The 69,706-nt window shown below is 53.7% G+C and overlaps 1 protein-coding gene across 6 annotated transcripts; it reads left to right on the plus strand.

Moving 5' to 3' along the window:
- The first annotated feature begins 4,051 nt into the window (after positions 1-4,051).
- MAP2K3 (mitogen-activated protein kinase kinase 3) lies at positions 4,052-35,234 on the plus strand. 6 transcript variants are annotated; one of them, XM_030923142.1, is made up of 13 exons: positions 4,052-4,334; positions 14,527-14,666; positions 18,024-18,090; positions 18,489-18,537; positions 20,167-20,280; positions 20,496-20,615; positions 21,798-21,914; positions 22,837-22,888; positions 24,088-24,215; positions 24,699-24,776; positions 32,096-32,235; positions 33,496-33,541; positions 34,153-35,234. In XM_030923142.1, exons 2-13 carry the CDS (start codon positions 14,552-14,554, stop codon positions 34,234-34,236), a joined length of 1,110 nt encoding a protein of 369 aa, XP_030779002.1. In that variant the 5' UTR covers positions 4,052-4,334; positions 14,527-14,551; the 3' UTR covers positions 34,237-35,234. The 6 variants fall into 6 exon arrangements, with proteins under 6 accessions (XP_030779002.1, XP_010382075.1, XP_030779006.1 ...); XM_010383773.2 differs by lacking the exon at positions 14,527-14,666; XM_030923146.1 differs by lacking the exons at positions 4,052-4,334; positions 14,527-14,666 and adding an exon at positions 4,470-4,694.
- Positions 35,235-69,706: the final 34,472 nt, after the last annotated feature.

The raw sequence follows: 69,706 nt of genomic DNA on the forward strand, positions 1-69,706 counted from the left end.
GCCCCATGTCCAGACACACACCCTGTCCCCTACCCTACTTTTCCCTATAGCGTTTGTCTTTTTTTTTTTTTTTTTTTTTTGAAACAGGGTCTTGCTGTCTGCCAGGCTGGAGTGCAATGGCATATCCTTGGCTCACTGCAGCCTTGACCTCCTGGGTTCAAGTGATCCTCCCACCTCAGCCTCCCGAGTAGCTGGTGCATGCCACTATACCCAGCCAACTTTTTTTTTTTTTTTTTTTTTTTTTTTTTTTGTAGAGACGAGGTTTTGCCTTGTTGCCCAGGCTGGTCTGAAACTACTGGGCTCAAACGATCCACCTGCCTTGGCCTCCTAAAGTGCTGGGACTATAGGTGTGAGCCACCATGCCTGGCCTGTCATAATTTGACTTAGGCATTTTGCTTGTCTGGCTCCCACACCAGGGCATACCTCCCCAGGGAGTTGTGTCCATCTTGTTCAACTGTTGTGTTCTCAGTGCCGGTCACACAAGTAAGTGCTCAACGAATACCTGTTGAATGAATGAAGGAGCTGCCCACATCCTGGGCTTGGGTCAGCAGCCTCTCTCTCTCTCTTTTTTTCCCATCACCAATATTTATTGAGCATTTACAGTGTACTAGGCACAATAGAACATACAGAAAACATTGTCCCTGCTGTTGAGGAGCTTACAATCTAAAATAAAAAATACAGCTCTTTTAAAATGGCATTTTTGTTTGGTGTTTTCTGCAAAGTACCAAGGAAATATTTTGTAAAGTGAGCTTTGGGTATAACAGCCCCATCATTATTTAGAGAATAGAGGAAGAAGAAAGAGGAAGGATTTTAAAGGCAGACAATGACAGACCATTCAGGATAGGTAGGGTTTTAAAGGGAGATAAACACAATGCCATCAACTAAGGAGAGATTTGCTGCAGTAAATAGGATGAGGGAAATAGTCTGTGGGGTGCAAGCAAAGGAAGCAGGGTGTCGTAGACATTGAGTGGAGCCAGAAAGATCATGCGGCCTTTTTCCAAGTACGTGGCCACCAAGTAGGAATGGTTGGTGACAAGACAGAAGGCTAAAAAAGGAAGGTAATCTCGTGCACCTGACAAATAGAAAGAATAAAGGATCAAAATCGAAAGCAGGCTATGAGAGTATCAAGAAATTCTTAAAAACCAAAAAGTGATTTGGAAGCACAAAACTTATAGTTAATGCTATTGAGTCAGCCTCTTTCTACAGCCTTCTGTCACCCCAGGTCCTGCCCACCTCAGATCATGCTTGCATCCTGACTTTGGCCACAATCCTTCCCATCCAGAGACTGAGTTTCCTGCATCCGCAGAGAGCGGGTTTGGGACTTTTTTCCTAGGAGTCAAGGTAAGAGGCAGCCTCTTGTGACCCATGTCAAACATTTCTTCTGATTTCTGCGTGGTCATGGAGTTCCCCAGCCTTACTGTGCCACTTACAGACAGAAAGAAATCAAGAGATGTCACTATAGCAAGCCAGCAAGAGACCTTTGTCTCTGATGGTCCTTGATCGTACTTCTTGAGCTGCAGCAATGCAGCTGTGCATCCCAGTCTGGCCCCTCACCTTGTCCTCATGTGTGGCCCTTTTTACATCTCCAACCCATTGCCTCTGCTGTTCCTTTCCAGGGATGCTCTTCTTGCTTCTCTGCCTGGCAAGCTCCTACTGGTCCTTAAAGTTCCAGTCTCAAAATCACCTCCTCTGAGAGGCCTTCCCTGACCCCACCCAGATGGAGATGCCTGCATCACCCAGGCACCCTACTGGGATTTTTGCTCATGCATCTATTTATAGCACTCACACGGAGTTTTGTGATTCCTGGGCTGTTTATCGGGCTCCTGACTAATCCACAAACTGCTTGTATGCAAGGGCCCGTCTGAGTCATCTGGCTGCCAAGGAGGTTGGCACGGGACTGGAGTCGCTTCACCCTGGTCTGTGGATGCTTTCCTCCTTCCTTTTTTCATTCCTCAAATATTTATCAGGAACCTACTATGTGCCTGGTTCTGGGCTGTGCATTGGGAACACAGCAGGGAATGAGGCGCAGATGGTCTGGAGGGAGAGCTGTGTTAAAAACTGAGTCAGTAACAAAGGCATCAGCAGCATGAGTGTTGTGCCTCAGTTTGGGGACCATGATGGGAAGGCTTCTTAGGCGTGTTCATTTAGGAGGCAGTCTGAGGGATGAGAGGGAACCAGCCCCAGGAGGCTTGAGTGGAGGAATGTCCTGGGCAGGAGCAGCAAGGGTGAAGCTCCTGCGGCCGGACCATCACTGGCATATTTGAGGGGCAACACTAAGACTCTTGAACATCCCAAGGAGCAGAGTGCACAAGGCAGAGTGTCGGGGAGCAGAAGTCAAGGCTGTTGGCCGGTGCCTGAATCCAGAAAACTCGCCGGACCAGCCTTGCAGTTCTAGTAGAAAGGAAACTGCTACTAGATGCCCACTTTATGGATGGATAAGCGCAGGTCACCAGGGATGATATGGCCAGGATGGAGACAGCCCACAGTGTTTTTGAACTCACATTTCCTGGGCACCTAGTGAGTGCCAGGCCCTAGGCCAGGTGTTTCCACTCCTGAACTCATGAAATGCTTTCAGAGACCTTCTTGTCCCCATGGGATAGGTAAACTGAGGCACAGAACTGCTCAGTGACTTCTTTAAGGACATCCAGCTAGTAAGTGGAGGAATTGGTATTTGAACTCATGCCTGTCTGAGCCCCAGACTCATGATTTTCCATCCCACTGCCTGGGAAGGGTGAACAGGGAAGGGTGAGCAGGAAGAGAATGGTGATGGCTGCAAGGCTTCCCTCTTATCTCATGTGGCCCTCCCCACTCTGTGTGCATGGGGCCCTGCATCACCCCCACTTTACACCTGGGCAAGCAGAGGTCAGGCCCTGCCTCAAGCGTTTCTAGCAGGTGGTGGAATCTGCTTCCCTCACGTGAGGTCCCTGACAGGGTACACACTCATGTCTGCCTGGAGGCCAGGAGCTGACCCCTTGACCTTTGCCTGGTACATTCTGCCTTCACTAGCCCTGACTTTACATCCAGAGTCATCTGATCCCAGCGCCAGATTGGTCAGCGGTTCCTGAAATCCCCCGAGGTTCCGTGTGGGAGCAGAGAGAGGACTGGTCCATCCAGCCATTATGCAGATGGGCAGACTGAGATCTTAGGAGAGGAGAGAACCAAGGTCCAGGAGAGAGCCAGGATGGAGCCTCTGGGCTCGTGGGATAAAATGCACCGCATGCTGCCTCACTCCCTCTGAGATAGTTTCCCCCTGTGTAGAACAGGGGCAGCAGCAACCAGCCACGACAACTCCTCGTGCTGCCTCGTCACCGGGCATCGCTGAGCTCACCACCAACCCCGCGCCCTGGCCGGGCGCCTGGAGCGCGGGCGCGGGTGGACGTTTGCTGGCGCCGGGCCCTCAGTGCGTGTCAGTGAGCAGCGCCGTCAGACAGCTGTCACCGCCGCCCGCTCACAGATGCGTAGACTGAGGCTCAGGTGTCACGACCTGACCAAGGCTAGTTCCGCTACAAAGTTGCCGACTCCGGCTCTGAACCCGGGTCCAATTTACAGAAAAGGAAACTGAAGCCCAGAGACACCAGGGAGCTTGCTGGGGTGAGGCAGCTGCAGGTTCAGAGAGCCAGGAGGCAGCCTAGCAGCGCACTTTTAACCCCTGCCCGCCTCGCCAGGCCCAGCTGTGCCACCTTTAGGGATCTCGGGTTTTTTCCAGACGACGCACCCAGGAGAACGCGCCCACGCATCGCACCAGCCGGGGCTGCGCGTCTGGGGGTGCTGGGCGGGGCGTGGCGCCTGCAAGGAGCCGCGAGCTCAGTGGGTCCCGGGAGTGGGTGGGGCTTGCGTGTTGACGGGCAGCGCGAGGGGCGCGGCTTTAGTCCAGGTGGGCGGAGCCTGACCGGACTTGGGTTTTTCGGGCGGCGGGCGGCTGGCTGACTTGACAGAGAGCGGGAGGGGCCCGGTCCTGGGCCCACGGAAGGTGGGGCGTGTAATTGACAGGCAGGGACACACCGGCGTTTGATAGGCAGGGGACGGGCCTTGGAAACGAAAGGGCCAATCGGGCACGCAGGGGCGGGGCCTGAGTCAGCGCCGTTCGGCCGGGGTCCCCCAGGCGCTGCCCAGTCTGGCTCCGGCGCCGCCCGTCGCGGACTCGTCCTTGCTGCGGTCGCCGCCGCCGCCTCTGCTCCTCCGCCTGGCCCGCGCCGTCTGCCCGCAGCCATGAGCGTGCTCGGCCCCGGTGGAGCCCGCAGTCCTCTAGATTAGTCCCCACCGCCGTCCAGGACCCGCTTGCAGCATGGAGTCGCCCGCCTCAAGCCAGCCCGCCAGCATGCCCCAGTCCAAAGGTAGGCGCTCCCGGCCGGAACCTCGGCCTGACCCCGCGTCCAATCTGGGGCCGGGCTGCAAACCCCGACCGAATTTCTTTTGTCCCACCCCATCCTGTTCTCGACCTGGCAGCGGCGTCCAGTCCCGGAACCCCTTCCTGTTCGGGGTCCCGGGACCGGCCGCAGCCTGGGTCCTCACCTGGACCCCCAGGTTAGGCCTTGGGACTGCATTCAGGCCCGAGATCACCCAGGCTGGACCCAGACTAGGACTTTGTTCTGCTCACCCCATCCAAGTCAGGAGCCTCACTCTGACCTCATTTGGGCCTTATGGCTGCAGCGTGGACAGGAACTCTCCCAGTCTTCTCCCTCAGAGGGACCCAGGTGAGATTCACACTGGCCTCCACCTGCGTCCTTGGGCAGCACACACTCCCATTTCTAACTAGGGGTCCCAGGGCTGTATCCAGGCTGGGATTTAACTTAAGTCTCCATCTGGGCCCCAGAGTGCTCCTGTTGTTTCGGACCTCACTATACCCGCTATGAGGGTGCTCTGGCTACACCCCAGCTCGGAACTCCCCGTCCTTCTCTCCCCCAGCTCTTATCTTTGTAGGCCCTATGTTGCCCCTTCCCTGGCTGGCCTGCACCCTGTCCTGCAGCCCTGTGCTCCCAGGAACCTCCCTTGTCCTCCCACCCCTCCCTAAGGTACAGCCCCCTCACTACTGGCTTCTCTCTATCTTGAGTTGCAAACTTCTCCCTGAACTTGGGGTTCTCACCCCATCTTATTCCTCTCCTGGCTGCCTGGGATCTGGGCCAACCGCCAGGCCAGGGTGCTGGCTGTGCAAGGGATTTGGTCTTCTCCAAGTAGCTGGCCTTCCTGGAAATTTTTGTGAGGTGGCAGCAGCAGGATTTGTCATGCGGAGGGGGAAGGATGAGACTCGGAGGGCAAAAGGGGAATTTTTTTTTCAGGAAGAGGAAAGGATGTTTTTGGTGCGTCGGAGTTTCAGTAGGCTGGGTTGTGTGAGAGATTTCCAAACCGGACATAGCCGTAATGAATGGGCTGCCTCCTGGCTCTCTGAACCTGCAGCTGCTTCACCCCAGCAAGCTCCCTGGTGTCTCTGGGCCTCAGTTTTCTTTTCTGTAAATTGGAAGTAATCACACCGGCTTCTGTGGACGCGCGAGTGTGGCGTGGGGTGGTGAATACAAAAGAGCTCTGAGGTGTTCGCTCAGCATAGAGCCTGGCGGAGAGCCGGTGCTCACCAGGGGACACTGGCTGCACACATCTCGCTATTGTTTCCATTCTTCTTGCTGGAAAGGCCTCCACTGCTGGAACTGCAGCCGCAGAGTGAGCAGGAGGAAGCATCTAGCAGCGGGCACCTAGTGGGCCCCTCATCGGGGATCAGCCGCTCCTCTGCTCTGGAGGGCGCAGGCCAGTGGGAGCCCTGTGGGGGCTTGGGGAGGGCATGGGCTCTTCCTGGCCCCTGCTGCTGGCTGCTATGGTGGCTGGAGCCGGGTGGGCAGGATAATTATGCCTTACATAAGTGGGAGGCCGGATCCCTGACCATTGCCCAACCACTGTGAGTAACTCAGGAGGCACTTGAGGGGGGAGGTGTCTGGGGAGGGACTTGCACTGCACAGACCTCGTGGAGCTTGGGAACCAGGAAATCAGACACTTCTCCACTCTGGAGAGCTTGGGGAAGGGTAGGAAGCCCTGTTTGTTTTGGAGGCTTTTTAGCTCTCCAGGCAGAGAATGCCTCATCAAAATAAAAGTTCCAGTTGCAGAGTTGTGAAGGGAGAGGGGTCGTAGATGTGGTGAGAATGCTGTGAGAGGGCCAAAATGAACTTCTAGATATGGACCCAGGTCGCAGATGAAATTGAGGGAGCTGGAGGGTCAGGGACTTCCCTCAGGCCCAGGGACCCTGTCGTCTCTTTGGGATCTGGGGAAGGATGTGACAGAGCCACAATGCCCTTCACCAAAAACCCTATGAGCTTCTTCTTTTTTTCCATATGCCATGCATTTTCTCATTTATTCCTCATAGCCCCATTTACAGATAAGGAAACTGAGGTGTTAAGTGCCTTGTCTGAGGCCACGCAGCTGTGACAGGCGGAGCTAGGGTCCCCCCAGGACTGTGTCCCCACAGTGGCCTTCCCCATGCTCCCTTATGTGCCCCTCCCATGCTGGATGCCTGAGCTGAGCTGGTGGGGTGCCCCCACCCCTGGCCTTGCTCAGAGCATGTGCAGTGGGCCTGTGCTCATGGTCATGTCAGACCTAGAGGACAGACTGAGGCAGAGGTGCTGCTGCTTCTGTGCACAGTGCTTTACGCTGGGCCTGTTGCATACTCGCTGCAAAATCCCACTCATTTGACAGATGCAGAACTGAGCTTGGATGGAGGAGTAGCCGGACGGCTCCCACAGGTGGAGATCGTCACCCCGTGCCTGCCCCATCCTGGGCACTGGGCCTCCCAGCACTGAGCCCTTCTCCACCTTCTCAAAGGAATTTGAACAAAGCAGGGAGTGGCTGGCGCTTGACCTTACTGGAGCTTTACCTTTGAGCTTCCTGCCTTGCAGCAGGTACCCTGCCCTGTCCTTCCTGCCATGGGCCTGGGGAGTTTTCCGTGAGTGTGTGAGGCCCTCAGGCCCACAGCTCTGCTGGTTTTCCCCTGGCCTTCTTGCCCACATGGCCATCTCTGGCTGGGATCAGAGGCCAAGTGGCCGGCGCTGGGGCCAGTGGGTGGGAGCATGTGTGCAAGCCACATTTGTCCTTGGAGGGTACCACGTGTGTCCTGTTGTCGTTCAGAACATGGGTTCTGCCCCTTCTGCCCTAAGAGTGCCACCTGTGGGGGCACTTCATGGCTAATCTTCACATAGCTTGGACTGTGGCTGTAGGACTCCTGACTGCCCGATGGGGACACTGAGGTTTCATGGAGTACTGTTGTATCCTAGCCCTGCCTATTGTGGCCATCCTCCCATCCCCCGGCTGTCGGAAAGACTGGAGGTGGCACCTCGGGGACTTCCCCCACCCCTCTTGTGACGCACAGGAAACTCTCTGTCAGCCAACCCATGGCCCAGGGCCCAAAGGGAGCAAAGTTCTCAGTTGGCCTGTGTGAGGAGAAGGCCGGGGCAGCGGAGGCTTCCGGCGGTGAGTCAGCGGGCACTGAGTGCTGACTCACCCACTGGGCATGCCAGCCGGCTGCCTACAGCTTAAAGGGGCAATGCCTGCTGGCCTGGTGGGTGGGGAGGGGGTTACGTCTCCTGCAGGTGGCACCTAGCCCTGAGCTGGGGCACTGGAGGTGGCCCCTTCCTGCACCTCGGACTAGGCTGGGAACCCCTGGGTAGGCCCTCTGTGCCCCACCCAGGAACTTCCTCTATTAGGCAAGGGGCTCTGCTTCCTCTTGCTCACAGAGCAGGAGCAGGTGGCAGTGACTGTTTACCACCCTTGGTCCAGGGGACACCTCAGGTTCAGCTGTGCATCTGGGACTCAGGGAGGGCGAGGAGCAGAGGTTGTGCAGGGTCGGCTGGGGTGGGACCCGACCTGAGCTCCTGGAAGATGGTGATGTGGAGAGGCTAAGACCTCAGTTTCCAGAGCCTGACTGCCTGGGTTCATACCCCAGCTCTGTCCCTTTTGCGATGTGACGTGGCACCAGTTGCATCTGGTCCACTCCCTGCACTCTGTAAAAGATTTCTGTTCCCTGGGCATGGCCCAGCTCTCAGAGGAGAAGCCTCCATTTCCTCATCCGCAGACTGGGAATGGGGACCCTGCCTGTCTGGATGTAGACAGTTCCATTCCACACTTGCTAAGTGTCAGGCACGAATCATAGTGAGACTGCCCTCTGCCCACAGAGAACCCAGCCGAGGCACGCCTCTGCCAGGCAGGAAGCCTGGGGGCCTGGGCTCTGCTGGGAGGAGCCTGGGTTCGAATCCTGGTTCCACTACTTCCTTACTTGGGCAAGTCTTGTGCCCTCTCTAGCCCTCAGTCTCCTCTTCTGTAAAGTGGGAGTAAACACCCTTCCTTGCAGGGTAGTGGTCGAGACTGAAGATAGCATTTGTCAAGTGAATGGCATCTGTTATTATTTTATTATTGTTACTTTTGTAAGTGTAGTTCGTTGGTAGGTGGATAAACAGTGACAGGGCTTTGTGACGATGGGCTCGTAGGCGCTGTGACGCAAGGCCTCTTGGCAGCAGGGTCCTTTCATGCAGGCCAGAGTTTACCAGGCTTTAGGGCCTCTTAACCCACTGGTCCCCAAGGTGGGGCTGGGGACTGCCACTGGCCTCCTGGGCCTTCCTGGGGAGGGCAAGTGGGGAACAGAGAGCTGCCCTGCCCCTGGCTTTGGCATGCAGCATGAACAGGATGGTGCAGGGAAGGTGGGGTGGGACCTGGAATCAGGACGCAGGCCCCTGGGCCAGCCTGGGAAGCAGGAGGGCCTGGGATTGTGGTTCTAGGGGCTCAGTCCTGAGTCAGGGGTGTTGGTGGGTGGTGGGCCAAGCTGAAGGGAGCAACTGGGCACAGGGTCATGATGCCAGTGTCTTAGGAGGGGTCCCAGAGGAGGGCTGCCGGGCAGCAGCATGGAGGACACCGCATTGTGGCAGGGCCATACGACTGATGCCTGCATGCTGTCCATGCCTGCCCTTGGCCATACCTCCTGGCGCTGCCCACCTCCGTCAGGCCTGTCTGCCCAGTGGCTTCTGCAGATGCCTCCCCAAAGCAGTGGCCCTGGAAACCTCAAACAGCCTCATGTCAAGGGCATGAAGGCCATACAGGGCCAGGGGAGGCAGAAGCAGCTTGCTGGACCCCTTGCAGCTTCCAGATACCAGACCTGACTGCAGCAGCTCCAGAGAGGGCCCCAGGCTTTCTTCCCCTGACCCCAGTCCTGGGCATATGTCCCTGTCACCTCCCTGCCCTGCATTCCAGGGCCACCCTCCCTGGTTTCTCTGGGGAGGCCATGTCCAGCTGACCCTCTCCCAGCTGGTCCCCTGCCCAGGGTGGCCGGCACCACCTCCTGCCATGCGGCCCATGGCCGGGATTGCACCTGGCTCTGCTGATACCTCCTGGTGGCTGTATGGAGTGCCCTGACTATCCTCGCCTGCATCACTGTGCTGATGCCCCCAAGAGCTTCCAAGGCCTGTCCCTAGGTTTGCATGTGCCAGTGTGTGCGGTGATGCCATGACAAACCAGGGGCCTGCCTCACTGGGGCAGGGCTGCAAAGGGCTGTGGATGCCAGCGGTGCATTCAGACCTAATCAGGAGGTGTGTAGGGGGTGGGGAGCACTGCTGCCTGGGAGGGTTGCTTTGGTGGTGTCAATTGGCAGCTGAGGCACACATGGGAGGCCTGCCCAGGACGGCTCTGGGTATGGGGATGGAGACAGCTCCCATCCTCTTGCTATTCTGCTCTCACCTGGCTTAGCCTTCTGGTCAACCCTATAGCCTCCTGCCGTTGGCATGGCACACTGCATCCCGGATGGCTGGGGCAGTCCCCAGGGTGGTGTGGGCAGACACTCGTTGGGCAAGTCTGCAGGAACTTCCAGGTGGCAGGGCTGGTTCTAGGCCAGCTCTGCCCTGACCCCTGTTGTGACCTTCCCCAGCCTTAGTGTCTGCTGAAGACAGGAGTGAATCACACCTACCTCTCAGGGCTGCTGTCAAGGGTGAGTGAGACCTGGCAAGTCCCGGGAGCCCCTAGGTGCTGGTCAGCGCTGAATTTGAACCTGATGTCTATGCTAGCATTTCCATCACCAAGATCCCCGTTTTTGATATCTCTCATCATCAACCCCATGCTGTATAAGATTTTGATAGAAATGATAAATCCCAGCCTTTGGGAGACCGAGGCAGGAGGATCATTTGAGGGCAGGAGTTCACGACCAGCCTGGGCAACACAGGGAGAGCTCATCTCTACAAAAAACAGAAAAAATTGGCTGGGCATGGTGGCACACATCTGCAGTCCCAGCTACTCAGGAGGCAAAGGTGGGAGGATCGTTTGTGCCTGGGAGGTTGAGGCTGCAGTGAGCGCCACTGCACTCCAGCCTGGGTGACAGAGTGATACTTGGTATCTTTAAAAAAAAAAAAAGTAGGCCGGGCGCGATGGCTCACACCTGTAATCCCAGCACTTTGGGAGGCCAAGGTGGGCAGATCATGAGGTCAGGAGATTGAGAACATCCTGGCTAACATGGTAAAACCCCGTCTGTACTAAAAACACACAAAAAATTAGCTGCACGTGGTGGCGGGTGCCTGTAGTCCCATCTACTCGGGAGGCTGAGGCAGGAGAATGGCGTGAAACGGGAGGCGGAGCTTGCAGTAAGCCGAGATCCCCCCACTGCACTCCAGTCTGGGGGACAGAGGGAGACTCCATCTCAAAAAAAAATAAATAAATAAAAATAGAAGTAGTGATAACAATGAAGCACAGATGGCGTTTGTTCAGAAGGTTTGTTTTCCATTCTGCAGCAGCAGCAGCACTGGCCTGTCGACAGTGCAGGTGGCTGGGATGGCCTTGCTGACCTCATGCTGGGCCCACGTGGGGACCTTTGGAGCACAGCCCACGATCCTAGTGCAAGGAATGTCCCATTCTTCTGATGCTCTGGGAGGGCTGAGCATCTCTTGTGGGTCCCCCTCCCCTGCATGGCCTCTTAAAGCCTGAGCATGGGGCCTACCCCACAGTGTGGGAGCCTGGGCCAGAGTCCCACCCATCTGACCCATTTTGTGCCAGGGATTTTGTGTGCATGGACTTTTTTTTTTTTTTGAGATGGAGTCTCGCTCTGTTGCCCAGGCTGGAGAGCAGTGGCACGATCTCTGCTCACTGCAACCTCCGCCTCCCAGGTTCACTGCCATTCTCCCGCCTCAGCCTCCCAAGTACCTGGGACTACAGGCGTCTGCCACTATGCCCAGCTAATTTTTTTGTATTTTTAGGGGTTTCACTGTGTTAAACAGGACAGTCTCAATCTCCTGACCTCATGATCTGCCTGTCTCGGCTTCCCAAAGTGCTGGGATTACAGGCGTGAGCCACACTGTGTCCGGCCCATGGACTTGTTTAGTCTTCATGGCTACCCAGCAACCTGGGTGTGTTGTCATCACCCCATCTTAGGAGTGAGTAAACGGAGGCCTGGTGGGACCGTCACCTGCTCAAGGTCACGAAGGACTGTCCTGGGAGCATGGCTTTGTCTTTACAACTCCTGACCCTTGCTCATCCTTTCCCAGAGGTCATGGCCCCTTCACCCGTTCGTGGAACATCAAGGGAGGAAACCAAGGTGTGCACAGAGAGGGAGAGCGGCTGGCTCCGAGGCTGGCATGGGCCGACACTGTGATGGTTGCTCCGCTGAGGTGTGGGGAAGGCAGGAGCTGGGGCCCAGGCTGGGGACCTGACTCTGCTGCTGCACTGGTGCTTCACCTCAGGCGTGTCCTGGGGCCCCTGGTGTCAGCGTCTGCACTGGGCAGTCTCTGAGGCACCGTCTAGCCCGAGCAGCCTGCTGCTGGGGCTCTGCTGTGCTCAGTGAGCCTGGCTGCCCCTTCAGACAGAGCAGGGCACTGGGGTTGGCTTAAAGCAGATCTCTTTGTTTCTTCTTTTCTTTAAATTGCCTGCACTTGAGTAACCTTTATTGCACACGGCAGGAATCTCAAAGGGACAAAAAGACAGTCTCTTGTTTCTCCTTGGAATACTCTGTACAGAGACCAGCATTTTCTTTTCTTTTCTTTTTTTTTTTGAGACAGGGTCTCACTCTGTTGCCCAGTGGCACAGTCATGGCTCACTGCAGCTCAGACGATCCTCTCACCTCAGCCTCCCAGGTAACTGGGACTGCAGGCACGCACCACCACACCCACTACATTTTTGTTTTGTTTTGTTTTTTGTAGAGACAGGATTTTTGTCATGTTGCCCAAGCCTGTATTGAACTCCTGAGCTCAAGTAATCCACCCACCCCGGCCTCCCAAAGTGCTGGGATTACAGGCATGCGCTACGCTATCACGCCTGGCTAATTTTTGTATTTTTAGTAGAGACAGGGTTTCACCATGTTGGCCAGACTGATCTCAAACTCCTGACCTCAAGTGATCCTCCTGCCTTGGCCTCCCAAAGTGCTGGGATTATAGGCGTGAGCCACCTCGCCTGGTCTGACCAGCATTTTCTTTCTCACACTGCTGTCCTCCTGCTGCTCTTGGCTCTTCCTGTCCCTGGGAGGCCGCTCCTCACATCCTGCTGAGGACCTGCAGGATCCTCACCAATTCCATGTGCCAGCCTTTGATTCTATAAACCCTGGGCCTCAGTTTCCCCATCTGCAGCATGGAGATCACATTAGTACCTGCCTCAAGGGGTTGCTGAGAGGATCAAATGAGATGTAATGAAAGTAATTTCCACAGGCCAGGAGCATAGTAGGTACTCACTAAATGTTAGTGGGTGTTGTAGTGTGGGGGTAAGCCTCTCAAAGTGGAATTTCTGGGTGCAGAAGGATGGACATTTTGATGGTCATGGGGCATGGAGGACCCAGACCGCTGAGGTCTGGCCATGGGAGGCCAGGCCGTACCCTGATGCCTGCAGCCACCTGCTGTGGGCCCCCTATCTTTCACACGCCTTGTGCCCAGGCCACTCTGCCCAGGGTCCTCCTGTGTTGCCTCCTTCTCTCCTCAGCAAGGCCTGTACCTCTGGCCCTTCCCTACATCCTTCCCTCCAAATCACAAGTGGTTCCATGTTGCAGGAGGGCCATGGTTGTCTCTGCTGGGCTGTGGGCATTGGGCGGAAGGACCCTCTGGTAGCCATGGGTGCCCCTGTGCAGCTTAGCACCTGGCCTCCCACTAGATGTTAGGGGTGCTCCCGAGCTGTACTGGTCCGGAGCATCACTGGGGAGGGGGCACTGCCACGTAGGTAGGCTGGGGGTCTCCAGTGCTCTGCAGGTGAAGAAGTCCTTGTAGGGTGGAGAGGTGGGGAGGGTGTGAGGCCCTAGAGACCAGGCCCTGACCAGGTGGCCTCTCACAGCCAGGCAGAGCTGTGGAGGGCAGAGCCTTGGTCACTCCTCTTCACCCTAGCCTACTGCACTCCTACGAGGTGAGGATAGAGAAGGTAGGGCCTGCAGTGGCCGTGTGTGAGGCCGGATGGTACAGCCTGGGCCTGGCATGGAGCAGGCGCTTGGGTAGATGGGAGGACCTTCCCCTTGTCCTGCATCCTCTCCAGAGCCTGAGACAGGGGCCCCAGGACCTCAGGGCAAGGGGCCCTGCCTGAAGGTGCATGGCCACCCGCTACTGCCCGCAGGTGCTTGGCAGTGGCGCATGCAATGCCTCAGGACCTCTGATGGCACCTGTCCTGGGGACAGGGGCCAGTGTCTGGCAGATCGCAGCCAAACGCATTCACTATCGAGGTACCTCTGCCCACACAAAAGCCTGCGCCCACTTCTCAGGGCCTCAGTTTTCCCGGTGCCATGGAGTGGGCTGGCTTTGTTGCTGTCCCTCTGAGGGACCCTGCGGAATAGAGGTGGCCTAGGGCAGGGCAGTGCCTCTTGCTGTTCACATCTCCCAGCCCCTATGGCTCCTTCCCTGGCGGGCCCAGAACTTCTACAGTGGAACAGGGACCTCCTGGAACATCCAGAAGTCATGTGAGGGCAGTGAACTAGGAGCAGGGGTTACTTTTGTCGTCAGAAACCTGGTGATGCTCCTTCACATGGCATGGTGTGGCGCGGCGTGGTGTGGCGCGGTGTGGGGGCTGCCTTTATGAGTGGAGGCAGAGCAGAGGCTGTGAGGAGGGGTTGTCACCTTACCCCTGTGGGTGACCGTTAGCGGGCCACACAGCTCAGTCTCCCCAGGCCCAGGATGGAAGGAGCAGCCGAAGTGGGGGCCCTGCCCTCAGGCTGTTGCTGTTTGGATGTTGGAGCCAGGCAGACCTGCCTTTATGGCCACTCCTCACCAGATGCCCACCGTGTGGCCTCTCTGAGTCGCCTCTTCTCCCGCATGCTTGGTACAACAGATACGTGAACTTCCCCTACTCCCTCGTGGAGTCACTGAGAGGGTGGACAGGGATGGTCTGGGGCTGAGGGTGGTGTTATCTCTGGAGCTGTGCACTCCCAGATGGTCCCATCTAATCTCCACGCGCCAGGCATTGCTACGGCATGGCGCTGATAAACCCCGGGAGGTTGGTCTGTAGTCTCCGCTTCACATAGGTCCAGAGAGGTGAAGCCACTTGCCTGAGGGCACACAGCAGGGAAGGGGCAGAGTTGCAGTTGAGCCCAGGCCTTGACTCCAGAGTGTGTGTTCACAGGTGACCTGCCGACTGGCTGGCTGAGATGGTAACACAGAACAGCCACCTATGGGACTCCACAGCAGAGAAACCAGCGGGCCACAGGGAGAGCCGGTCACTGGGGCCTGAGCGGTCAGGCAGCCTCTCTGAACTGGTGAAAGGCAAGACCATGTGGGAGCTGGGACAGTCGCAGGGAAGAGCATTTCAGGCAGAGGGAAGGGCATGCGTGAAGGCCCTGCGATGGGAAAGCAGGTGTCTCATTCAGAGAAGGGCTCACTCAAGGGTTGGGTCTCTAGTCGGGCGTGAGTGGGAGGAGATAGGGCAGAGCTGCCACGTCCAGTGAGAGTTTTGTCCTAGTCTGGGGGCACCTCTCTTTACCTGTAGTGTAGCCTCAGGTCAGTGGCTGAATTCTGGTCAGTTTCCATTTCCTCACCCCTGCCTGGGGGCTGCTTTGAGGCTAGAGTATGTGGAGGACACCCCAGGACACCCCGTGCTGGGAACTGGGACAGGCGGGCTTGTCATGGGTTGCCAGTGGGCGCCGAGAGCCTCTGTTTGTTGTGGTGACGGTCGCCACAACGGCTGCACCTGGGCAGCCCCAGGCTGCCTGGCCATCTGGGCCCAGCTCTGACGTCTGTGGCAGCCTGAGGCCTGTTTCTGGGCTGTCTCCATGACGGCCTCACCCACTCTGTCTGACAGCTGGGTGGCTTCCCTGTGGAGCCTGCGGCCCTCCTGATGCAAGTCCGGTGTCCCCAACAGGCAGGTGGATGCAGAGGCCAGGCCATATATCTTCCAGGCCTGTGAGGAGCGTGGTCCCCACCCATCCAGCCCATATGTGCAAGTGCCCTTGACAGGTGGGGAAACTGAGGCTTGGTGAAAGGGGGGCACATGATACAACATCCCCAAATCCCAGGGCGTGAGGTGGGTGGCAGGCCGGGCCAGAGGAACCAAGAGCAGAGAGAGTGCAGGGAGGGTATGGCATGGACCCCACAGGAAAAGGATGGGACTGCAAGGGGCTGGGGCAAGGTCAAGGCCCAAGGTCTCTGTGCAGAGCTTTAATTTTTAACAGAAAATATTTTATATTCTGATTACAAAAAGCCTGATATCAGGAATAAAGGCTACCTGTAATTCTCATTACATAGGGCAGTTTTTTTTCTTTTTCTTTTTCTTTTTCTTTTCACCTCTGCAGAGAGGCTGGTCATATCTATGGTGACCATTTATGGGCCACAACAGGTCCCCATCTGTGCAGTGAACCCTGTGCTGAGCACCTTGCAGACGTGATTTTGCTTCGTCCTGCAGCACTGTGCGGGGCAGGTGGGTGGCATTTCTGCCTCAAGCTGTTTTGTACATGAGGAACCCAAGGTGCAGAGTAGGGCACCTTGCCAGGGTCGCAGAGCTGGGGTTTACTATGGCTGCCCTACTCCAAGCCCAGAGCCCCTGAAGTTCAGACACTTTGGCACAGAGGCAGGATAGAAGTGGCCTCGGGAGCTGCTGGCCCTGTGTGCCATGGTTTTTCTTGTTAGAGTGTGCTGAGCCTCTGCGTCTCCAGACTCTGTTGCCGTTTGTTGTTGAGCATGAGACTTGGACCCGTCCTTCAGCCTCAGGGAGGCCTCCCTGTGGCAGGGGTGCTGTGAGCCGTAGCCTGGCTTGTTGGGGTCTCCAAGTCAACAAACTCAGGAGGGACTCTAGCCAGAACCCTGACTTGCTGCGCAGCCTGGGGCAAGTGGCTTCACCTCTCTGAGCCTGTTCCCCAAGTAAAGTGAGGTTGAGAGCCCCTCCCTGTTGGGCTGTGGGAGCATCTGGAGTCACAGATGAGAAGGGCCCTGCCTGTGGCCAGTGCTGTGGCTCTGACAGACTCACAGTGAGACCCGTGCAGTCCCTGACAGCCAGGGTGTTGCTGCATCTTAAAATGAGTTGAAAACGCCTCACACAGGGGTAGTGACTAGGCAATTGGTTCACCGGGTGAGCGGTTAGCAGGCAGGCACCCAGTGCATGTGGCGGCAGCTGCTGCTGGCTCTGTCTGTGGATGCCGTTGTTTCCTGAAGCCTCTGGGGCCTGGCCGCGGGGTCCCCGGGGCAGGCTTTGGTGGAAAGGCTGCAGGTATCTGCTTGCCTGGCTCCTGCACTCTGCCCACCTGCCCCAGGATGGACCCTGGGACCCCAGTCCCCGCCAAGGCTATTCTGTTTCCTGTTGTTCTGGCCTTGTCTTCCTAGTGGTGGTAACCACCCTTTGCCCTCTGTCCGGGCTGGGTTGGCTACTGGGCCCCAGTGCGTGGCTCTCAGATGGGGCCACAAGTCTGCATTGCACTGTGGCCAAGGCTGGATCTGAACCTGACTTGGAGGCGGCTTCAGAGACTGGGGTCTTCTTGGCAGATGGCAGCAGGGCCATGGGCAGTTTCCAGGCCCCAGTGCCAGCGGCCAGGCTGAGCCAGCAGCAGTGAGTGGGGTATGGTGGGTGAGGGCCAAGGTGTGGCAGGACCATGCTTGAGAAATGGGGCAGAAGCTCCCGCAAGGGCAGGAATGTGGCCAGCGTGTCTGTACTGGGTGGTCTCGGGGAGCTGTATCACTCCCAGCCCTGCTGCCTGATGGTGCCAGAGCACCAGGTGACCCTGCCATCTCTGATCCTTGCTTCTCCTGCCTGTGGAGTGGCGGCTATGCCTTCTTCAAAGGGCAGCCCTGACTACAGGGAGCTCCCTCTGCATGCCAGCCCCACTGTGCCTGGAGCCCCAGAAATGCTAGCCCTCCGTTAGTACAAGCTGAGTCTGTGCCCCTGGCCATGCTCCTGCAGCCAGCCTGAGAGGTGTGGACACTGGGGCCTCTCACCTGTCCCCAGGGGTGGAGTGAGGAAGGTACTGCCCCAGGACTGTGGCCTTCCCAGTGCAGGGGAGGGGAGAGAGCCAGCACTTTTCAGGGGAGGGAGAGAAACAGGCATCAGGTGTTGGCCTCCAGGGTGTGCAGGGCCCGGCAGAGCTAGCCTGGAGGGCAGCCTGGGCTGGAGTCCCTGCTTGCTCCACCACCTGTTGCCCTCTCTGGGGGCCTGGCCTTCCTCATCTTGGAGGTAGTATGAACCTCATCCTGCTACCTGCGGCCATGAGGCCCCTGCACATTGGCTGCTGCAGGTGCTGGCTGGACCCCTACTGGGCCCCTCTCACTCCACGTCCTGTTGGCTAGTCAGGCAGGGCAGTGAGGACACCTCACAGATGGGGAAACTGAGGCCCAGGGAGGTACTCAAGATGTGCCCAGTGGGTAGGGCTGAGATAAGGCCCTGGGGTCCAGCCTCTAGGCCTGGGTCTGTCCTGCTCTGTTCACCTGCAGGGCTGGTGGGCCTCCTTCCCCCTTTGAAGGCCTCATGGTCTGGCTTGGACAGAGGGGGCTCCCGGCAAGGGTGATGGCAGAGGCTGGCATCCTTGTGGGCCAGGGCCTGAGTCATCCCTGTCTCCATCTTTGCCCAGCCCAAGGGGAGTGCAGGGGACATTGATGACTGAGGGATAGGCCGGAAGCCTCACCTTCTCTCCATTCTAGGAAAATCCAAGAGGAAGAAGGATCTACGGATATCCTGCATGTCCAAGCCACCCGCGCCTAACCCCACGTGAGTCTGCCTCAGTTTCTCCCTGGCTCACCCTGGAGAGGCTTCCCAAACAGGGCTCAGTGGAAGGAGTGAGAAGCAGGTGGGGCCAGCCCTGCTTTGCCTCGTCCTGTCCTGGGCAGCACCTGCTGTGGGTCCAGCTAGGTGACGGCTGCTGGGTTTCATGCAGCACCATCTGCTCTGCTCCGCTCACTTCTCACCCCGTCTTGGAGGCTCGATGAGGCCGTGCCCAGCTCAGTGTAGATGCTCAGCAGCCAATGAGAGGAGGTGGTCCGAGGAGGTGCCTCTGGGGCAGGATATACCTGGTTCCCACGCCAGGCCCCACACTATCCCATCTGCTGCTGCTCTTGGGGGAAGGGTGTGGTTCTCTCTGAAGCTCATGGAGTCTTCTTTCTCCACAGACCCCCCCGGAACCTGGACTCCCGGACCTTCATCACCATTGGAGACAGAGTAGGTGCCAGCCGCCACCCCTGCAGGGCCTCTCACTTCACCTGACGAGTGGGTAGAGCTGACCCTGCAGGGTCACTATGCGGGGAGGTGACTGAGGGGTCAGAGAGGGTCAGGCTATGGAGAAGAGTGTTGTCCTGCGCTGCTGGCTGTGTGGCCCTGGGCCACCCACTCTTTGACCCTCCTGGAGGGAATGAGGACCTTTGGCTGCCTGACTGGAGCTTGGCGAGCTCAGAGCTGGTAGGAAGGTTTCTGAGCTGAGAGCACGGCCCTGCACCTCATCCTAGCCCTAGCGGAGAGTATTGAACATGCAGGCTCCTAGGCCTCCCTGGACCTGCTGGATCATTCCCTCAGGCCAGCACCTAGGAAACCTGCGTTTTATGCTTCCAGAAGCCTCGGAAGGGCACTAGCCATTGAGAATCCTGTCTCAGGGACCGTGTTATGCCCAGGTCCTCCCAACAGAAACCCTACTCCCAGGCCAGGTGCAGTGGCTGACACCTATAATCCCAGCACTTTGGGAGGCCGAGGCAAGAGGATCACTTGAGCTCAGGAACTCGAGACCAGGCCTGGGCAACATGGCGAAACCCTGTCTGTACAAAAATAAAAAAATTGGTCAGCGTGGTGGTGCATGCCTGTGGTCCCGGCTACTTGAGAGGCTGAGGTGGGAGGATTGCTTGAGCCCAGGAGGTGGAGGTTGCAGTGAGCATGATCATGCCACTACCCTTCAGCCTGGGTGACAGAGTGAGACCCTGTTTCAAAAAAAAAAAAAAGAAAGAAAAAAAGAGCTGGGCGCGGTGGCTCACGCCTGTAATCCAAGCACTTTGGGAGGCCGAGGCGGGCAGATCACCTGAGGTCAGGAGTTCAAGACCAGCCTCGCTAACATGGTGAAACCTTGTCTCTACTAAAATATAAAAATTAGCCCAGTGTGGTGGCAGGCGCCTGTAATCCCAGCTATTCAGGAGGCTGAGACAGAATCGCTTGAACCCAGGAGGTGGAGGTTGCAATGAGCTGAGATCACCCCATTGCACTCCAGCCTGGGTGACAAGAGTGACACTCTGTCTAAAACAAAAGAAACCCCACTTCCTAGGCCTGTCCTTGGCAATGCCCCCTCCAGGCTGTCGCACCCCCTGACACTCACCACCTGCTGTCCTGTTCATCTACTTGCTTATTCCTTTTTGTGTCCCTCCCAAGAGAGGGAAACATCTGTGAAGGCAAGACTTGTTTTGTTGTCACTGTGTCCCCAGTGCCTAAAACACATTGTGGATGCTTGGTAAACAGTTTTTGAATGACTGACTCATTCCAGTCAGCTGAGTGTGGTTGGGGAAAGAGGGACAGGGCCCCTTTTTCTCAGAGCTCTGCCTGCTGGCGGGGCATTTCATGGGTGTCTTAGCACACTCCAGAGCAGCCTTGGGGTGTTGGCACTGTGTCTATTTTATAGAGGGCAACGTGAGGCTCAGAGAGGTTAAGTGACTTGCTGAGGGTCACACAGCAGGGAGTGGTAGGTATGAGGTTTGAGCCCAGATCTAACCAGCTGGTCCTCTTCATGCTGTCCAGCTATCTCCACTGGGTGAGGGGTGAGGACTGGCTTCCAGCTTGGTGGCCACTGACTCTCTGTCTTTTCCATCCCTCAAGAACTTTGAGGTGGAAGCTGATGACTTGGTGACCATCTCGGAACTGGGCCGTGGAGCCTATGGAGTGGTGGAGAAGGTGCGGCACGCCCAGAGCGGCACCATCATGGCCGTGAAGGTGAGCAGGGCCTGGAGGCACCTGGGAGGGCTCCCTGGAGGAGGTGAGCTGAGCCCTGCCATGGGGCCCTGCCTGTCCCTCTCAGTGACCAGTACCGAGCCCAGGCTTTTTGGGGCACACTAGGCAGTGGCCCTCTGAGCTCCTGGCCCTCCTGTCATGAGTGGGGGTGTTGGCCTCTGCCACAGCAACCTCTGAATGGCAGTCCTTCCCTGCAGCGGATCCGGGCCACTGTGAACTCACAGGAGCAGAAGCGGCTGCTCATGGACCTGGACATCAACATGCGCACAGTCGACTGCTTCTACACTGTCACCTTCTATGGGGCACTATTCAGAGAGGTGTGTCCTCGCGTGGTACAGCTGGGGAGCTCCACCTCCCACCTATCAGTCGCCTGCAACCCACTGTCACTCAGTCCCTCCAGTGTGCCAGGTGCTGGGGGCACGGGGAGCCACCTGGGGCCAGCACGGCTCCCAGGGACACCAGCCCTGCCAGACCACCGGGCTCCCCTAGCTCCTGGCTGTTACTGTCCTGCTCAGTGCCTCGGTTTCCTTGTCTGTCAAATGAGGCTGGTGGTTGTGGGTGCCTCCTAAAGTTGACACGGAAGTTAAATGGCATGGCCTGAGGCCTGGCATTTGGCTGCACTCAGTTCTGCCTGTGTGACCATTCGCATCCCCATGGCATACGGGGCGTGGGGTGCCTGAGCAGGCAGTGGCCGTGGAGATATGAGATCTGGGTTCTAGGTTTGTGGGCAGGATGGGGTGTGTGCTGAGGGAGTGACTGAGGCTGGAATGGTGGAGCTGCCTTCTACCAAGCCGGGTGGGTGTGGGTGAGCAGGGAGGCTGGGAGCCTGGGTGTTGCTGGGCTCATACTGGTCACTTGCCCCTCAAGGAGCTGTGGCAAGATCAGGGCATCTGAGTCCAGCAATAGGGCAAGGTCAGGGCTGCCTCACCTGGCCTCACTCTTCACTCATGAAGAGCTCAGCATCCTCTGTGCCAGCTCCTAGCCAATGGGGCCCCTGCAGCCTGCGGGTGCCCCCTGCGTATCTCCTAACTTTCCTGTCAGGAGGGTCCTCAGGAGTTCACTGGGGAAGAGGGAGCAGGTCCTTGCAGGCAGGGAGTTATCTGCCGGGGTCAGCCGGCATGAAGGTGTCTGTCGGTCAGCAGGGCCGGCTCTTGCCATGGAACTGATGCAGGTGCATCCTGAAACTCTGGTGGAGGGACCCAGTGAGGCTGTGTGCTAATCCCCCACCTCCCTGGAGACACCTGGAATTAGGGATTAGATGGAGGAGGCTGGCACCCGAACCTGGCAGTGCAGGCAGAGCTGGAGGGTGGGGAGACGTGGACAAGTGTAGGGTGGGGAGAAGCAGGCAAGTGGGGGGTGGGTGGGAGCCCAGTGAACTGTGGCTGAGTGGGTGGGCACACATTGAGGAGGGGGCTGGGGCTGGTGCTGGGGCAGGCAGTGCAGGTGGTGCCGACACAGGCAGCCCAGCAGCCTGGCTGAGCTCTGGGTGTCACCCACAGGGAGATGTGTGGATCTGCATGGAGCTCATGGACACATCCCTGGACAAGTTCTACCGGAAGGTGCTGGATAAAAACATGACAATTCCAGAGGACATCCTCGGGGAGATTGCTGTGTCTGTGAGTGGCCTGGGTGGGCTGGGGGTCCCAGGTGCATAGGCAGAGGCCCAGCCCTTCCAGCAGGCATGGAGCCTGCCAGATACTGGTGTCTTGGGCAGAGCTGGGCATCAGTGTGCCCCCTGAACCTGGGCAGCTGCCCTGGATAGGCCCTTCTCTTCCACCCCAGACCAGAGCTTTCATGCTTAGGAGACCTCCGCTCCTGGGGCTCCTGGAGCCCCACAGATTTGGCAGATTCAGGTGTCTGAGCCATTGATTCCAACTCTTAAGTTCCAGACCATTTTTTTTTAAAAAAAGGAATTTAGTATTTACAACAGCATCATACTGAAAATGCCCCGGGGCAGCTCACAGAAGTACAAGCTAAGTTGAGGGAAAGGTTAGCATCCAAAATGTGTGCTTTTTGAGTCTTAAAAAGTCCTTGAGGGAGGGCAGCAACACTGGGCTTGAGCATCCCAGTAGCCAAAGGAAAAAGGAAAATAGAACTAGTGACACTGGTTCAATCCTCACTGCATCTGGAAACATTTACAATATATGCCTGCCTCAGGCTCCCCACCCAGCCTTCCCAAGGGAAATGGCTCCAAGCTGCTAGAATACTGGCTCTGCCATGGGAGGGGAGATGGGACAGGAAGGCTGCCAAGAGCTGGGTTTTATCCAAGAATAGCCTGGCAGGCAGTGATGATGGCTCCCTGGGAGGTGAGCCTGGGAGGGTGAGAGGAGGCAGGAGGCTGAGTGTGTCTGCACAGGGATTGTTAGGATGCTGGGGCAAATGCCAGGACAGGGCAGGAGGCTGGGGTGAGGAGGTGCCTAGCCTGTGCAGCGGGAGCAGGAGACAGGTGGACATCGATGGGGTCTTACTGCTGTCGTTGTTGATGTGACCAGGAATAACAGAGTCTTGTTTCTTCCCTCCTCCCCACCCCACCGCCAGATCGTGCGGGCCCTGGAGCATCTGCACAGCAAGCTGTCGGTGATCCACAGAGGTCAGTGCCCGGCAGCCACCCAGGCACGGTGCAGCCAGTGGGAGGGATCCCAGGCCAAGGCGGGTGGACGTCTCCCTATGAGCAACTGAGGCTCAGAGAAGTGATAAGTTGTGATGTGCCCAATGGGGTCCCAGCCGCTTTCCACCTGCAGCCCTGCAGCTGCCTCCCCTCATGTTTGCTGGTGTTCGAAGGAAGGACTGGCTTTACCTTTGTCCTGAGAAAGGTGGACCGGGTTCTGTTCTAACGTATAGTTTACAAATCGTGAAATTCCAGCACAGAGTACGTATAATCACATTCACACCCATGCAACCACCTCCCTCCAAGATGCAGGATAATTCCCTCACCCCAGCCCAGAATGTTCTCTTGGGCCCCTTCCCTGCCATCCCTCATGTGCCTAAGGCAACCACAAGTCTGGTTTTCCCATGGTGGCTTGGTTTCGCCCTTTCTGGAACATCAGCCTCACTAGCTTGATGTTTCTGGACCCACCCGGGTCTGGGGTGTTGTCGGTTTGTTCCTTTTTGCTGCTGAGCACAAGTCTATTTTTCCAGATTTACTGCTTTTCAAAAAATGAATTAGGCTTAGTTCCCGTTGACCACTGGGTGCCCATCCCAGCCCCCGCCTCCAGGTCACTGTGGTTGGCGTTTGGCACGGAACCTTCTGGTCCTTTTTATGTGCATTTCCATCTTTACACACATCCCCATGGAGGGCACGGGGATGCGAGTGTCCTGTGCGTATTTGCATGGAGAATCCCTGCTAGGCTGGTCTCCCATGCTGGTCTGTGGGGACTCCATGTCCAAACACACAGATCCTGCCTCCCAGGCTTTAATTGATCCTGCTGCCCTCTGGGAGCACCCACACAAGCCAGGCTCTCACTGGATCTCACGTCTGGAGGGTGGATGCAGGTGCGGCGCCCCCAGCAAAGCACCTGGAGTCCTGCCTTCTTTGCAGTGGCTTGGCTGGGCTGGGCACGTCCTGGCTGTTCCCTGAGGACCAAGTATGACCGTCAGCTAGCCCGACACTTCTTGCAGCCTCAGTTCCCTGGTCCGACCCTTGGGACCCTGGTGGAACCTGCCCACTGGGGCATGGGAGGGGGCACAGGAGGGGTCTTGGCGAGGGAGGGGGACACAGCTATGCAGAGCATGGCACCTGCCTCCAGTCATGCTCCACAGACGTGGCTGAGGCATGTCCTTTCCTGGCAGATGTGAAGCCCTCCAATGTCCTTATCAACAAGGAGGGCCATGTGAAGATGTGTGACTTTGGCATCAGTGGTTACTTGGTGGACTCTGTGGCCAAGACGATGGATGCTGGCTGCAAGCCCTACATGGCCGTGAGTGGTCCCTAAGCCCCCCAGGCTCAGGAGAGGATGGGACGGGGAGAGATCCGCCCAAATCAGCCACCCCGGCCATGCCCTCTACCCGTCGGGCAGAGCCTCCCCACACTGTGTTTCCTACCATAGTGGGGCCACCTGTGTCTTGCTGCCCAGGGGCAGCCCTTCTGTACCCTGTTGTTAACTGACCCCCACAGTGCCCCAGTTGGGTGATAAGCTGTATGAACAACCTCCACGGAGGACAGTGGTGGGCTGTGCCGGTCCTGCCCCACCCTCATTGTCAGGAGGGCCTTAGGGGCCTGCTCCCAGGTAGGGGCAGCCCGAGGCAAGGGTTGGGCCTTCTAAGCATGACCCAGGCCCTCCTAGCCTCAGTTTCTTCCCCTGTCACATGGGCAGGTGGGCTAAGCTGAGCGCTCAGTTTGGGGATTGGGAGGCAAGGCCTACCTGGGGCGGGTATTCACGCCTCACTGTTCCCTCCTGCAGCCTGAGAGGATCAACCCGGAGCTGAACCAGAAGGGCTACAATGTCAAGTCCGACGTCTGGAGCCTGGGCATTACCATGGTACTGTGTGGGGCCAGGGCCTGCCCTTAGTGGTCAGATGGGGTGGGTGGAGCCGTGCCTGGGGCCCTGAGCTTTTGGGGGACTCCTCAAATAGTTTAGGTTCTGGAAAGAAGTATTGGCTTCAAAATCTGAGAAGAAAACATGCCATCAGAAATTACCGTCGATTTAGGGGAACGTCCTAGGGTCAGGGTCACTCATCATGAAGTCCTGGGCGCTTTGTGATATGGTGGCCACAGGGCTTTCTCTGGAGTTCTTGGTGCTTGTTGAGAAATCACAGCCAATCCCAAATTATGTGAGTTCCTGGTATGTAAATCATGCAAAAGCAAGATGGTGAAGATCTTTTCAAAAATATTTCATAGCAGAAGGTTTGTTGCCAGTGGCGTCCTGGTACCTTGCTGTGGAATGGTAGGAAGGGTGGGTGGACTCTCAATCCTGGGCCTGCGGAGGCCAAAGGCATCCCTGGCTTGGGTAGGGTGAGAGCAGATGTGGCAGAAGTCCAGGTGTAGGGATGGGCCCAGAGCAATTGCTTCTGGAATTGCCTGGCAAAACCCCATGCCTTCCATGTCGGGGCTCAGGTCAAGGTGTGGGTGAGCCTGCTCTGACTCCCATGTGGATAGTGGATTGGAAGGATGGGAAGACCACCAGGATGTGTCCCCCAGCCAGGGCTAGGAAGTTGTGCAGGAGATGTGTGGAAGGATGATGCCATCAGCAGGTAGGGCTCAGGCCGGTGGTCTTGGCCAGCTGCGTGGCTTGGGACCAATGGAGTTTTCTGGGCATCAGCTCCTTCTCTGCCCAGGGAAGCCTGGCCCAGGACATTCCTGCTTGTCCCCAGTCCCTTTGACTATTTGGTGTTGGGGATGAGGCCATCAGATGAAATCAGTAAGATGTGGTGAGAAGCAGTGGCAGGGTGTTTTCCAACACCACAACTCATTCTCAGATTCTCCAGACACCCACCCAGTGTCCTGCAGTTCTGTTCGGTTCTCATGCTACCTGGAGTTCGCACAGACCTCACATGTTAAGGGCTCTCTCCCACCAGACTGCCCCCAACATCACACACCAGTTGGAAGTAGTGGGTCTCCCATACTACTGGACTGACCCGTTACAAATTGGGGTTTCCCACGACCCTCTCCTAAGGTTTTTGATAATGGCTCACAAAACTCAGGAAAACACTTGACTTGTGTTTACTAGTTTATCAGAAAGGATATAACTCAGGACCAGCCAGATGGAAGAGACTCATGGGGGGAGGGGTGTGAGTGTGGGGTGCAGAGCTGCCATGCCCTCTCAGGGCCTGGCACCCTCCTGGTACCTCTCTGTGCTTGCCCAACCTACAGGCTTCTCAAGCTCATGGAGTTTTATTGTTGTTTTTGACACAGAGTCTCACTCTGTCACCTAGGCTGGAGTGCAGTGGCACAGTCTCAGCTCACTGTAGCCTCTGCCTCCTGCGTTCAAGCGATTATTGTGCCTCAGCCTCCTGAGTCGCTGGGATTACAGGCACCACCATGCCCTGCTAATTTTTGTATTTTTAGTGGAGGTGGGGTTTTGCCATGTTGGCCAGGCTGGTCTCGAACTCCTGACCTCAAGTGATCTGCCTGCCTCAGCCTCCCAAAGTGCTGGGATTACAGGCATGAGCCACTGCGCCCGACCTCACATGGAGAAGTTTTTTTTGAGAGAGGGTCTCACTCTGTTGCTTAGGCTGGAGTGCAGTGGTGCGATCGCAGCTCACTGCAGCCTTGAACTCCCAGGCTCAAGCCATCCCCCCACCTCAGTCTCCCAAGTAGCTGGAACTACAGGTGTGTGCCCCCACGCCCAGCTAATTTTTTAAATGTTTTATAGAGGAGTCTCACTATGTTGCCCAGGCTGGTCTTGAAATCCTGGGCTCAAGCAATCTGCCCACCTTGGCCTCCCAAAGTGCTGGGATTATAGGCACAAGCTACCGCACCCACTGAAAGTTTTTATGGAGCACAGTCTGCAGCCCCCTCCTCTCAGTGTCAGTTGGCGGGTGATGCTGAGAGTTCCCACCCTGTATAATCAGCTGGGTTTTCTGGGCAGCAGCCCGGTCCTGAGGCTGTCTAGGGGCCTCACCCTGAGTCACCTCATTAGCATAAACTCAGGCTCCTTGTGGATAACAAAGCCACTCCTGTCACTCAGGAAATTCCAAGGGTTTTAGGAGCTCTGTGCCAGGAACAAAGACCAAATAAATTTCTTTTGATGCCACAGGGGTGGAGAAGAGTGGGGCAGGTGGGGGTGGCCCTGGGGACAGAAGGAAGGCCACTGTTGCAGATGTGGAGGCCTCTGCAAAGAGGGCACCCTGCTGACCTGCGAGCAGGGTAGACCAGCGGGTGCAGGTGCAAAGGCCCTGAGGTGGGGCTGTGCCTGCTGTGTGCCTGGGTGGCCGGGTCAGAGGAGAGGGAGGGAAGGTTGAGGGAAGAGAAGTGTCTGGTGGGTAGAGAGTTGACGCGGGTGTTGTGGGTTTTACTGGTGTTGCTGCTACCATCGTTATTATCATCATGTGGTTAGAACTTTATTTATTTTTTATTTTTATTTGTTTGAGATAGAGTCTCACTTTCTTGCTGAGGCTGGAGTGCAGTGAGACAATCTCGGCTCACTGCAACCTCTGCCTCCTAGGTTCAAGTGATTCTCCTGTCTCAGCCTCCCAAGTAAATGGGATTACAGGCTTGTGCCACCATGCCCAGCTTTTTTTTTTTTTTTTTTTTTTTTTTTTTGAGACAGAGTCGCACTTTGTCGCCCAGCCTGGAGTGCAATGGCACGATCTCAGCTCACTGCAACCTCCACCTCTCGAGTTCAGGCAATTCTCCTGCCTCAGCCTCCCCAGTAGCTGGGATTATAGGCGTGAGCCACCACACCTGGCAAATTTTTGTATTTTTAGAAGAGATGGGGTTTCGCCATGTGGGCCAGGCTGGTCTCAAACTCCTGACCTCAGGTTATCTGCTTGCCTCTGCCTCCCAAAGTGTTAGGATTACAGGCGTCAGCCACTGCGCCTGGCCTTTTTTTATTATTTTTTTATTTTTTGAGGGAGTCTCACTCTGTTGACCAGGCTAGAGTGCAATGGTGCAATCTCAGCTCACTGCAACCTCCGCCTCCCAGGTTCAAGCAATTCTCTTGCCTCAGCCTCTCGAATAGCTGGGATTACAGGTGCCTGCCACCATGCCCAGCTAACTTTTGTATTTTTAGCGGAGACGGGGTTTCGCCATGTTGGCCAGGCTGGTTTCCAACTCCTGACCTCAGGTGATCCACCCGCTTTGGCCTCCCGAAGTGTTGGGATTACAGGCATGAACCACTACGCCCAGCCTTGAGCCACTGCGCCTGGCCTGTGGCTGTAACTTTATAAATAGTGTATCTGTAGACAGTGACTGGGAAAGACTCAAAGTCGAAATAATTTTGTCAGAGAGGTGGGACTGGGCCATACCTTCAATTTTCTTTAATTGGTGACATGTAATTTTTCAATTAAAGTTTTTTTTTTGAGGTGGAGAGGAATATTCAGCCTGAAGGCAGGTGCTGTATCTGCAATAACAGTTTTCCAAGTCCTAGGTTAGATGCAAAGGACAAGTTCTTGCTGTATTTAGACTGCACAGAACTGGTTGGATATTAGAGACCCCACTCATGACCACCTCACACATACACACACCCTTATGTCCCATCACCACCTCTCTGTCTCCCTTCCATCTGTCCATCCATCATAATTATTGGGCCCACCACGGCTAGTGGCCTTCTGATGTAGCTGATGGAACTTGGACAAGTGTGTGCTAAGTGTATATTTTGGTTATCAAATATTGCATAGCAAACCACCCCGGAACCTACTGACCCAAACCAACGGCAGTTTCTTATTTCTCATGTTTCCAGCATTGTGGCTGGGCTCAGCTGGATGGCTCTTCTGCTGTACCTGGCGCTGGCTTGGGTCATGGCTGGGCTGAGCTGGGCTGGTCTGAAAGTCCCAACACGGCCTCACAAACATGGGCCTCCTCCGCCTGGCCTCTCCATGCGACTTACTCACATTGGCCTGCTCCCTGGGCTTCAGAGCATGGCAGTGTCAGCACAGTTGGAGTTCTTTCATGATGGCTGGCATCCAAAAGGAAGTCCTCTGAAGTGCTCGACCTGGAACTGGCACAGCATCACTTCTGCCTCCTTGTTTGGTCAGCAAGTCACAGGCCAGCTCAGGTTCAAGGACAGGGAATGCTCCCGGCTTGATGGAAGATCGGCAGGCGCATACAGGGAGGTGGAAGTGGAGGTGGCCTCTTTGGGCACGGGTTAGGTTTTTCTCCCACAAGTTACAAAAGTAGTGGAAACCTAACATAAAAATATAGAGGCAAAGTAAGGGGAAAATGACTGTAGTTAGCTACCTAGAGACACCTCTTACCCCATTTCAGTGCCTATATTGTGCATTATATAATATATATAATATTTTTATTATATATATGTATATAAAATACATTTTATTATAATTTAGAGAAATATGAACAATATGTAACGCTTCTCTTTTTTGTTGTTATTGAAACAGAGTCTCGCTCTGTCGCCCACACTGGAGTGCAGTGGTGTGATCTTGGCTTACTGCAACCTCTGCCTCCCAGGTTCAAGTTGTTCTCCTGCCTCAGACTCCCGAGTAGCTGGGACTATAGGCGTGTGCCACCATGCCCGGCTCATTTTTGTATTTTTAGTAGAGATGGAGTTTCACCATGTTGGCCAGGCGGGTCTCAAACTCCTGACTCTGATCTACCCACCTTAGCCTCCCGAAGTGCTGGGATTACAGGTGTGAGCCACTGCGCCCAGCCTCGTAATGCTTCTTTTTAAAAAACTTTTTTATTTTTATTTTACAGCATTACATATTGTTCATATTTTTCTCTCTCTGGTTTTTGTTTTTTTTTTTTTGTTTTGTTTTTTTTTTCTCAGATGTAGTTTTGCTCTTGTTGCCCAGGCTGGAGTGCAATGGTACAGTTTCGGCTCACCACAACCTCTGCCTCCCAGGTTCAAATGATTCTCCTGCCTCACTCAGCCTCCCAAGTAGCTGGGATTACAGGCTTGCACCACCACATCTGGCTAATTTTGTATTTTTAGTAGAGACGGGGTTTCTCCATCTTGGTCAGGCTGGTCTCGAACCCCCAACCTCATGTGATCTGCCCGCCTCGGCCTCCCAAAGTGCTTGGATTACAGGTGTGAGCCACCACCGCACCTGGCCAATTTCTCTAAATTGTAATAGACTCCTGTATGTATCCCTTCCAAAGACTCCATAACCATCTGCCACCATTCACTCACCCTGTCTGCTGATGTGGGATGTTTCCCTTGTTCCTGATGTTTTCCTTCCATTTGAAATTCTTGGCCATCCTGGGGAAGTGACTGGTGAAACAGAGTCGGGAGAGTCACCCTGGGTGGGACCCTGGTCTCGGCCTCACTCCATCCTGCAAGGGCCCCAGCGCTCTCTTGGCATTGGCTTTTTCCCACTCACTGCACAAGCCTCAGGATGCCAGTGGGAATCACCCAGAACAGACAGGGGTCATCCAGGGATGGCCCTTGGCCAGTAGCGAGTGCTGACTGGGTGCTGGCCTATTAGTGTTGTCGCTGGGGAGTCACAGGGGTGTGACTACGGTCCTGGCTGGGTCTCCACCCTCACAGTGGGGCCGGCCCCTGGTGCTGGACATTCAGGCTGCTTCTAAACATTTCCTGGCAGATAATACCATATGGCACATCTTTGTGCCCGGAGGCTATTTTTGTTGTTTTTCATTTTTTGAGCTTTTTTTTGAGATGGAGTCTTGTTCTGTTGCCCAGGCTGGAGTGCAGTGGAGTGATCTCGGCTCACTGCAACCTCCACATCCCAGGTTCAAGCTATTCTCCTGCCTCAGCCTCTGGAGTGGCTGAGATTACAGGTGCCCGCCACTATGCCCGGCTAATTTTTTGTATTTTTAGTAGAGACGGGGTTTCACCATGTTGGCCAGGCTGGTCTTGAACTCCTGACCTTGTGATTTGCCTGCCTCAGCCTCCCAAAGTGCTGGGATTACAGTCGTGAGCCACCACGGCCAGGTATTTTTGAGCTCTTTAGAAAAAATGAAGGAGTACGAGGTTGAGGATTTGGACACTTCTGCTTTTCTAATTATAACTCTCATGGCCACTGGCCCTTCTCCTGCAGCTCATATGGGGTACTTGCTCTACATATTGCAGTCAGTGAGTGCAGAGAAAAGCCCCCCAAATAGGTACGGTTTTGTCCTGTGAACACATGTGCACACATGCACACACACGCAGTGGGCCCTGCCTGTGTGGATATGTTTGTGTCTGAGCTGGAAAAGGCCTCTAGCTTGATGGGAGGCACGTTCTCAGCACAGTCCTTAGGGTCCTGTCCAGGCTCCAGTTGCCAGCGCCAAGCGTTTGTGCTGAGGTCTCTTCCGTTCATCATGGTGAGGACGGCCCATCAGTGAGGGCCCTTGTGCTGAAGCCTCGGAATTCTCTGTTCTTCCAGGCTGGAGCCAGGGCTGACATGACTTGTTTTTTTCATCCAGTCGTCATGACTGGAGCCCAGACTAGTCCTAGCTAGTCCATCCCTTCCATGATGACTTCTTGCCAACCACAGGGAAGACACAGGGCTGGGAGCTTGGAGCGATGACAGAGACCCACCGGCCCGATGTCACCCGCAGGAAATCCGGATCCAGCAGGGCACATGTGGCCACACAGGCCACTTGTCTAGGAGGGAAACTGCCGGGGCCCTGCAGAAGATGAGGCTGCAGGCTCATGGGTGCAGAGGCGAAGCAGCCTTATGGTCTCACACTCTGTGGCCTTGGGGACAGCCGTGTGTGTGTGTGTGTGTGTGTGTGCGCGCGCGTGTGTGTGTGTGTGTAGCATTTCCCACGTGCCTCCTCTGTGAAAACAGCAGCCCAAATAAATGACAGCAGATGCTGAAGTCTGAGATGTTCAGATGTTAGGGCGGGGAATGGCTGTGACCACCTGGGACCTGCCCACCTGGCTCATGAGGCTGCGGCCCGAGGTTGCCACCTCCTCAGATTTTTCCAGAGCAGCTGGAACCTGCATTGCTTTGTAAAATCTTCAGAATTCAGGTTGTCTGAAAACCCAGCGATGGTCCCACCAGTCGTGGCGTCGGCCAGATCTACTTCCTGAGCTGGGTCCTGCTGGCTGGGTCGGAGGAGCTAAGAGCTTTCTTGCCTTTGTTCTACTGGGATGGGATAGGGAGATGAGCTGTGCAGCTTTGAGGCCTGGCTCTGGGACCAGGATGGGTGGGAGCCCCCAACCCTGGCTCCTGGGTGCAGAGTGTGGGTGTATCTGGGGCCGGGGCCTCTGACCCCCCCCTGTCACCGCTGCAGATTGAGATGGCCATCCTGCGGTTCCCTTATGAGTCCTGGGGGACCCCGTTCCAGCAGCTGAAGCAGGTGGTGGAGGAGCCGTCCCCCCAGCTCCCAGCCGACCGTTTCTCCCCCGAGTTTGTGGACTTCACTGCTCAGTGGTGAGTCTTGGGTGCTGCTGAGCACCTGTCACTGCCACCCCACCCCCGCCCCCCTGGCCAGATCCCTGCACCTTCCTGGGCCCTGTTCCTTTTTGTTTTAGCAAATAAACCCCCAGATGACATAGCATCAAAATATGTAAGGCAGAAACAGCTGGAGCATGAGGCGCATTTGACAAAACGATGGTCCTGGTGGGAGATTTTAGTATAGTTCTTCCAGAAGTGGACAAATCAGATAGACTGAAAAGAGAACAAAGTGTATGGAAGATTTGAACACAAAAAACAAGTTTGCTTTTATTGATATCTAGAACTTTGTACCAAATTAAAGAATGCCCCACAGGAGCCTTATAAAAATCATGTTTGAGAGGCTGGGCGCGGTGGCTCATGCCTGTAATCCCAGCACTTTGGGAGGCTGAGGTGGGCGGATTACAAGGTCAGGAGTTGGAGACCAGCCTGATCAACATGGGGAAACCTTGTCTCTACTAAAAATAGAAAAATTAGCCAGGCATGGTGGTGTACGCCTGTAATCCCAGCTACTCAGGAGGCTGAAGCACGAGAATTGCTTGAACCCAGGAGCCAGAGGTTGCAGTGAGCCTGAGCAGAGATCATGCGACTGCACTCCAGCATGGGCGACAGAGCGAGATTCTCTCTCTCAAAAAAAAAAAAAAAAAAAAAAAAAAAAAAATCATGTTTGAGGTTACAGAGAGAATAAGGAAGAAGGCAAAGTCATACAGACCAACTTCTCTGACCATAATTAAACAGAGCGAGAAATGGGTAAGGAAGAAGCGGCCGGGTGCGGTGGCTCACACCCATGGTCCCAGCACTTTTGTTGTTGACCATAATTAGCAACAGAGGAGCCCAGCAGTGTCCCTGGGCAGTCTGACCCCTTTAACTGGGGACTAACCTCTCCCAGAACCCATGATAAGGAGTTTTCTCTCCTGACTGAGGATGCCAAGTGTATGCTTGTTAGGCAGAACATGGCAGTCCCATTTTGGTGTTGATATGAAAATTCCTAGGTCACTATGGAGACAAGAAAACCAGGACCCCAAGAGCCAGAGAAACTTGCTGCGAGTCTCTAGTTTGCCCCTATGAATGCCTCTCCACCCTGGGAGAAGCCCTGGACACTCCTGTCCCTTCTTCCCTGGGTGCACGTGTCCCCTGCTGCCAGGCCTGGGGCAATCCCAGAGTGGCTTGGCTGGCCCTCGGGGGCTGGGCTTCCTTCCTCCCTGCCAGCCTGGCCACAGCTGCACTATTCTCTCCTAGCCTGAGGAAGAACCCCGCAGAGCGTATGAGCTACCTGGAGCTGATGGTGAGTATGGGCGGGAGGTGCCTGCCTTGCTCTTCAGGGCTGGCTGGGGCTGGGTGGGGCTCTGGGGAGAGGGCTACATCCTGCACACAGATGGGTAGCTCCTCCGGCTGGTCCTGTGTTCACTCCTTTAGGTGCTTGGTCATTTGTTTGCTTCTGCATATCTGGCTCCCTCCTCCCTCCTTCCTGCATGCCAGGCCCTGGAAAGGATACACAGGCAGTGTGTGACAGAATGGGGCAGAGGGGCCAAGGGTGGCATCAGGGAAGGCTTCATGGAGGAGGTACCATTTGAACTGAACCTGGAAGGATGAATAAGGGTTATCTGCTGATGGAGAGGCTGTCCCAAGCACAAGGTCCAGCATGGGCAGAGGCCTGATGTGTTGGGGGAAAGGGAGGTCAGTGTGGCTGGAGAGTGACCACAAGAGAGCTGAGGAGGAGCCACAAATGCCATCTGTGACTGTCATGGAGGGCCTCCTGGGGGTGGAGGTCCTAGAAGGATGAGTAGGATTTTGCCAGTCAGGAGGAACACTTGGGCTGGAGCTGGTTGGGGAGGAGTGGCCACCTCCCCTTCCCGCTACCCCCTCCATGGTGACTGTGCCTTCTGTCATCCCCAGGAGCACCCCTTCTTCACCTTGCACAAAACCAAGAAGACAGACATTGCTGCCTTCGTGAAGGAGATCCTGGGCGAAGACTCATAGGGGCTGGGCCTCGGACCCCACTCCGGCCCTCCAGAGCCCCACAGCCCCATCTGCGGGGGCAGTGCTCACCACACCATAAGCTACTGCCATCCTGGCCCAGGGCACCTGGGAGGAACCGAGGGGCCTGCTCCCACCTGACTCTGCAGCGAGCCATTTGTCCCAAGTGCCAAAGAAGCAGACCATCGGGGCTCCCAGCCAGGCCCTTGTCGGCCCCACCAGTGCCTCTCCTTGCTGCTCCAAGGACCCGTCTCCAGCTGCTGAGATCCTGGACTGAGGGGGCCTGGATGCCCCCTGTGGATGCTGCTGCCCCTTGCACAGCAGGCCGCTGGTGCCTGGGTGAATGGGCCACTCTCTTGCCCAGCCTGGATGCCACCCAAGTTGTATATTTTTTTAATCTCTTGACTGAATGGACTTTGCACACTTTGGCCCAGGGTGGCCACACCTCTATCCCGGCTTTGGTGCGGGGTACACAAGAGGGGATGAGCTGTGTGAATCCCCCAAGACTCCCATGAGGGAGATGCCATGAGCAGCCCAAGGCCTTCCGCTGGCACTGGCGAACGGGGCCTCTGCGGGGCACACTGGGCCACCCAGTCCTGCCCGCCACCCTAATCGGTGTCATTCACCTTTTCGTTTTTTTTAATTTATCCTCTGTTGATTTTTTCTTTTGCTTTATGGGTTTGGCTTGTTTTTCTTGCATGGTTTGGATCTGATCGCTTTCCCCCCACCCCCTAGGGTATCAGCCTCGCCCTCTGCTCAGGCTGGGGTCCAGTGGGAGGGGCCCAAGATCTCTGCTCAGAGAAGTGCAGGGGGAGCCTTCCAGCTCACTCTCCCTGAGGACTGGCTCGACGGGGGCTATGGGTTTGCTTTGGTGGTGTTTTTAAAAAAAGAAAATATATTTTTTTGAAAAAACGACTGCCCATCCCGGGTCCTTTCCCTGATGGGTTGGGGCAGTTACCTGGTTGCTGTTTTAATTAAAAAAAAAAAAAAAGGATTAAAGGTTGTGTGAGACTGCATGTGACACCTGTGAGCCCCCCTCTTACTTGGGGAAGGTTGTGGCCCCTCGAGGGACCCTTGCCTCTGGGCCAGGGCCAGGGTGTCGTGCTTAGGGGAGGGAGGGTTGCCGACCCATCAGGCCCTTCTATATCTGAGGACACAGAGGACCCCAGAGGGCTGTGACGAGGTAACATCCTGTGATCATCCAGGCACCAGGCCCTGTACTGACGCTGGACAGAGCAGCGAACATATAGGCCCAGCCCACTGCCGGTGGCCACCCATCCCACTGTCCTGGAGTAGTGACAGTCAGGTGCACAGAGCGGCGAGCACCCCAGACACTGCACCTGGGCTGGACACGGTGACCTCATGGAGGTTACGTGACCTCCAGTCTACAGATGGGGAAACAGACCCAGAGAGCTGACATCACTTGCCCAAAGCCACACAGCTTAGAAGAGAAAAACAGACTTGGGGACAGGTGGTGGGCTCCGCAGAAGGCTCCGGGGGGAGTGGGGGCAGCCTGATGAAGGCGCCCTTGCAGTCTGGCCCTGTGACACTGGCAGCATGGCTGGGGCAGCAGCGAATTTGCTCACGTAAGCAGGGTGTGCTCAGCTGCAGGTACCGTTGGGTTCGAAGTTCAGCTGATGGCCTGAAGGACTTGCGTCCACCTTGGCTGTTCATCAGTCTCAGATTCACCCCCTCATGGGGACCAGTCAGGACCCAGGGACTCCAAGAGCTCAGCACACCGTGCCCAGGGTACCCCGAAGTCCCAGGACTGGCTCTTACCAGCTGGGAAGGAGTCAGATTCATCCCCATGCCAGGAGGGTGGGTGTGATGGCTCAGGTCAGGTCAGGCATGAGGGACTCAGCGCACCACTGCTCAAGGTCTGAGAGCAGGGCCTCTGTGGCCCTCTGAGGAAGCTTAGGGTGTGTTCCCAGGAGGAGGGTCCCCATGGGGTCTGTCTCACCCTTGTCCTGCCGCACTCCTCCTGTCCTCCAGCCCCTGTCTGGATCAGGTCTCTGCCCACTAACCCTTCCCTGGCACAGGGGCTAATAGTTCCTGGGAGCTGTTGTCTCCCTCCCTCCATCCTTCAATCGTGAAGACTTGTTCTCACTCCAGGACCTTTGCACTGGCTGTCCACTCTGTGTAGAACACCCCCTCCCCCGTCTTCCTGTGATTGGCTCCCCACAATCCCATCCGGGTCTCCCATGTCACCTCCTTAGCGACGTCTTCCAGGACCACCCTGGCTCAAATAGCCTCCGCCCACCAGGCCCAGCCAATCTAGCTCATTATCCTGGGTTATCCAAGACGAGACCTGACTTGTCACTGTTGTGTCGTCAGCACTGAGAATGCTGCCGACACCGAGGGAGCGCTCGGCTTCGGCTGAATGAACACATGAAAGAATGAATGAGGGAGGGAGGGAAGCGGGGAGGAAGGGAATGAATCCTTTGATGGGGCGCGGCCCCAGGTTCCGTCTCCTGTAGCCGCCAGGGGGCGGTAGAGCTCGGCTTCAACCGCGTGCCCTGGAGCCCCGCCCGGCCCCGAGCGCCAGTCCGCGTCCTCGTGTGTCCTCGGCGCGGCTGGAGGCTGCGGGCTTGCCACGCGTCAGCCCAGTTCTCGGCCTCCGTGGCTGTCCTACCCGTGTGCACCCCCTGACCCGGCCCTCAGGGCTTCCGGGGACTCTGCAGCTTGCAGAGAGCAGCAGACCCAAAGCCTAGCGATTTACCATGCGCGCCCCTGAGGTTACCCAGCGCCCCGCAGCTCACCGCGCAGCTCGCGGCTCGCAGGCCTGGCTGGACGCCTTAGCCCTTCACAGAGAGCAGGCTCCTCCACGCACGACTGCAGCCCCAGTCGTTTCCAGTTCCCTTGCCATTTATTGGACACTTTTGCTTTTACAGAGCATGTCCAGCCATCAGAGTGGGGAAGCCAGTGTACAGTTCACTAACATTTACGAAGCCCAGGCCCTTGACAGTTTATACTACCCATGGCCTCCGTGGAGGTCTCAAGCGGCAGGGCCCCTCTCCCCTGTTCCCTGGCCCTGAAGTGGGCGAATGGGGATAGGGAGCGGCCGGGCCCCACCTCCCCCGGACGTCCGCATTTCCTGTCAGGCAGCAGGGTCCGGGCAGGCGCCTCTTCCAGGCCCGGGATAAATGAGTCTCTGGACCCGGAGATGGCAGAGGCATGTGGACTTTCTGTTCAATTACAGCCGTGAGAGCCTCCTCATCAGGCAGCATTAAAAATGCAGCAGACAGGCCGGGCGTGTTGGCTCACGCCTGTAATCCAGCACTTTGGGAGGCCGAGGTAGGTGGATCACCTGAGGTCGGGAGTTCGAGACCAGTCTGGCCAAGATGGTGAAACTGCGTCTCTACTTTAAAAAATACAAAAATTAGACGGGCGTGGCGGCGCACGTCTGTAATCCAAGCTATTTGGGAGGCTGAGGCAAGATAATCGCTTGAACCTGGGAGGCGGAGGTTGCAGTGAGCTGAGATCGCGCTGCTACACTCCAGCCTGGGTGGCAGAGTGACACTCCTTCTCAAAAAAAAAAAAAAAAAAAAAAAAAGGAGAAAGAAAACCCAGCAGACAGGCCTGCTCAGGAGCAGTGAGGCTGTGGAGGGAGGATTTGGCGAATTCCCTTCTAGAGGCCAGGGCGGGAAGCCTCTCCTCCAGATCCCTGCTGCAGCTCCTGTCTTTGGTGGGGGCCTCCTCATGGTCCACAGTGCCCCACCCTGGGTGCCCGCCCCCGCCACCCCTGTACCCTGAGCCTGGCTCCCTGCGCTTCACCCCGAGCCTGGCGGCGCAGGGCCTCTGCACGGGCTGTCTTGTTCTCCGCCCGCAATGCTCTTCCCTGGATGTGCTCCCGCTCAGGGGTCTGCTCAGATGCCTCCCTGACCACCCTTGTCCTGCCGCACTTTCTTCACATTTATTTATTTTCATTCTTGCCCTGCTGACCGCCTCCCCCGCAAGACCAGGAGGAGCCGGCCTTGCTCACAGCAGACAGGGCAGGTGCAGGAAGGCTGCCACAAGGCTCAGCACAGACAGCAGGTAGCAAGGCTGTGCGGGAGGTGGTCTGGGGGCAGTGTTGCTGTTCTGTTTATTCCAGGTGTCCGCCCTGGGAAGGCTCTCTAGAAGCGAGCCGATTCACGCGTTGTGCTGGCTGAGGACTCTGCACCTCAGAGAAGGGAAGGCAGGAGCTTCAGGCCAGACAGCAGGCAGCACTCATGCCAGGGGTTAGCGTCGTCCGAGCTTCGCTCCCGCTCCCATGCCCTCCCTCGGAGCCGGGCTCTGCTTCTGAGGGCAGGTCCCAAGAAGGCCCGTGCTGCCCACCTGGCGGCTCAGGCTCCAGCAGCCCGGAAACAGTGGTCAAGTCCCTCTTCCCCCAGGGAATGGTCAGGGGCCAGCAGGATTGAATGTGTCCCCCAAGCTGCTGTGTTGGGGGTGGGGCCTCACAGCGGGATTAGGTCCTGGGGGCCCGCCCTCCTGAATGGATGAAAGCCGCCAGCCATCTCCCAGTGGGTTAGTTACCCAGGGGGCTGGTTGTAATAAAAGGGCGTTTTGCCCTCCCCTGCTCCTTGCAGCACTCTCTTGCCTTTCCGCCTTCCTTCTGCCATGGGAGGACACAGCAGGAAGGCCTTGTCAGATGCCAGCCTGGATCTTGACTTCCCAGCCTCCAGAACCCTGAGAAATTTCTGTTGTTTAGAAAGTACCCAGTCTGGGCTGGGCACATGGCTCACACTTGTAATCCCAGCACTTTGGGAGGCCAAGGCGGGAGGATCGCTTGAGGCCAGGAGCTCAAGACCAGCTGGGGCAACATAGCAACACCCCATCCCTACAAAAATGCCAGATGTGGTGGTGCCTGTCTGCAGGCCCAGCTACTCCAAGAGCTGAAGTGGGAGGATTGCTTGAGCCCAGGAGATCGAGGCTGCAATGAGCGGTAATTGCCACTGCACACCAGCCTGGGTGACAGATTGAGACCCTGTATCCATTTAAAAAAAGAAAAAAGAAGAAATCATCCAGTTTGTGGTATTTTGTTATAGCAACAATGAAACAGATGAATACAGGCCCCCAACACCAGCATTATTATCTCATCCTGGTTTCCTTGTGGGCAGGGGCCATGGTGGGCAGGCAGGACCAGTCACCTCATCTTCCAGTAGGGGCTTGACCTCTGACCCCACCTCTCCCTGATGCACCAATCCCCTCGACCACGCCCCCACCAAGGCCTGCCGGCCTCTGCTTGCATACCTGCCCTGATGGGGAGCTCACTCACATACAGACACGATTCCTGGAGGGATCTGGACTCCATCTTCTTGTCCCTGCTCTAGTTCCCCAGGCCTGTGACGTGAGGGGCCCATGTGTAAACCCTGGCTCACTCTCAATGCTCATTTCTTCGCCTTTTGTGAAAGCTGTTGCAAATCCTTTTGGAAACCAGGTGGGAGGGTCTATATATACATTGGCTGTACTATGTTTATCAGAGCTTGTGTGTCTTCATGCCCAGGGCAGCCAGCTTCTCCTGGAGGTTACAGAGGCTCAGTGAGGCTCTGACCCCTCCTGAGGCCACCAGAGAGTGAGGCAGAGCCAGGGAAGCCCAGAAACCCAGGTGTCCTGCCCCTAGTCCCTACCCCAAGCTGAGGCTCTGCCCCGCCCCAATGAGCCACCTGCCAAGCCAGGTTTAGCTGCAGCCACCCACTCTGTCCTCACAGAAGCCGTGGGCTGCTCTATTCCTGTTCTGGGCCAGCCTTATTGGGGACTTGGGGAGGCCTGGGGAGGCAGCGGCAGCTGCAAGCTCTGGTTGGGGATGGGGGAGTTGCTCTGGGCACTAGCCTAGGAAATTCTTTCCTTGTCTGCCTCCCAAACCCTCCATGGCTCCCTATTCCCACGACATCCAAGGAAAAGGAGGCACAGCATGAACTTGACAGCAGAGCCTTATCTGGGTTGTTCTCCACAGGGCTTGGCCCATGGCACGCGTTATCTGAGCACCTCCTATGTGCCACGTTGTGTTCTAGAACCTTAGCTGTAGCAGGGCTCAGACAGACCTGGGCCTGCTCAGCCAGGGCATCAGGCAGGGAGGAGGCCCTCGCGGAAAGCCGTGCTTCCCCCATTCTTCCAGCATCACCCCATGATCACTCCCTAAGGAGAAGCAGTGAACTCGATCTAAGTTAATTAGTAAAGTCATTTAAACTAGTTAAGCTTAATTACCATTAAATGATTACATTTAATTAATTAAATTTTTTATATTTGAATTTAAAAGCCCCTGGGGCAGGCAGGGATTTCGTGCCACCCAAGAGACCAAGGGGTTGAAGGACAGATGGCATGGGCCCTGCAGGGCGTGGCAGAGAGACTGAACTTCATATTCAGGGCAAAAGTCACTGGAGGGCTGTGAGCCGGGGAGAGTCATCTAATTGCATTGAGAACAACAGTGGCAGCAAGATCACGCCTGTTTGCCCTCAAAGCCCTACTCTGTGCCTCTTCAGCCCCCACTGTCCCCAGCCCTTGGGTCAGATAACCTTGAATTTGACACTGTCACCCCAGGTTGTATGACCTTGAAGATGTCACTGCACCTCTCAGAGACTCAGTTTCCTCATCTGCAGATTGGGGCAGGATCTTGCAGGATTGTGGGTGGTTTCAACAGAACCCTGAAGCATGGAACAGGCTGGCACACAGTAGGCACTCCATGAATAGTGCTGTCCCTCTGGTCCCTGCCTCCACTGCCTCCTCTTGGGCCAAACCCAAGTTTATTCTGCTTCCTACAGTCGCCTTCAACTATGATCTGTCCCCGTGGGGTCCCTCAGGACACACATCCATGGCAGAGCTGGGCTTGCCCTTAGACCTTCAGCTAGGAGGCTGGAGGCATCGGTCCTGGGACTGTGAGATTTCACAGGCTGTGCTTGCAGGCAGGCACAGACCTGCCATCTTGGGGTCCTGGAGCCCTGATTGGAGCTAGGGCAGAGCCTGGCGAGGTGCCCAGACCCCTTCTTGGGGCCCACTTGGTCCCTTCTGTCTGTGGATGACTTTCAGTGAGTCAGCACATCCCTCATAATTTGGTTGCTGTGAAGTGGAGCTGAGGGGTCAGGGATGCTTGCGTGAGTGCAAAGCCAGCCAGCTGAGGCTGGTGTTCCTCACGAGCATCTGTCCAGCCGAGAGAGGAGACCTGGAAGTGTATCTCCTGTGCCATCTCCAGGGGATGAAGCTCCACTTGCACCCAGCAGTAGCTCTGTAGATGACAATGGCCTTAGTTAGCTCTTCCCTGTCTCACTTCTCCACTTCCCTATGGTATTTCCTAGGATTTACTTGAGTCCAAAGCTTCTCAGTGTCTGAGAGTGTACTGGGAGAACCCAAGGAGACAGCGCCTCTGAGAATCATGGTGGGCAGTACAGGAGCTGACCACAAAGTGCTCAGCAAATGACGCCTGATATTGCAGGGATCCTTGCTGCCCCACTGGACCACGCCCTCCACATCACCGCTGGTACTTCCCCACAGAGTCTGAGGTCTACTTCCCCCAGCTTCTGTCGCACCTTTAGACTTCTCTGTGGCACTGCTTTCTCCTTTCCTCATCATCTCAGCTCCTCCCTCCTGTTAGCTGTGTGACCCTGGGCAAGTCACTGCACCTCTCTGATTCTCCACGTTTTCAGCCCAGTGTGCTGGCACCTGACACCCTCTCTGGGCAAATGCCAGCATACTTTGCTAAGCAGTCCTATCTCAGGTCTTGTGGTGTCTGCCAGAAATCTCCAGAAGGCAGAGGATGAAGGCCTGGGTGTTAGTGTGCTGGCTAGAGGTCCTGGGGACAAAGGCTGGTGGGGTGGGGGTATTGCACTCCCAGTTGAAGGTCCTGGGGAAGTGTTTGTGGGGCTGTCAGTCATTCATTTTGTTGGGTCAAGGTGTGAGGAGGTGGGCCGAGGTGGGTGGGGGAGGTTGACAGGTGTGGAAATCACAGAGGGCCTGGAAGGCTGCTGCGAAGAGTCTGGGACGGACTCCTGGGCATAGAGTAATGTTGGTACCTTGACCGGAGCCTGCAGACCTCCTTACTGGGACAAACCAGCTCCCTGTCTGCTCTGTGCTGTGTTGCTAACCCTTGCATCTCAAACCTGCTTCTGAGAAGTATGCAGCAGGGAAGCCCAGCCCCTTGCCTTAAGGCAGGACAAACTCAGAGGCATAATTTGTGCTGCAGAGCTCCCTTGGGCTCAGGCCATGGCAGGGATGGAAAATGAAGAAATCCTTCCTTGTCTTCTCCTTCTTTTCCCTTGGCTCCCTCGCTGGTTTCTGCTGGGAGAAACTCCCTAGGGAAACATTTGCACCTGAATCCTCCTCTCAGACTCAGCTTCTGGGAGAACCTGACACGAGACAACCTGCTGGCCCTGGGCACCATAGGCAGGTTTTAATAGAATGAGTTTATTGGCTAGAATGCAGGTTTGGTTACTTATTAAAAAACGAAACCAGCCGAGCGCAGTGTTTCACGCCTGTAATCCCAGCACTTTGGGAGGCCGAGGCGCGCGGATCGCCTGAGGTCAGGAGTTCGAGACCAGCCTGGCCAATATGACGAAAGCCCGTCTCTACTAAAAATTACAAAACTTAGCCAGGCGTGGTGGCAGGCGCCTGTAATTCCAGCTACTCGGGAGGCTGAGGCAGGAAGAATTGCTTGAACCCGGAGGGGGAGGTTGCAGTAAGCCGAGATCGCGCCACTGCACCCCAGCCTGGGCGACACAGCGAGACTCCATCTCGAAAAACAAACCAACACCAAAACCCGTTAATGATGGTTTAAACAAGGTAGACGATTATTCGCTCCTGTAACAGTCAGTGGTTCACGGGGGACGGCGGGCTGGGTTCTATCGCTCTTCTGCCCTTCGGGGTGTGGGTTCGTCCCGTTCCTCCAGCGCACCTACAGGAGGGGCGCCCCGCGCCGCTCGGACCCCGTTGGCAGTATTGGGTCACATGGCCAACCGTGGCCGCAAAGGAGGCTGGGAAATGTAGTCTTTTTTTTTTTTTTAAATTTATTTTTTTAAAGGGAGCCAGCCCTCCCCGGAACAGTGGGGTCCACGGCTGCGGGAGGGGAATAGAGGTGCGGGCTGTCATTCCGTCCGCAGGGAGGGGGCACCAACTTGAAAGCGGGGACAAGATTCTTTTAGGAAGAATGGTCTTCATGTAAGAAAATATGCAGAGGATTCTGTGGGTGTGGAAAGGGAGCTCTTGCCGGGGATGCAGGAAGATGTTTCTGGAAGTGGCCGGCCCAGGGCGTCCTGGGACAAGGAGTGGCCAGGCAGGTCCTATGAGGACCCTCCCAGGGAAACCCGACCTTCTTCCATCTCAGGGAAAGTGGACACAGGCAGCAGCCTGGGAGGGGCGTCAGAGGTGGGGAAAAGGAGCGAGTGTAGACGGAACTCTCCAGGCGAGCAGGGACAAGTTGCAAACGACAAAGCTAGGTCGCGAGTGTAACGACACGGAACATGGCAGCAGTGGGGTGAGGGACCCTAGGCCTCCTGGGAACTTCCGGGGCCGTTTGAGAAAGCCAGGTTCCCTCAGGAGGGGTTAGGGGCGTTTCCATTTTAAATACTAGCGAGGTGTCCCGGGAGGCTGATAACTGGCTTCTGTCCATTTTCCACACGTGTTTGCAAAACGAATGTGTCATATGTGCAGATGCGCATCCCTGGAGCCCCAGCGTCGTCTGCGGCCTTCTGCCTCGTGGTTACCGTTTTCCGTGGCTTCCCTGAGACACTCCCTGCCCTGGACGCGGCCTCTGACTCCAGCGTCCACTCCAGTAAATAGCCCCGACGTGGACACCTTGCGCAGGCAGTTTTGTTGGCATTTCAGATTTGAGATGATTTCCTCCGGCATGATTCCCAGAAGAGAAATCGTGTAGGAGAAGTGCATTTGCCTGTAAGGGCCGTGGTTGGTACAGTTAAATATCTGCCTGGTCCAGTGGTGCCAATGTACCCGACCACCTGCAGTGCACAGGCAAAACCTTGCTTGCAGAGGGGTGGGATAGTTTGGTTTCATCTCTTTCCCAGATTTTTAAAGTACTGTTGAAGATATTAAGCAATTTTAAAAGTAATTTTACCTATAATCCTGTCTGCTAGCATTTTGATTTGTATCCTTCTAGCCTTTTTCCTAAATATAAATTTTTTATTGTGTGAAAATTTACATACACAAGCCTTTTATTATGAAAGGTTCAAACATACACAGAAACAGAGAGTCACATAAGGAACCTTCAGGAAGCCACCAGCAGCTGCAGCAGTGATGCCCGCACACAGTCCTGTCTCATCTCTACCCTCAGCTACTTCCCCTCCCAAATTATCTGAACATTCGTTCCATTCATCCCAGACACAGTATAATTTAATTCACAAATATTTCAGAGCATAGCTCTGGATGATTAGGATCCTAAAAAATGGCAATAACAGTCTTTAACATTTGCACAAGTAACAACCATCCCTTAATATCAGCGACCATCCAGTCTCTGTTCAAATTTCCAGTTGTCTCATAAATAATAGAATTAGCAAAAGAATGGTTTCATTTGGTATCTGAATAAGACCCCGCGTCTCGACTGGCTGATGGTTTGCCTCAGTGTCTTTCATTTAGTGGTTGCCCCTCCCTGTTTTCTTATAATTTATTTGTTGAAGAAACTGGGTTGTTAGATTATAGAGTTTCCCATAGTCTGTACTTCCAGTAAATCCGTAGCTGGTCTAGTGACTTGACCAGATCAGGTTGGACTTTTTTTTTTTTTTTTTTTTTTTGGCAAGAGCACTTGGTGCAGAGTTCTGTGCTCTTCTGTTGGGAGGCAGTGTTCTGTCCTTTCTTTGTGGTATTAGCAGCTGCTGATGCTCAGTGCCTGGACTCATTAATTGATTAGTGGTTGCAAATAAATGTAAAACTAATGAGTGGTTGCGTAATGGTGATAGTCTATCATTCCTTCATGTATTTGCTGAAATGTTTCTATAGAGAGAAACTTCCCATCTACCAAACTTCTGCTATTTGGCTACCTGGTGGTAAAGTTTACAAACTGATATATGCTTGATCTGGTTCCTCTAACAGTTTTCTAAATTAAATTGTTCTTCCAGTAGTGATCAAGTAGGGATAAAAAAATAAGTACAAACTGGTGAGTTCAAAGACACTTTGTGTGTTTTAATTGATTGCATTAATTGCCCTTATTGAAGTTCAACTTGTCCCATCTTTCAAGCTGGTTCTTGAGTACTTTGGACATGACCCCAGTAGTCTTTGAGAATGTACTTGCTCTCTGGTTTAGCAGGAAGCTGCAGGTTTATTGTGTGCATTTACTGCTCTAGACCTGGAGTCAGCCATTTCTCCTAGGAGCCCTAGTTCCTTTTACTGAGCATAATACTCAGCATAATGCAATGATTGAAACAGTTTAAAATGATTTTTTCTTTTTGTTTTCAGGGCATATTGCACTAGAAATGTATAGTCAATTTATGGTATTTTGAAGTTCCTTGGAATACTTCTTCTCAATGTGGTTGTAAAATGTGTATACACAGGCCGGGCACAGTGGCTCACGCCTGTACGTCACGCCTGTCACGCCTGTGATCGAGCAAGACTCCATCTCAAAACAAACAAACAAACAAACAAACAAAACAAAAAACATGTATACAGAGGTTCATTTGTTTCCTTTTGCTTTCAATGTTTAGGGAATTTGTAAAACTTTTATAATTATATAACATACTTACATGTTTCTAAAATCAAATCTACGGATGAATTATATTCAGAGAAGCCTAACTTCTATCCCCGTCTGTCCCACCCTGTCTCCACTTTTCCCCATATGTAAGCATTATACACAATATACAGTTTATCCTTCATGGCATTTGTAAAACATGGCCACAAATCCTTGGATATTCATCCCGTTAAGAGATGTGTTCCATGTCTCTTTGCTTGTATCTGAAGGACTTGTAACCGCTTTAGCTAACAGTGTGGCAGAAATGATGTGCACAGACTTCTGAGGTGGGTTGTAAAATGCCTTAGTGCCTCCACCCAGCTCACCTGGGGCATTCATGCTTGGAGCCGCCTCAGCCACCGCGTGAAGTCCAGTCACTCCAAGACCCCTTTTTGGAGAGGCCACGTGTAGGCACTGGGTCCACCTGCTGAGCCCAGCCTTCCAGAGGTCCTCCCAAACACTGCTGTGTGAGTGAAGCCATCATGGAGCCTCCAGATCAGCCCATTCTCCAGCTGGATGTCAATGAGTGATCTCTATCAATACCGCATGGGAAAGAAAAACCACCCAGCCAGTCCTGCCTGAATTCCAGACCCAAATAATCACTTACGTAATAAAATGATTGTTCAGACCTACCAAAAAGGTAGTTTGTTATGCTGCTTCAGGTGATTAGAATGCCCTTCCTTTTCCATTTTCAGTATAAGATGGTTCATGTAAGTGTGTATCCTGCCTCTGTATTAGATAAATGGTAGCATATTAGAGTTACTTCCCTACGTCACACTTTTCACTAGACAATATGTCTGGCCATCACTCCAGAGAGATTTTATTTTATCTTATTTTATTTATTTTTTATTTGAGACAAGGTCTTGCTCTGTCACCCAGGCTGGAGTATAGTGGTGTGATCATAGCTTACTGCAGCCTCAACTGCCTGGGTTCAAGCAATCCCTTCTGTGCCTCCTGAGTAGCTGGGACCACAGGTGTGCACCCTTGAACTGAGCTCTTTTTTTTTTTTTTTTTTTTTTTTTTGAGATAGGGATTTCCTATGTTGCCCAGGCTGGTCTCAAACTCCTGGGCTCAATCAGTCCTCCTGTCTTGGTCCCCCAGAGTGTTGGGATTACAGGTATGGGGGTCCATCTCAGCCTCCAGAGAAATTTTAAAGCACAGGTTTGAATTTTGTTTTGTTGGCCAATATAGAAATCTTTTTTTCTACTAATAGGTGAATTAAGACCATATGATCAGTATGTTTAACCTCAGTTCTGTCATATTGTTTTATGTTACATTTATACTTATGTAAGTCTTTTCAACAAATTGTTTTTCAGTGTGGCTTTTATTTTTCTCTATCTCTTATTTTTTTTTTTTTTTTTGGTACTTAGGAAGGGTCATATTTTTGCGGAAATGATTACCTTTATACTAATATCTGTGCATAATGCTTTCAGGCCCCTTTTTTTTGTCTGTTGGTTTCCTATTAAGAACAATATTGAAATTTGCTAGTGTCCTCTTCCCTTTCCTTTCTCTCCCACAGCGCCTGATTTGAATTAATATCCTTTTACTCGTAGTTATTAACTATAAGGCAGTCAACAAGCTTATTCTACTTTTCATATGCTCTTCCCATTTTCACTCAAATATCTCATAATCATACTGTAACAGCTATACTTTATTCCTTACAACCATTGTTTGCTCCTAATTGTATAAGTAAGTATAGGCTGTATATGTTGAATACTCACCACCAGCCCTTATGTTTATGTTTCTCTAGTCACTTTGGTTGCCTGATGCTTGTTTTCTGATAGGGTCCTCAGTAGGTGCTCCCAGGAATAATATTCTTGGAGTTTTTGCATGTTGATAATTGTTTATGGCCCTTATACTTGAACATCAGTTTGGCTGGAGACATATCTTTCTTGGATCATACTTTACCCCTTTAAGAATGTGACCATACTAGTCCCTTGTCTTCTGGCATGAAGTATTGATGTAGGTAAGTCTGATGACAGTCTGATTTTCCTGATAAGTGACTTAATCTTTTTCTTTCTCTGTTTTCTTTTTGTCATGCCATCTTGTCTAAGAGTGACTTGATCTTTTCCCAGATTCTTAATGGCATCCATAGAATATGTCATAGAATACGATTCTCTGTTGGCTGTGCCGGCTCACTTTTTTAAGGTACACAATGTTGTTTCAAGTTTTTATTTATCTAAGGAAAGTGTTTTTAAATTGTAGTGTTTAGTCTTTCTTTGATTCTTTAGCTTTGGTTTTCTTTTTCAGCAGCTGCTATTATACATATGTTAGATCGTTTGCCTGTCGTCTACATAGTCACTTTCTCTCACTGCTAGTTCTTTGTCTTCCATTTTTTTTGTTTTAGAAATGTTCACCATTTTATCTTCTTTGTGTTCATCTGTTCTTGTGTTCCTTCTAGTTTAGTCGTCATTCTGAGAGTTTTTCTTTTATTTCTAATTATTTATTCAGTTCTAGCACATCTTTCCTGCAGTCTTCCAACTTTTGTTATTCTTTTATAACTTTGGTTACTTTCTTAATTCCTGTTGGCTCATTTTTAAATGAGTTTCTACACTTTGGGGCAGGTACTTTGGGGCATGTGTTTCTGGAATGCCTTCATTATCTGTGGGGACATTGTTCATCATTCTCATTTTTCTTACAATAGTTTGTATGGGGTTTAGCCACAGTCATTTTGTATTGCTCATTTTTTAATGAAATGAGTTTTCTAGGGCCGGGCGTGGTGGTTCAAGCCTGTAATCCCAGCACTTTGAGAGGCCGAGACGGGCGGATCACGAGGTCAGGAGATCAAGACCATCCTGGCTAACCCGGTGAAACCCCGTCTCTACTAAAAAAATACAAAAAAAAAAACTAGCCGGGCGAGGTGGCGGGTGCCTGTAGTCCCAGGTACTTGGGAGGCTGAGGCAGGAGAATGGCGTAAACCCGGGAGGCGGAGCTTGCAGTGAGCTGAGATCGGCCACTGCACTCCAGCTTGGGCGACAGAGCGAGACTCCGTCTCAAAAAAAAAAAAAAAGAGTTTTCTAAACTCTGAAGAAGAAGGTGGGTCAGACTCACTTTTCTAACTTTACGGCTCTATAGTTTCCTCTTCTGTTGTTTTTGTGAAGTGCTAAAAAATAGGATCTTGTATTTTATACCCCTTTTCCTTTCTACCTAGAGCTTTTCTCCCTTCCTCCCTCCTGCCCTCTCTTGCTGTTTCTTTCTTTCATTTCTAGTTTTTGGTTCCTGTTGTCTCTGTTCTGTCCATTTTGGATTCTACTCTCATGCAGTTCTTTTTTTTTTTTTTTTTTTTTTTTTTTTTTTGACAGTGTCTCACTCTGTCACCCAGGCTTGAATGCAGTGGCATGATCACAGCTCACTGCAGCCTTGACCTTCTGGGCTCAAGTGATCCTCCTGCATCAGCCTCCCAAATAGCTGGGATTACAGGTGTGTGCCACCATGCCCAGTTAATTTTTGTGTTTTCTGTAGAGACAAGGTTTTGTTTTGCCATACTGGTCTCGAACTCCTGAGCTCAAGCAATCTGGCCACCTTGGCCTCCCAAAGTTCTGGGATTACAGGCATGAGCCACCATACCCCACCGACTCTCAGTCAGATCTCAGTGTGGGCCCTGCCCTGGAAGGGAGTTTTAATTTATTAGCATGGAGAGTTCATGGGGCCTGTACTCTTCCAGCCCCTCTGACCTTTCTATGAACCCCTTGTAATCACCCATGAGTGGGGCGTGTAGCAAGTCCTCCCAGTCTCAGCAATGACTGTTACTTCTAGTTGGAAGCAATTAAGACCTGGTGTGCCTCCTCCTTCTTTTTCTTCTACTGCTGTGGTGATCTCCAAAGACACAGTGGCATCTAAGGTAGAGGGAGCTTTGAGCCCCCATCATCCCTATAAGGCACACAGAACAGACTGGAGGGAACTGGATCAGAGTCCTACAAGATGTTTAAAGGGAATGTGATTCCAGGGAAATCCCATGCCTGGCTTACAAAAGCCTTTGATGACTTGAAACTTAAAAAGGGATTAAATGACATTAGGACCTTTGCCCTTCTAGGAGAAAGGAAGTGAACTGAGAAAGTGGGAAATCTCACCCCAGATAGGGACAAGAAGAAAAAGGAAACAGGCAGAAAGAGAACACCCCAAAAGGCAGAATAAGGGGCACTGGAGGACACTGGACAGGGAGTTTCTCCCCTGAGAAGCATCAGGGCCTGATGAAAGGCCCATCCTCATCCTCAAGGTAGGGGCTCCCCACAGTGTGCCTGGTGGGCTCTCAAACTCACTATGAATCTTGACATGTCTGCACAGGCTCTAGGTGGGAAGGATGCCCGTGGTATCCACCAGAGTATACTGGGGAGTGTGGAGAAGGGTAGGTAACCAGTCATTTTAGTTCAGAAGGCCCTAGACAAGAGGACGCTCACAGACATAGACCTGCACATCACCCTGAGCTGGAGGCAGTGCTGAGTGGGACAGGTTTCTTCCCCTTAGGGAAGAGGGGTGTGTTCTCTGTATAGGAAAAAGGGAGCAAGAGGTATCTGGTGACTGTAAGGAAATACTACAGCAAAGACAACCAGCACTCGCTACATATCCATGGTCTCCTTCCTTTCCCAGCCTCCCTGCCTGTTGAGTTGAGGTCACATGACTCATCCTGGCAGATGGCAGATGCAGCGGGGAAATGTGCCAACCACAGTAGAGACAGTTAAGAGTTGGGCCTTCTCACATCCTCCTCTCTTGTTGGCAGTAACTGTGGAAGTCACATGTTGAGAGGGTGGAACTGCAGGATGGATGCTGCTTGGATGCCAGCATCACTGTGTGGAGTAGAGCCGCCTTAGACATTACCCAATTTATCTTAGACTGGGACATGATGAGGAAATGAACCTTAGTTTGCTTAAGCCATCAAAATTGAGCGGGTTTTGTTACCACAGCTTGTCTTAATCTGTCCTGACTAACACAGGTATATACTTCTTTTTTACACAAAATTGAGACCCTACCAATCATGTTATTTTATTTTATTTTATTTTATTTTATTTTATTAATTAATTTTTTTTGAGATGAAGTCTCGCTCTTGTTCCCCATGCTGGAGTGCAATGGTGTGATCTCGGCTCACTGCAACCTCTGCCTCCCAGGTTCAGGCAATTCTCCTGCCTCAGCCTCCCGAGTAGCTGGGATTACAGGCGCCCGCCACCACACCCAGCTAATTTTTGTATTTTTAGTAGAGATGGGGTTTCACCATTTTGGCCAGGCTAGTCTTGAACTCCTGACCTCAGGTGATCCACCTGCCTCGGCCTCCCAAAGTGCTGGGATTATAGCCGTGAGCCACCGTGCCTGGCTCAACCATGTTATTTTATAACATGCTTTAAAAAACTCTTAAAGAATCAGTTTAATTGAGGCATAATTTATAGGCTTTAAAATTCACCAACTTGAAGTGTCAGTCTGATAAATGGAGACAGTTGTGTAACCCCTGCCATGCTAAACATTTAGGACCCTTCCTTCACACCCCAGAGACCTCACCTGCATATTTGCGGTTGACTTCCATTTCCACCCCACCCCTCCCACGCCCTCACCAAACATGGATTTGTTTACTGTCACTAGAGTTTCGCCTTTTCCAGAATGCCATACGAATGGAACATAATGCTTTTGAGCTTAAGCCAAAAGTCCATTCCTTTTTATTGCTGAGTCGTATTTCATGGTATGGATGTGCCAGGGTTTGTGAATGATCCATTCAGCAGTTGAGGGACACTTGGGTTGTTTCCAGTTTGGGGGCTATTGTGAATTAAGATGCTATGAACATTTGTGTACAAGTTTTGTGTGATCACATGTTTTCACTTCTCTTGGGTAAAGAGCTGAGAATAGAATTTCTGGGTTCTGTGATAAAGGTAGATTCGACTTTAGAAAAGGCTGCCAAAATGTTTTCCAGAGTGGCTGTACCGTGTTTTATTCTAATCAGCGATCTATCAGAGTACCACCTTCTTCTTCATGGAGCTACGACCACATCGTTATTTCTCAACTAAAGGAAAGACTTTTTCTGGAACATGATTTCAATAGTTTTGATAGTTTAAACCATCCCATATTTAACATTTAGGTCACTTCCATTTTTTCCCCTGATTTTAGGTATGATTGTGAAGGGCATTTTGTAAAGGAATTTTAGTGCACATCTCGGGCAATTTCCTTAAGCAAAATTCCTAAAAATAGGGTTACTAGGTTAAAGGGTGAGCTTTTCTTTCGCCTTTGGATATACATTGCCCTCTTTAACTGTTGAACCAACTTCCATTAGAACCAGAGTGAGGGGCTTGTCACCCTTTTCCTGTCTGGTTTGGAAAGGGCCTCATCACGTAGTAAGGATATTCATCTTTCCAGTGCCTTATTTTCAGTTTTGTTTGCCCGTCCTACTCTGCTTGAGGTGTTTTTTAATCCACAGGCTTTTTAAGCTGTTTTGTCATGAAACATGTCAGTCTATTCTTTTGTGGCTTGTCTTTGGTGATACGCTTGGACAGGGCTTCCTCATCTGAAGACCATGAAAACAGTCACTTAAACTGCTTTATTTTTTTAAGACTTTGAACTTTACATTTAACACTGTGTGTATTTATTTGTAACTGTTAAGTGTATGAGACATGCCAAAGAGAACATGGCATGCATGCAAGCTTAACAGATAATAATAAAAATGCTCACCCCAAGATACCCAGGGAGAAGAGGGAGCCGCAGAAGCGATCTAGTGTTTTCTTTGTTACATTTATGTGGAGGTGAAAACCAAGCAAAATTGAACTGTATATTGTTTAAGAATACACCTTCAGAACTGTAAAAAGCAAGGGAGTTTGTTTTGAGGGGAGAGGGCTTAAAGCTGGGTGGGGACACTCAGGGCCTCCATGGGACTGGAATGCTCTGTTTCTTCAGGCGGATGATGGGCCTATTGGAGTCATTCTGGTCTAAACTGTATCCAGTCATTTAACAAACTCTTTGAATATGTGTCTTTCTCTGTGGGTATACGAAAACCGAAACCAAAGTGCTTTCTCTATCCTATCACTCAACAATCAACACAGAACACTCTGACCAAATGTTGGGGGATTTCTCCCCACCAGCAAGCAAGCACTTCTGCAGCAGACACCAGCTGGGTTCTGACACCATCGATCTGAAGACAGCATCAGACCACAGACTGAGGAGGAGACAGAGCAGAGACCCCTCTTAGGGGCACGTCAGCACTGCCACCCTACCCCACACAAGGAGATAAAGGAAAATCTTGAGTCCTTTCAGGGGAACTTCCAGGTACCCAGCTAGGCTTGAGAAGTAAATAAGCAACTTGGTAAGCAAGAAGGTAATAGTAACATAAAACGATAGCCAAGGAAGTTAGAGTCAGGTGTTTGGTTCCCTATAGAAACCGAAGATAAGATCTTCACATATGTCCCTAAGTTGTTTTTAAGCACCACACTCTAACCAACTGAGCTAACCAGTCCCTGAGCTTTTCAAAAACCTGGACCCCACCACATGGAATCTGCTGGCACGGAGACTCCAGATAATGGGGAGCTGAGCACTGAACTCTGACCACTGCTGTTCTTTGATCTACATTTCTTCCTGAGGGGCCTGGAAGAAGCCACACCCACAGGCCAAACCTTGACATTCCTTTCTGCTGACCCTAAGTTTTTAGACAAAGCCTAGATTCCTTAATCAATGGCAAATCAGAGAGTCTGAATCTGCCTATGACCCAGAAGTGCACCCACTTCGAGACATCCCACGTTTTTAGGCCAAACCAATGTGTAGCCCCTGTATATTGATTTATGATTGTACTTGTAACTTCTGCTTTCCTGAAATGTACCCCTGTGTTTAGGAGGCCTTGTTTGTAATTGACTGGGGAGGTTGGGTCTCAAGTGTGAGCTGTCCCGTTTTCCTTGCTTGGTGCCCTGCAAATAAATGCCCTCTCTTCTCCTGCTGCAAAACCTCAGTGTGGACATTTGGCTTTACTGCACTTGACAAGCAGACCCCAGTCCAGTGTGGTAGCAAGGGTTCAATCCCCAAGACTGCCCCCCAACTTCCAATGTCAATCAAAAGCCCCAGGTTGTTTCACCTGTGCTTCTGGTCAACTAACGAGAAATTGGCGTTCCCATGACCACATCCTTGGGTTTAACTTGCTAGAGTGGATCATGGAACTTAGGGAGACGCTTATGTATATTTACTGGTTTATTACAAGAGATAAATATGACAAAGGTGACAGCTGAAGGGATGTGTAGGGTAAGTTATGGGGAAGGGGTATGGAACTTCCATGCCCTCCCTGGGGAGCACCGCCCTCTAGGAACCTTCATATGTTCAGCTCCCTGAATCTGTCCTTTTATGTTTTTATGGAGGTTTCATTTCGGAGATACAATTGATTGTAATATGATATGATTGCAATGTCACTAGTGATCAACTTAACCGTCAGTCTCTCTCGTCTTCCCAGGACTGATCCTGCCTTGGTCTTTCCTCTGACCAGCCCCATCCTGAAGCTACCTAGGGACTACCAGCCCTCAGTGAATCATTCACATGCAAGAAGACATCACTTTGGAGATTCCAAGGATTTCAGGAGTTGTATGCCAGGAAAAGGGAAGAAGATCAAACGTATATTTAACAATATCACAGTTCCACATAGCATTTAAGCAACTTTTTAGTTGTGGTAAGAAACACATAATATAAAATCTGCCATCTGAACCATTTTTTTTTTTTTTTTTTTTCAGACGGAGTCTCGCCTTGTCTTCCAGGCTGGAGTGCAGTGGCACGATCTCAGCTCACTGCAAGCTCTGCCTCCCGGGTTCATGCCATTCTCCTGACTCAGCCTCTCGAGTAGCTGGGACTACAGGCGCCCGCCACCATGCCCCGATAATTATTTTTTCTGTATTTTTAGTAGAGAGGGATTTCACCATGTTAGCCAGGATGGTCTTGATCTCCTGACCTCATGATCCATGCACCTCGGCCTCCCAAAGTGCTGGGATTACAGGAGTGAGCCAACACTCCTGGCAACCATTTTTAAGTGCACAGTTCAATGGCATTAAGTGTGTTTATATTGTTGTGCAGTCATCACCACCATCCATCTCCAGAATTCTTTTCATCTTGCAAAACTGAAACTCTGTCCTCATTAAACAACTTCTCATCTCTTCCCCATCCCCAGGCAACCACCATTCTACTCTCTGTCTCTGTGAATTTGACAAGTTGAGGACCTCATGTAAGTGAAGTCATGTTTGTCCTTTCACGCCTTAGCATGATGTCCTCAAGGTTCACGTGTGGCAGCACGTATCAGAGTAGTCTTCCTTTTTAAGGCTGACTCATATTCCACTGTGGGTATCAACCACATCTTATCCATTCATCTGTCAATTTTGCACAGAATTAAAATTTTCCTCCTGCATCTCCATTTGACTCCTCAATTGTCCAGGAAGGTACATGGGTGTGTGGTGTGAGGTCTGGGCAGGTTGTCTACTTTCATTTCCCCACTTCTGAGAGCCATGAGAAACTTGCTCCATTTTGCAAGCTTTTGTATAAACCATATTGTATAGGGCATGGTGAGGAGGCTGAAATAAAGCATCTATTCTTTTATTCACCAAATGTCAGTTGAGCTCCTGTTACTTGGCGGACATGTTTCTAAGGGCCTGGGGCACAGCTCCGTGAAGACAGGTGTAGGCCCTGCCCTCACTGTTGCTGAGGGTTGGAAGACAGGGACCAATTCTAAGGCCGAGGAGGGAGTGGTTGCTTCCAGATTTGTGGGGGAGGTTCAGGGAAGTCTTCTTGGGGGAGACAGGCTTTGATCTGGGCCCTAACACATGGATAGATTGAACAGAGATGAGAAGGGGAGCATTTCTATAAGAGGTAAAAGTTTACCTAAAGGCCTAAGAGCAAAATGTGGGTATTTGTTTGTAGTCTTATCAGTTAGAGAGTATTCAGCTATAGGTGACAGAATTCGTCAACTACAGTGGCTTAGTAATAAAGAAATTGGATTCATTGAAAGAAAACTGCAGAGGCAGTTAGTTCCGTAGCTTGGTGGAGCCCCAGGCTCCTTCCATCCTGTGTGTGTTGGTTTTTGTTCTTAGGCTTTTTGCCTCATAGTTGCAAGATGGCTGCCTCAGCTCGTCATTGCATCCTCTCACGGCCTTCACAGGCTGGAGGCAAGGGGGCCAGCCAATGTGTTGAGTCTGCTCCTCTCACGTCTATCTTTTCATACCAGGAGGTCCATCTCTCCCAGCCTTCCCTTATGTTTCATCATTGTTCAAAAGTACATCAGGAGGCAGCCATAGACCCCCTACTTGCGTTGGGGAGTGGGATTCCCTGACTGGTTTGGCCCAGTCAGGATTCATCCTCCAGAGCTGAGCTGTGCAACAGAACTCTCTGTGTTGATGGGAATGTTCCAGATCTGTGCTGTCCAAATGACAGCCACCAGCCACAGGTGGCCATTGAGCACCCAGAATGTGGCTCATTTGATGGAGGAGTGGAATTATTATTATAGGTCATTTTCATTTGTTTAAGTGTGAATGTGTGGTGAGAGGCTGCCGCAGTGGACAGCCCAGCTCTGGAGGTTGCGCCATTGGCCCCTGGCTGGATGAAGCCTGGCTTCTGTTAATGGGGAGAAGGGAGATGTCAGAGGTGACAAAGGCACCTGTCCAGGGCAGCACCTGCAAGTAGATGAGGAACCTGTGTGTGTGTGTGTGTGTGTGTGTGTATGTGTATGTGTAGGGGGAGAGGCATTAGAGGAGGCCTGGGTGACCGCAGCGCCTCCGCTTTCTTCACCAGGAGGCAGAATGGGAGAGAACTCATCCCATGCACCCACCAGCATGCCGGGTCTTCAGCCCCACCCTGAGGGCTGCAGAAAGCTCAGCCCACTCTCCAGGGTCTCCAAGGCCCCTCTGGCTTTGATTTTGACTCAGCATCCAGGCCCCTCTTTAGGTCTTCCCAGCTGAGGAGGAGGAACTGACATGACAGCAAATTCCAAAGGCCGTTCTTCCTCTCCTGAATCACACTAGGCCTGGCTGGCTCCCCGCTGGCCACAGGGTCAGGGCTGGAGGAGCCTCTTGCAGGCCTGGTGTCTGGGAAATGCTCCCATGAGCCTTCAGGGAGGGGCAGGTCAGCTCCTTTCGTAGGCGAGGAAGGTGAGCTGGTCCCTCTGGTGGGGAGGTGGCCAGCCTGGCACGCCCAGCCTCCAGAGTCTGGGCGTGCCCCAGGCCGTAACTCAGGGCCAAGTCAATAGAAACATGGTTTGGGTGTATTTTTAACCTTGCTGGCTGTGAGCTAAGAGGCTGGCTCTGGCATCTGTGCAGTCAGTGAAGATGAATGGCCAGGTTGCTGGGCAGCAGTGTTCAGCATCCCGGTTGAGCAGGCCTCCTGCCCGCCATCCCCTTTGTCACCCATGGTCTTGTATGGGAGGGGGAGAGGGGCAATGATCTGGAAGCCAGTACCCCTCCTGCCAACGCCCCTCCTGTCTCTTCCTCCAGCACCTGGGCTGTGGAGTGAGGGCTCAGTTCGAATCCTGGCTCTGCCTCTTACCAGCTGTGTAACCTTGGGCCAGTTCCTTTACTTCTCCGTGCCTCAGTTTCCTCATCTACAACATGGGCATCCTAGCACTGTCTCCTGGAGTGTGTGTGAGCCCAGCATCTGCCCATGGCAAATACTCAAAAACAATGACCAACATTGGCACAGCCAGCTCCGGTCCAACTTTCTATACCAACCCACAATGAGCTCCACAGTTATTGCCCAAGTGGCTACCATCACCTTCACCTTGTGGCTGGGAAACCAAGGCAGAGAGAGGCAAGTAACCAGTGAAAGGCTCACACGTGGGGCTGGTAGGCAGCACAGATCTGAGCCCAGGAGCCCTCGTCTGGCAAGGCTGGCCTCTGGTGCCATGTCTGGGTCATTGGCTTCCATGTTCCTGGGATGCTGGGTCCGACTGCCTGCAGCGGCTCCAGGCCCCTCATCCCTTATCCTCTGATCTCTGCCTCCACTCCTGCTGGTGACCCTCAGGAGGGTGAGTGAGTGAGTTTGCTTGTTCGGCTGTTTTTTCATTTACTTACACACTCATCCCACCTGTGTCCACAGAGCCCCTTGGCGGGCAGACTCTGCTCTGTGGATGCCACCGTGCCCACAGCCCCCCCTCTCCAAACTCAGTCTGGTGGAGCCAACAGACATCAAAGAAACAAACAGCCACAATGACAGTCAAGGGGTGCTCGTGGAGAGAAATGGGGCGCTTTCAGTCTTGGGCTGAGTGATCTGGGAGGCCTCGCAGAGGAGGTGGATTTTTTCTGGAACTGGGGGACAGACAGTGGGGGCAACAAAGAAATGAACTTGGAGGGACTTTGAGGGCTGCGTATGAGTTGGACATGGTCTTGCAAGGAAGGAGGGAATGGTGCACCAGGCAGAAAGAATAGCAGTTGCAGAGGCATGGCATGAGCGGAAAATGCTGAGCCTGGTGTGGCTGCGGCTGCAGGGTGCACAGGGGAAGTCAAGCCGGCTCTGACCTCCCTTCTGCTCCCTCCCTTCTGCCACCATCCAGGGCACAGCTGGCTTCCTGGGCAAAGGAGAAGCTTCCCTCCCTGTGGCTCCATCTCGGGGAGGAGGCTGATGCTGGCTGGCCCTTTTACACTTTCTGGTGGGGGCCAGGCTGCCAGCTGGATCAATGAACAGCCAGTGCAAAAATGTCAGGAGCAATTAGAAGGTACTCGTGGTCTGAGCTTTATCTGCAACAATACGTCTTTATTAATGATGCTTTTAATGATGCAACCGAAAGTGCTGGCAGAAACGCTCACAGCTACCCATCCTCTGGGCATGCACTGTTTTCTTTTTTTTTGAGACGGAGTCTCCTTCTGTTGCCCAGGCTGGAGTGCAGTGGTGTAATCTCGGCTTACTGCAATCCCCGCCTCCCATGTTCAAGTGATTCTCCTTCCTCAGCCTCCTGAGTAGCTGGGATTACAGGCATGCACCATCACACCAAGCCAATATTTGTGTATTTTTAGTAGAGATGGGTTTTCACCATTTTGACCAGGCTGGTCTCAAACTCTTGACCTCAGGTGATCCACCCACCTCGGCCTCCCAAAGTGCTGGGGTTATAGGCATGAGCCACTGTGCCTGGCCTGGGCGTGTACTTTTTTTTTTTGAGACAGTCTTGCTCTGTTACCAGGCTGGAGCGCAGTGGCACGATCTCAGCTCACTGCAACCTCTGCCTCCTGGATTCAAGCCATTCTCCTGCCTCAGGAGCTGGGATTACAGGCACCCACTACCACATCCAGCTAATTTTTGTATTTTTAGTAGAGATGGGGTTTCACCATGTTGGCCGAGATGGTCTCGAACTCCTGACCTCGTGATCCACCTGCCTCAGCCTCCCAAAGTGCTAGGATTACAGGTGTGAGCCACCGAGCCCGGCTGGGCATGTACTTTTAATTCACTGCTGTGGCCCCCGATGGAGATGAGGACTTGAGTTCTGCCCCCTTGAAAGCTCAATGCCCTCTGTGTGAAATGGGGTTATGGTGTGTATCAGTTAGGTACTGTGCCATAACAAACATCTCCTAAACTCAGGGGTACAAAACAACAATTTTAATTAGCTCACAGTTCTTTGTTGGGCTCAGCTGCTCTCAACCATTTGCTCACTGTCTGTGGCCTCAGCTGGGATGTGCGGGCCTGGTGCTTTAGGGGGCCTCTCAATCCCCAGTGGGCTTGCCCTGGCTGGGTCACTGGTGGCAGAGGAGTTCCCAGCACAAGAGTGAAAGGGGCAAGGCCCCTTGACACCTAGTCTGAGAACTGGCACAGCATTGCTCTGCCTTCTACTGGCATGGCCATCACATGGACTTGAGGGAGAGGACATAGATTCCTTTCTTAGTGCAAGTTGCTGCAAATAACTTGCAGCCGTATTTGCAATTTAGATGTAGTGAAAGCAATCTTGAGTTCTATCAATCAACGTGTTCTGAGCACTGCCCCCTCCCCTGGCCCCGATATGCAGGCCTTATGCTGGGTAGTGCTGGGACCACAGGGAGAAATCTGACTTGGTGTCTCCTTCCCAGGAGCCTCTAGTCTGAGGGAGGAGGCAGACACAGTCAGACAGGAGCGCATCCAAGGTGCTAGAAGCCAATGGAAGATTTGGCTTAACAGACAAAAGAGGTCGACTGGGCACAGTGGCTCATGCCTATAATGCCAGCACTTTGGGAGGCCACAATGGGCAGATAACCTGAGGTCAGGAGTTCGGGACCAGCCTGGCCAACATGGTGAAATGCTGTCTCTACTAAAAATACAAAAATGAGCTGGGTGTGGTGGCGGCTGCCTGTAATCCCAGCTACTTAAGAGGCTGAGGCAGTAGAATCGCTGAACCTGGAAGGCAGAGATTGCAGTGAGCTGAGATCATGCCACTGCACTCCTGCCTGGGTGACAAGAGTGAGACTCCATCTCAAAAAAAAAAAAAAAAAAAAAAAGAGGTCATGGGGGTCATGGGGTGGTATGTGTGGGGAGTAAACTCTATAAACTCTAAAGGGTTGTGAAGTGTCCTGTGGCTGCAGGGGACAGGCACTACCTTTGAGTCTGCACTGATTCTTTCCCAGTGGTGTTCATGATGGTCTTGTCAGCTCTGTGTTGTTTGCTGAGGCTCAGAGTGGGTGAGGTTACGCAGCCTGAGGAAAGTCTGAGGTTGGGATCCAAGTATGCCTGGCCTTTGGCATCTGTCTTGAGCCAACTGGCTTTGACTCTGACGGATTCAGTAAGTGAGACACTCCCAGGTGAGCCAATGAGGCTCAGGCCCCAACGCGGAGGTGTGTGTGCAGGTGAGCTTGCGGAGGCAAGTGGCTGAGGCTTGGGCACGAAGGCTGGACCAGACAGAAGTGCCAAAAGGGTTTCCGGGGGATACATTCTGGGATCCAGAGCCAGGACCTACTTTGTGGGAACCACTTGTTCCCAGCCCCTGCTCTGCCCTGGCTTTGGCTCCCAGGGCTCACGACCTTCCTTTCCCTTCTGACGTGTTTGTCGCATGCCAGTCTTGCTGGGAAGAAAACAAAGGAGACGCATCCTTCAGCTTTTCCTTGTCACCTGGAGAGGAAGCCTCCAATGTCCTCCAGGGTGGGGCCTGCCCCAGAGGTAGCCACAGATGCTGTGGGTGTCTTCTGGATGGCAGGGGTGACAATGGCAGCAGCAGCAATCGCAGGGACAGCACCGTTCCTCAGGCACTCTCCTGGGCTTACCTCTTTGAATCCTCATCATGTCCCCAAATGGGTGTTATTAAGCCTGTTTTGGAGACGAGGAAACTGAGGCACAGAAAGGTGAAGTGGATTGCCCAAATTCACACAATGAGTAAAGATGTGGCCCTGGGAATGTCCGATGCCAGCAGCCCTGCTGTCTTCAGCAAGCTGGCAGCCTCAGGAGCCAGGACATCAAGCCCAGTGGGTACCAGGCTAACAGCTTCGTCTATGTCATGGTCCAGAATCTCCACAACCACCCCACCTACGGCTGCTATCATCTACTGTCTTGGAGGTGGAGAAACTGGGGCACAGAGAGGCAGAGCAACCTGCCCAAGGTCACACAGCAGGTAGGCAGCAAAGCCAGGAACGGGTCACAGCAGTTGGGACTCTGAAGAGCCCTGGCTCTTAGCTGCCATGCTGGGAACCCTCTGGGCTCCAGGCCCTGCCAGAAGAGAGGGGCTGCAAGAGGCCACTGTGGGCATCTTTGGGATGGTCCCTGAGGGAAAGTTCACTCTCTGAATCTTTGCTTCCTTGTGGTCCCTTCTGACGTGGCCAGAGGGAAGAGCAGAGACGCCGTGGAGGTAGGCCTGGCAGGTGGAAGGCTGTGGGGAAGAACAGAGGGAGGCTGACTGGGATGCAGCTCTCTCCATTCCGGGAGGCCGTGAGCTCCTGGAACTGTCTTGGGCTCTGGGCACAGGCCACCTCCTGGGCCTCTCTGGGAACTTAGATGTTTGGACACCCCCACCCTCTGGTCAGGGGTCTTAGGGAGTACTCACTTTACAGCAGCAGCAGCAATAGCGATAATAGTAGCATGGCTGCCACTTCCTGAGCACTTACTAAGTGCCAGGCACTGCCCTTGGAGCTTACTCCTAGGAGGCGGGGGCCGTTCCCATTCCCATTTTACAGGGGAGAAAACAGAAGCACAGAGAGGGTGAAAGACTCACTTTCTAGGCCAGCAGGTAGAAGGGCCAGGGATGAGACTCCATGCACCTGGACCCTTCACTGCTACGGAAACCAAGGCCAGGGAGAGGAAAGGGCCCGCCCTGATGCCCCAGCCCTAGAACAAAAGATCCAGGATCAGAAATGCCAGGTGCCACCGAGGACGGAGGAATGAAGGTGGGGTCCCACATCCTGTGCATGTTCCCCTAGCTCCCTGGACCTCTGCTTCTCTGTCTGTAAAGTAGAGATGCTAACGGCACCTGCCCCAGATAATGGGTTTGAAGATTGAGTTAATGCACACAAAGCACTTAAGAGACAGCATGCATGCAGTAGGTGCCTGGTGCAGCCGCTGTCACCACTATGCTGGGGTCTTGGGGCTGTCACGCCGGCACTGGGTCTCCTGTGAGGCAGTGGGCAGCTGGGACATCCCCACAGTTTACATGAGATAGCCTTGAGGCGGGACCCGCTCACCCGAGCCTGGCCAGAGAGGACAGCCAGGCTTACATGACTAACTGCCCAGCGTCTACCCACACACCAACCTGGTGTCCCCTCGCTGAGCTCCCTGGCCTAGTTGCCCATCGTGTGGGCCTCAGCCAGGGCTGGCCGGATTGGCAGGATGAGGCATGTGGCTGGAACCCTTGGGGATGCCTCCTTGGTGGCAGGTGGGGGCTGCCCAGAAGGGACTCTCTGTTTATGGGTGTCATTTTCCAAGAAGCTGGCAGTGCTGACAAATCTCATGTGGCCCTCGTGCTGTGCAGGGCTCATTCTCAATGCTTTATGCCTAATCGACAGGGCAGGGAACAGCAGCAGCCCATTGTGCAGATGGGAAAACTGAGGTGGGAGGCAAAGTTCCACAGCTGGTGAGCAGCAGGGACCCAGAGGCTGCACCTTGACCACCATCTGGTAAGTGGGGTACTTTAATTATTATGATTTAATTACTGGGGGACAGACACAGAGAGGTGAAGTGTCTTGCCCAGGGCCGCCCAGACAGGAGGCGGTGGAGCTGGGGTTGGAAGCCAGGTTCCCCAGCCAGAGGCTGCAGACGTCTCCTCGCCACCCTCAGCTTAGCCATGCTCCTGGAGCCCCGCTGAGGCCCTGCCTGTCAGCTCACCTGGTCCTTCAGCAGTCACCCCAGGCCCAGGCTGCTGTGTGCAGTCTCTGATGGGACAACGATCTTCCCAGGCCTCAGTGTGCCCATCTAAGAAATGGCCTTGAAGCCCCAGTCTTGGGGAATGGGAGTCTGCAGGTGGCTCACGTGCTGCCCGGGCTCCCTGATGCCCTCCCGTCCCAGCTGCATCCTTCTGGGCCTAATCTTGGAAGCATAATGGGGCTGCCAGGGTCCTGCGGGAGGCCCCTTGCAGCCTCACCTGCCGCCTCTGGAAACGCACGTGGCCCTGTGGGAGTGGGAGGCCCTGCCCACCCTCTGCATCCTCGCCTCGCCCCGCTCTCCTGCAGAGCTGAGTTAGGGATTCGGGGTGCATTCCGCCCTCTCTCTCCCTCCTTGGGCCCTTTTCCTTCCTTTGAACTGTCTGTCTCTCTGCAGCGGAAGCTATTCATAGCCAAGGTGATGCAAAATTCATCAAGTGTGGCTGCGGGGGCCATGGCTGCCGGGGCCGAGGCTGCCCCTGCGCGTGGCCAGCGCACCCCGCCCACTCAGCACTCTTCCTCCGCAGGTGCGAGTGAGTGTGTGACTCTTTGTGAGAGTGTGTGTGTGAGTGAATGTGTAACTGTGATTGTGTAACTATGAGTGTGTGTGACTCTGTGTGTGATTCTGTGTCTCTGTGTGAGTGTGTGACTCTGAGTGTGTGTGAGTGAGTTTGTGAGTGTGCAAGTGAGCGTGGGGGCACCTCCTCTCCTGAGCGGTCCTCTCCTGAGCACCCTCTCTCCTGGCCTCGCCTCTGGGTCTTCACTCTGGGGACTGAGCTCAGCACAACGTCTTAGGAGGGAGCAGAGCTGGTGGCATCAGCCCATGCACTCTTCACATTCTGGTCAGTGCTGGGCAGGGCTCCTTTCTCCCCTTACCTGGATAAGAGGTTGTTGTTCTAATTCTGAACAGTGAGAATTAGACATAACAATGGTCCACACCTCCGCAGCCCACTCCATGAGCCAGGTGTCCTTCTCACAGACTCCTTCCATCGTCACAATACCCTATGGGGCAGTGGCGATTACTACCTGACTTTTACAGGTGGGTAAACTGAGGCACGGAAGGGCTGGCTAGGGCAGCTGGGGCCTAAGGGTGGGGGGCTGGGAGGTGGAGGAGCTGGGATTTGAACCCCTGTCTGCCAGCTTAATCACCACTGCTTACCCAATGCACCATCCTGCCTCCCTCTCCACTGGCCCTGTGGGTAGATCCATCGGTTGGTTGATTGATTGTCTTCACCAGAGACTCCAGGTGCAGAAAGGTTCTGATGCTGGAAGCTTCCTAGAGGACTGGTCTCTATCCCCTTCCCAGAGGTAGGTGAGGCCCAGGGAGGAGACATGAGCTAGCCAGGGAGGGAGGGCCGACCCCACCTGACTCCCCACTCTGGCTCTGCTCTTGGCCACTGCAGGAGCTGTGGCCACAGGCGTGGCCTGGGTCGTCCCGGGGCCTCCCTTGACAGGGCTGCCAGCCTGAGCTGCATGGGCCGCCCTGCTGGTCTGGGGATGGTAATGAACGCAGCAAATATTTCACTTGCCCTGCTTCTGGGCCCTGTGCTGAGCGCTCCTCCCTCACAGCAGCCCCAGGGGCATGGGTGTCCTTCTCCCTCCTGGTAGGCAGATCCAAGGCCTGGCCTCTCAGTCGTGTCTCTGCGTGGGCTGCTGTTTCTGCTTGTCCCTGGTAGGGGATTCACCCCTTTTTATTGAGGTAAAATTCACGTAAGTTAAAACTGCCCTTCTTAAAGCGTACAAATTAAGTGGCATTCTGCTCACGATGTTTTGCAATCATCACAGCTCTCTAGTTCCAAAACACTTCCATCGCTCCAAAAGAAGACCCCGTGAAAATGCGGTGCGCTCACTCCCCACGTGCCCTCCTCCCCCGAGCCCCTGGAAACCTCTGAGCTGCTTTCCATCTGTATGGGTTTGCCAGTGCTGGGCGTTTCATATGAATGGAACCCTAAGCATTTGTCCTCCTGTGCCCTTGAAGTCTGTGCATGTTGTGCCAGTGCTGGAATGCCACCCTCTTCATGTCATGGATGAGTGACATTCCATTGTGTGGACACACTTAGTGGGTTCATTCATCCGTGGGTGGACTCGGGGCTGTTTCCACCTCTTGGCTACTGTGAACACTGTTGTTATCGGCATTCATGTACGAGCTTTGTCTGAACACCTGTTTTGATGCTTTTGGGTAGAGACCCAGCAGCGGAATGGCTGAGTTGCTGTTCCTGGTGTTCAAGGGTTTGTTTTCTTGCTGTCCGAGGCCTTAACAACAGTCCTTATGGTCTCATCCTGTCTATGTCTTCCCTCTGGGCTCCTGACCTGCCCATTGGTCCTATACAAGGCTGCTTTTTGCTCTTCTCGCCCTAAAAACCAGGAGCTCCAGCCAGGGGCCCAGAACCCCAATGGACAGGTTCCAGATGGGGAAATCAAGGTCCTCAGGGGAAAAGGGTTTTGCCCCACAAGTTGGAGTGGAGCTGGGATTTAACCTCAGCCCTACCCCTCCCCCAGACTCCTAGGTCCTGGTTCTTTGTGATGTAGCTGCATGTCCCACACAGGGATATCACCCCCAGAGAGAGCTGGCCACATTCCCAGCATCTCATCTCTTGGGCGTTGGCTCTCCTGGAAGATCCAGGGTGGGACGTGGGGCTCTTGTATGAAAACAAATCTCAAGTGGACTCTGCAGCAGAATGCCAGCCTTGCATACACTTCCAGCCTCGGTGAATGGCATCCAAGAAACGTCGTGGCTTGAATGGGCAGGGACCCCCTGGGACTCCCTTGCCCCAGCCCTCGGCCTCGGCCGCTCTATGACTTAGAAGCAGGGAAGCTCTGGGATGGCCTCCTCAGGGTGCGCTGGGACAGCTCTTTGCCGTGTTCAGAACTCACCCCGGCCTGGGCTCCCCTGGAGCTCCCCTGAGCTTCTCTGAACCCCTAGGTGACAGGGAAAGGAACCCTCAGATGGACGATCATGGCCCTTCCTGCCCACCGGCCCCAGGCATTGATGGGGCTGTGGCATTTGTTTTTCCTTCCTCCAGGAGCCCTGTCTCCGCTCAGCTTCCCATCCCTCCCGCCGTCTCCAGAGCAGCTGCAGCCACATGATCCATATGGAGCTGATCAATCTATCTGTCTCTCTGCTTGACTGAGGAAGCTGGCAATGATGGCCACCTTGGGACCCCATGAATGCCCCCGAGACTGTGGCATGTATCACCCCCTCTCTGCACAGGTGGGAAAATTGAGGCCTCCAGGGGTTCAGGTCTTCCCAAAGTTCCCAGCAAGCCTGTGGGGTGGGAAGGGCTGGGAACCTGCTCAGCTGGCTTCTCTTTCAGACATCACATCTGTGACACATGTGGTTCTGGGTGCCCTGTGTTCCTGTGGCCATGCCTCAGGGGTCCTGAAGTGCTAAACCATGAATTCATCAAATGTTGACTGAGGGTCTGCCCTGGGGTGGGAAGGCTCTGTGCATCCAGGGATGCCTAAGACAAGGACACTGCCCTGATGACGGAGCTGATGTTATTATCATCAGGAACTGGACAACACTGAGATGTCAGGTGAAAGCGAGCACTGTAAAGAAAAATAAACCAGTGAAATGGGAAAGAAAAGGTCAGGGAAGACCTCTTGGATGAGATGACATTTGAGCAGATGCCTGAAGACAGTGCAGGAGTGAGCCACGAGATGCCAGCAGGAAGAGCTTTCCAGGCAGGGAGCAGCAGTGCAAAGACCCTGTGGCTGACGTGTGCTTGGCACTTGAAAAAGTTGCTTCAGAGCTGGCAGAGCTCACAGGCCTGGCCCCTACTGTAGACACTCAGCCTGGCCTCCATGGATGCATTCCATATACTTTAAACATTCCAACTAGGGGCCAGCATTTTCAAATCTAAGATTTGTTTCCATAAAAAGTCCTGATTTCTAGCCTTTCTTAAGAAATTGAAACCTAGAGTCAGGAGTGTCTACCCCTTTGGCCTGCAGTTCCCCCCTGCTTGCTTCTCCTCATCCACCCTCTTGCTTGAGTCCTGCAAGGACTTGGGCTTGTGTCCCTGGCAAGAGGATGGGGATGGGGCACAGATGGCACATGCATTATCACAGGTTTCTGCTTCTTTATATTCTGTCTGGGGAAAACCATTGGTGATTGAAGCACAGCTGCCACCCAACAAGGCAGAACTGAAAGGTCACTGAATGGTCTTGACCACATTCTCCTGCTTGTCACCAGTTGCTGGCAGTTTGCAGCAATCTCTCCACCTTTGGAAAGTCGGGGGTGGGTGGGCGTCCACTGCCCCTTGCTGTGACTGTGCTACCCCTAACTGAAATATTGGGCAGGTCACTTTGTCACTTGGTCAAGGTCCTCCACGTCTTTGTGCCTCAGTTTCCTTCTCTAGAGAATGGGGGAAATGAACACCAGACTGTCTGGCACAGGACAGAAACAAGAACAGTCAGGGGCTTTGATGCTTTAGGGCTAAACATCTTATTTATTTTCTAGTTATGGTAAGAGAGAGAATGTTTGGGGGACGTGCCAGCCCTCAGATTTCGGCCAAACCCAAGCTGGCATTCAGGGCCTCTGTGGTCTCAGCTCGGACGCGGCCAGTGTCCATCCTTTTCTTCTCCTTCGCATCTGGGGCCCCCAGCCACCTGGCTTTATCTCCCACTCTGCACACATTCACTGTGCGACTCATGCTTTTGAGTACCTGTTGTAGACCAGGCCCCTGCTAGGATGAGCAGCAGACTGTGGCTTGAGCAGGCCCCTGGGGACGGGCCCACTGCAGGCCTGGCTGTGCTCCCATCCTAGCCTGCCAGGTGGGCTCCATCCCACCCCCATGGGCCCCCTGCTTTGACCCTCAGGTCATTTCCCAGCATCCTTTGCCCTCAGGCTTCTGTGCTTGGTGGTGATGGGGGAAAGGGACACGTCTCTCTTTATGTCTCTCCTTGGATGGCCTCCTAGCAGCAGCCACCTGCGCCCCCCCCCCACCCCATGGCTCCAGACACCCCTGCCAAGGCTCCAGCTCCCTTTGCATGAACACAGCCCCTGGGACTAGTGACCCTGCTGCTTTCTTCCCTGCCTCCAGCCTGGGATGGCGGCTTCCTACTGATTTCAATCCTGGATTCCTCCCAATCCCGTTTAGGTCTCAGAGCCTCTATCACAGTGTGACCAGCTCCCTAGACCCAGTTCACTCTGTTCTCTGTTGGAGAGAACTGGAGGGCTTCTGCTTCCTGGCCGGATCCTGCCTGATTCACCTGCGGCCATGTCCTGACTGCACAGGTCAGAGTGGTCTGGCTGTGGGCCTCTTTGCTTGCCTGAATCATGAGCTTCCTGAGGATTAGGACTGATGGGCTTCTTCCACAGTAACAGACTGAGCTTCGAGGAGGCCTCAATGATGTCAGCTGACATCATTTCTGCAGCAGGCACAGCCAGGGCCAGTCAGGCAGATTCAGGGTGTCATGAAGGGTCAGTCCCTACCCCCAGGCCTAAGCATCACCTAGTGGCTGGGGAGGCCAAGAGGATGACCCCTGGCCTGCAGTCTCCAGGGCAGAGGATCGGCTCAGCCAACAGGGCCTGCCGTGAGTTCTCTCTTGCCCTCTCAGTACTGGCTGGGGAGGGGCCTGGACCCCAGACCCAGGACTCCTCTTCATTCTTGTTCCCACAGGCTTGGAGCCCTCACGGTCGCTCTGGGTTGACTTACTCCCAAGTCCAGCCCATTCCTAGGACAAGGTGTTTGGGGCTCAGAGGGTTTGTTTCACGGCCTTGACTCTCATCAGGGCCTGTGGTAGAGCCCAGCCTTCCCTGCTGGGGCCTCTTACACAGCTGGACATAGACCCAGCTACACAAGGGTGCACAGGGACACAAACACAACTACACACAGATATGTATATGTGCGCACAGACACACTTGGGTACGCACAACACAGACACACAGGGACACATACAGTCGCACATGGGCACACACAGACGCAGACACACGTGCACGCATGGACACACAGGATCACATACAGACATGCAGGGATAGACAATCACACATAGGTACACAGAGACGCACATGGACACACAGACACACAGATACACATCTGCATCCACACACACACATATACATGGACACACAAATATAGATAATAGAGACATACATATCGTTACCTGCATAGATACAGAGACACAGACGTGCAAATACAGATACACCCAGACACACACACATGCAGCCTGGGGCTGTGACAGGGTAATGCTGGGTGCCATGGTGTCCTGGCCCAGCCTGGTGGGGTGGCAGGCCTGCGGGTGAGTCCCTTCACCCCATTAGCAATGCATGTTCAGAAATACAGAGGCAGCAAGAAGAGGCCAAAGCCTTGGCCAGCATCCAGGTGGTTTCAGGTGACATCTGTCATGTGGTGATACATGCCTCAAGGCTCTCCTCCACCTCCCCGATGGCTGCTCTCTGGCTCACAGGCCCTCCCAGATGCCTTTCCTCACCATCAGCGTCTCCGAGTGAACAGCAGTTGAGGCTGCAGGCCCCCAGGCATGTGCCAGATGCAGATGCTGTGGGCATTTCTGCTCAGCTACGAGAACAGCGCCACCCAGGCATCCAGAGGCTGCGACCTCCACCAGCAACAATCACGTCCATGGTGTTTGTGATTCACTGCAAGCCGCTGGCCAG

The sequence above is a fragment of the Rhinopithecus roxellana genome, chromosome 19, assembly GCF_007565055.1.
Source record: "Rhinopithecus roxellana isolate Shanxi Qingling chromosome 19, ASM756505v1, whole genome shotgun sequence".
In the NCBI taxonomy this organism is placed as follows: domain Eukaryota; kingdom Metazoa; phylum Chordata; class Mammalia; order Primates; family Cercopithecidae; genus Rhinopithecus; species Rhinopithecus roxellana.

What these genes read in the sequence shown, in the direction of transcription:
- MAP2K3 (XM_030923142.1), top strand. Translation starts at nt 14,552, where the DNA reads ATGGTAACACAGAACAGCCACCTATGGGACTCCACAGCAGAGAAACCA. An exon ending in GCTGTCGGTGATCCACAGAG is followed by an intron (nt 22,889 to 24,087) that starts GTCAGTGCCCGG and finishes CTTTCCTGGCAG; the next exon opens with ATGTGAAGCCCTCCAATGTC. An exon ending in GTGGACTTCACTGCTCAGTG is followed by an intron (nt 32,236 to 33,495) that starts GTGAGTCTTGGG and finishes ATTCTCTCCTAG; the next exon opens with CCTGAGGAAGAACCCCGCAG.